This window comes from Capricornis sumatraensis, chromosome 3 (assembly GCF_032405125.1).
Source record: "Capricornis sumatraensis isolate serow.1 chromosome 3, serow.2, whole genome shotgun sequence".
Classification (NCBI taxonomy): Eukaryota; Metazoa; Chordata; class Mammalia; order Artiodactyla; family Bovidae; genus Capricornis; species Capricornis sumatraensis.
In genome coordinates this window covers 134,153,929-134,223,737 of record NC_091071.1, presented here as the reverse complement: position 1 = coordinate 134,223,737, position 69,809 = coordinate 134,153,929, and the positions used below count along the sequence as shown (strand labels likewise).

The window sequence follows — 69,809 nt, the reverse complement described above, 5'->3', positions numbered from 1 at the left end:
GGGCCAAGGGCCCAGGTTCAATTCCTGGTTGGAAGAAGATATACGGATATCAAATAAGGATTTAAAAAGTACTCATCATCTTGTCATTAAATAATTGCAAATTAAAAGAACAATATGAATATAACATGTAAACCAACTATACTTCAATTAAAATATATATATATATATATATATATATATATATATATATATACACACATAGTATCACTACAGATCTACTAAAATAGCTGAAATGCAAACCGCTAACACCACCAAATGCTGGCAAGGATGTGGGGCAAAAGAACTCTGCCAAATAGTACAGCCGCTTAGGAATACAGTCTTTCCATTTTTTTCGGAAGTTAAACATAGGGTTACCAGACAATACAGCAATTTCTCTCCTGCGTATTCACTCAAATAAGTTGAGCACCTACATTCACACAAAAATCAGTGCACAAATCTTTCTAACAGCTTTAGTCATAAGCCAAAACTTAGAAGCAACCGAGATACCCTTCTGTAAGTGAGTGAACAATCTCTGGTGTATCTAACAATGAAGTATTATTCAGAAATAAGAAGAACTGAGTTATCGAGTTGTGAAAAGACATGGAGGAATTTTAAACACATTTTATTGAGTGAAAGAAGTCAGTCTGGAAAGGATATTATACTGTATGGCATTCTAGAAATGGCAAAAGATCAGTGATAGTCAAGGGCTTTGGGGGAGAGAAGGATGAGTAAGTGGAGCACAAAGTATTTTTAGGGCAGGAAAAGACTCTGATGCTGGGAGGGATTGGGGGCAGGAGGAGAAGGGGACGACAGAGGATGAGATGGCTGGATGGCATCACTGACTCGATGGACGTGAGTTTGAGTGAACTCCGGGAGTTGGTGATGGACAGGGAGGCCTGGCGTGCTGCAATTCATGGGGTCGCAAAGAGTCGGACACGACTGAGCGACTGAACTGAACTAAACTGAACTGAAACTGTTCTGTATGATACATTAATGGTACATACCTGATACTATGTATTTGTCAAAACCAGGAGCTGTACAACATTGCTGCTGCTGCTGCTGCTGCTGCTGCTGCTGCTGCTGCTGCTGCTGCTAAGTCACTTCAGTTGTTTCCAACTCTGTGCGACCCCATAGACAGCAGCCCACCAGGCTCCCCCATCCCTTGGATTCTCCAGGCAAGAACACCGGAGTGAGTGGACCCTAATGTAAATGCTAGTAGACTTTAGTTTAATACAAATGTATCACTATTGTTCCTCAGTTGTAACAACTGTACCACAATAGTGCAAGGTGTTAATACAGGAGAATTGTGGGGAATGGAAGAGTATATGGAAACTTTGTACTTTCTGTACAAATTTTCTGTAATCCTAAAATTATTCTAAAAAATAAGGTGTCTTAAAAAAGAAAAAAAGTTGGGGAGAAATGTTTGTGGAACAAATAATAAATTATTTTAATCTTCTTTTTTCCATTTTTAAAAAACTTTGAGGTGAAATTCACATACAATGTACTATTTTAAAGTGTACAATTCAGTGACATTTAGTACATTTACAGTGTTAATGCGACCATTAGTTAGGTCACTCAGTCGTGTCTGACTCTTTGTGACCCCATGAACTATAGCCCACCAGGCTCCTCCCTGGGAGTCTCCATCCATGGGATTCTCCAAGCAAGAATACTGGAGTGGGTTGCCATTTCCTTCTCCAGGGGATCGTCCCGACCCAGGGATTGAACCCAGGTCTCCTGCATTGCAGGCAGATGCTTTAACCTCTGTGTCACCAGGGAAGCCCCATGCAACCATTACCTCTATCTAGTTCCAAAACATTTTAAGAACCTCAAAGGAGACCTTGTCCTCGCTTAAGCAGTCTTTCCCCCAGTACCCCCTTACCCCAGTCTCTGGCAACTGCTAATGATGAAAGTGAAACAGGAGAGTGAAAAAGTTGGCTTAAAGCTCAACATTCAGAAAACGAAGATCATGGCATCTGGTCCCATCACTTCATGTCAGATAGATGGGGAAACAGTGGAAACAGTGTCAGACTTTATTTTTAGGGGCTCCAAAATCACTGCAGATGGTGACTGCAGCCATGAAATTAAAAAACGCTAACTCCTTGGAAAGAAAGTTATGACCAACCTAGACAGCATATTCAAAAGCACAGATATTACTTTGCCAACAAAGGTCCGTCTAGTCAAGGCTATGGTTTTTCCAGTGGTCAAGTATGGATGTGAGAGTTGGACTGTGAAGAAAGCTGAGCACCAAAGAATTGATGCTTTTGAACTGTGGTGTTGGAGAAGACTCTTGAGAGTCCCTTGGACTGCAAGGAGATCCAACCAGTCCATTCTGAAGGAGATCAGCCCTGGGATTTCTTTGGAAGGAATGATGCTAAAGCTGAAACTCCAGTACTTTGTCCACCTCATGCAAAGAACCGACTCATTGGAAAAGACTCTGATGCTGGGAGGGATTGGGGGCAGGAGGAGAAGGGGACGACAGAGGATGAGATGGCTAGATGGCATCACCGACTCAATGGACATGAGTTTGAGTGAACTCTGGGAGTTGGGGATGGACAGGGAGGCCTGGCGTGTTGCAGTTCATGGGGTCACAAACAGTCAGACAGGACTGAGCGACTGAACTGAACTGAATCTGCTATATTTCTCTGTGGATTTACCTATTCTGGGTATTTCACATAAATGCTATCATATAATATGTGATCTTTTGTGTCTGACTTCTTTTACTTAGCATAGTGTTTTCAAGGTTCATCTGTGTTGTAGCATTGGTCAGTACTTAATTTTTTCTTATGGATAAAAAACTATTTTATGGATATACCACATTTGCTTAATCCATTCATCTGCTGATGTACATTCGAGTTGCTTCCGACTGCTGTGAATTTACTGCTATGAGCATGTATACACAAGTACTTTTTCACCTGTAATCTACTTTTTAGGTGACCCTTCATGTATGTAGTGGGGAGTTCGATTAATCTGTGGTCCTTGGTGTATACCAGCTGATATTGCAGAGGGATTTATTGAAGAGAATTTGTATTTCTTGAATGCTTGCTTACCAAGTGTTTGATAGAGCCAAAGTGGAAAAATTTGAATGCATGGGTCTGGTAGCTTTGGTATGGCACAAGAAGATGTTTAGAGTAAGTGTTTCTTGGCATAGAGGAGAGAATAAATTTTTGAAAAATCAGACATTTCATTTAATGGCCTTGAGTCCTACATTTTCACCTCTGGGGCTGCTGTAGACAAGAAAGGGTCTGGCTGGGAAACAAGAAATTGTGGATTTACCAACAGTGGGTCCTTTGGAGTCATTATCTTTGGTAATTGTAAACATATGTGCAGATTTACTATTTCTTTTTTATACCCAGTTCTGTGTATGTATTTTTCAAACTCGTACCCACTATAAACCAGGTCCAAAAGCTGGTCTATATTAATGATTCAGTTAGAACTCTTCCTTGTGGATTACATCAGTTATGAGGATTACCTCTCTTATGAGGACAGTGTCCAAGTCCTACTAATGTCTTAACAAAGCATCTCCATCTCTCCAACAGAAACCACAAAAATAATAAAGAAAATAAATGACACCATCAGACATATCAAAAACTTAGGTCAGCTCAGGTTTTTTAATTTTATTTTTATTTATTTTCAATTATAGGATAATTGCTTTACAATGTTATGTTGACTTCTGCCACACAACATGAATCAGTCATAGTGTATATCTATAACTCCTCCCTCTTAAGCTTCCATCTCCTCCCACCATTCCACCCCTTGAGGTCATCACAGAGTATCAGGCTGATCAGCTCAGGTTTTAACATTACATTTTTAACCATACATACATACAAACATTTTTAAACAATAATTACAAATTAAAATGATCTAAGCAAATTATTTTAAACTTAAAACAAGCATAAACATTTTAATCAAATAACAAGGCATAAGCCAGACTATGTGTATGTGTGCTAAGTCACTTCAGTCATGTCCTACTGTTTGTGACCCCATGGACTGTAGCCCACCAGCTCTTCTGTCCATGGGGATTCTCCAGGCAAGAACACTGGAGTGGGTCACTATGCCCTCCTCCAGGGGATCTTCCGGACACAGGCATTGAACTCAGGTCTACAGCATTTGTAGAAAGGTTAGGCTTCAGCAATACGTGAACTGTGAACTTCCAGATGTTCAAGCTGGCAGAGGAACCAGAGATCAAATTGCCAACATTTGCTGGATCCTCGAAAAAGCGAGAGTTCCAGAAAAACATCTATTTCTGCTTTATTGACTATGCCAAAGCCTTTGACTGTGCAGATCACAATAAACTGTGGAAAATTCTGAAAGAGATGGAAATACCAGACCACCTGACCTGCCTCTTGAGAAACCTATATGCAGGTTAGGAAGCAACAGTTAGAACTGGACGGGGAACAACAGCCTGGTTCCAAATAGGAAAAGGAGTACGTCAAGGCTGTATATTGTTACCCTGCTTATTTAACTTATATGCAGAGTACATCATGAGAAACTCTGGGCTGGAGGAAGCACAAGCTGGAATCAAGATTGCTGGGAGAAATATCAATCACCTCAGGTATGCAGATGACACCACCCTTATGGCAGAAAGTGAAGAAGAACTAAAGAGCCTCTTGATGAAAGTGAAAGAGGAAAGTGAAAAAGTTGGCTTAAAGCTCAACATTCAGAAAACTAAGATCATGGCATCTGGTCCCATCATTTCATGGCAATTAGATGGGGAAACAGTGGAAAGAGTGTCAGACTTTATTTTTTTGGGCTCCAAAATGACTGCAGATGGTGATTGCAGCCATGAAACTAAAAGATGCTTACTCCTTGGAAGGAAAGTTATGAACCTAGACAGCATACTGAAAAGCAGAGACATTATTATGTCAACAAAGGTCCATCTAGTTAAGGCTATGGTTTTTCCAGTGGTCATGTATGGATGTGAGAGTTGGACTGTGAAGAAAGCTGAGCGCCAAAGAATTGACGCTTTTGAACTGTGGTGTTGGAAAAGACTCTTGAGAGTCCCTTGGACTGCAGGAGATCCAACCAGTCCGTCCTAAATGAAATCAGTCCTAAATATTCATTGGAGGGACTGATGCTGAAGCTGAAACTTCAGTACTTTGGCCACCTGATGCAAAGAGCTGACTCATTTGAAAAGACCCTGATGCTGGGAAAGATTGAGGGCAGGAGAATGGGACGACAGAGGATGAGATGGTTAGACGGCATCACCGACTCAATGGACCTGAGTTTGGGTAAACTCCGGGAGTTGGTGATGGACAAGGAGGCCTGGCGTGCTGTGGTTCATGGGGTCATAAAAAGTCCAACACTACCGAGCGACTGAAATGAACTGAACTGATCTGATCTGTTTACTACTAGCACAACCTGGACAACTAGGCTGTATTCTGTGAGGCTTTGTGCTCAGTATCAAATTAAAACTTCTATTACTAGGGATAAAGAGAATGGTATTTGGGACGGTAAGCAGGGTCTGCTACACAGACAAACTGACAAGGCTGACCTCAATCCTGAAAACTTGCTCCTAGAATCTTAGCGAAGAGATCCCCATTTCAAACACTGCAGTCAGAAGAAGGTGTCAAGTGACACCAACCATGGCTCATTCATGGAAAAGGATGGAAGGGGTTGGGGGCTGGAATGGAACTGAGGTTGAGGAGTCAGTCCTCCTAGCCAGCAGCCTAGAACAGCAGCCCTGAGAACAGGGATCCTGCTACTGAAAAGGACTAAAGACCAGACAGAGAAGTGAAGACAGACCTAGAGAAGAGCTGTTTTTTTAGCACCGAAGAACCAATGAGTCAAAAGTTGAAAGAATTGCCTAGTCTTTACTTTAGAAAGCAGTATTCTCAAATATATAGAGATGAGGATTTGGAAAACAGAAAAAATGTCAGCCATAGTCCTGTCATCAGTATACCACTTTTGGAATATTTCTTTCTGGGCTTTTGTTTTCCTGAGATATTTTTGTTTGTTTGTTTTTGCTTTAAATATACTTATTATAAAAATAAAGGCTCTATTGGGATTTCCCTGCTGGTCTAGTGGCTAGGACTCCACACTCCCAATGCAGGGGGCCCAGATTCAATCCCTGGTCAGGGATCTAGATCCCACATGTCACAACTGAAAATTCCTGCATGCTGGAACTAAGATCCTGCATGCTGCAACTAAGATCCTGCATGCCACAATGAAGACTGAAGATCCATGTGCTGCAACTAAGACCTGGCACAGGCAAATAAATAAATAAATACATTTTTTAAATGCTCTGATTATGGCTTGAGTTTATATCCTCAGCTGGGGGTGACCACAGATAATCTACTTAATATCACTGTGCTCACCCTCCTCACCTATAAAGTGGGAATAAATAATAAAGGGGACAAAAATACCTACCTCACAGAGCTGTTCTGAGGATTAAATGAGATAATTCATGTGATGAGCTAAGAACAACTTATGTAAGCCTTTATTATTTGTATATATAATTTTAACAGTTATATAGAATTCCAACCACTGGACTTTTCAGCATAATCATGCCCCTATTACTGAACACTGGATGAATTCTCAGTTGGGGGGTTATTATAAAGTTTGAAGTATTTTAATATATTTGTCTCTTTTATATTTAGGGCTATTACTTAAGCAGTATCTTCAGAGTCTTCTCTGAAGATTTTAGAACATTTCCTTTAAGCTGGCATGAATATCCATTATATTGATACCTAATATAATTCTCTTTTAGCATGCCTAAAAAACTTCACTTAAAAACTATACTCAATGAAATAAGGCATTTAATAATCAAATGCTTATATACAAAAGTGTCAAAGTAGTTCAGACTCCACCATTAAAGTGAGGAAAAATAACTTACATGAGAGCTGACTAAATGACGGAGATGGGGGTCTTTTCAGCTCTTCACATGCCAATCACATGCCAATCACATGCCAGGCACCTCCTGGCTTGTCACCATTGCTCACATTCTACACTCCAGCTAAAAGTTCCATCCAGTTTTTACAACATGTCTTGCATTTCCCCTGCTCCTTCATTTGATCTCTTTCCTCTGTAATGTATTCTCTTCTCCATCTCAACCTGCCAAAATCCTTACCAGTTTTCAAGCTTTGATTCAACGTTTTCAAAATAACTCCTCCACAGTGTGCTATTAATAATAACAGTTATGTGCGCATGGCATCACCAGTGCAGTCATTGGCTATGATCATAAAGGCTCTCTCATTTCATCCTTGGAACAATTCTGTGAAGTAGGCAAGGGCTGGCAAGTCCTTATTCCTCCCATCTTGGAGGCCTGCTCCTGGAATCAAAGTCCCTCCACTCCACTCCATAACCCTTGCCAGTGAGCAAAACACACAAGCAAACTCTTAACACTCTTCTCCTTGAAATCTGTGGGCTAACAAATGGTATTAACAAACGTGACAAAAGTAAACAGACAACATAATATAATTTAATAAATAACTGTTTTATTCCTGTTTTGTTTTTTGCTTTGTATTTTTTTTTTTTTTCTCCAAGTGGCAACTGGCACTTGGGATCAGTTTCCCAACAAAGGATCAGGCTTAAGTCCCCTGCAGTGGAAGTACAGAGTCTTAATCTCTGAACTGCTGGGGAGGTCCTCCTTTAAGGATATTTTAAGCAATACTACTCTTCCAGGTCATGCTCTCCAATCCAAGGAGGAAAGGTATGCATGTGTGCCAAGTCACTTCAGTCATGTCCAACTCTCTGAGATCCCATGTAGCTCCCCAGAATCTCCTCCATGTGATTCTTTGCACCTTGAGTGAGCTTTGGCAGTTTGTCTCTTAAGGATATAGTCAATTTCATAATATCAGCATAAAGCTGCCAATAAATACTATTGCTGTTGTAATGTCCTTGTGGGATCTGTAGTGGTGTCTTTGCTTACTAACACTCCTAATTTGTGTCTGTCTCTTCCCTTATCATTCTAGCTAGTGCATGCGTGCTCAGTGGCTCAGTCGCATTGGATTCTTTCCAACCCTGCCGAGCTAGAGATCACTCTTACTAGCTGTATGCCACAAATTTTGCTATTTGTATTTTCATTTTATTCAATCAAAGATATTTTCCAATTTCCCTAGACTTTTTTGAACAGGGGTATTTATAAGTGTGCTGTCCGATTTCCAAATATTTGTAGATTTTTCAGATGCTATTTTTAGGCTAATTTCTTCAGTCTGAGAATATATTTTGTGTGGTTTCTGCCCGGAGCCAGAGTGAGGAATCCCACCTGTGACAAGGTCATGCGGCAGAGATCTGATGGGCAAGGTCGAGTCAGATCTCAGGTTTTCCCCCTGGTATTTCCTGAGCATGTACCCCAAAAAAACCAGTCTGCCGGCCTTTTGTACGCTGCTTTTCCACTCTCCTGACACACTCTGGGAAAAGTCGTCTCAAGGCTTTAGTCTTCTGCATTTGAAAGGGTGTTTCAATCCAAAAACCCCTCTGATGGCTTTTTAGCCTGCCTGCAGGACTCGTATAGCTGCACATGTGATTGTTTGAGGCCTCCTGACCGCAGGAGGCACAGGAAGCTTAAAACATCCTAGGAATGTAGAGGCTTCCAAGGAGTCAAAATCATTAGAATAGGACTGATTAAAGGTTTCATTTGTTGAGCCAATACTTGCTGCCAAAATTTTATATCTTTTATTTTTAGATATAGTTGGTATACAGAAAAACAGATGGTAAACCTGGTATTAGCAACATTAGATCTTTGAGTTAAGTACTTTCTTTGTTATAACCCACTGTACCTTTGTTCTACAGGAATGTAACTTTATTTAGTACTTTGAGGGTGATGCAGAGTAAAGAAAAAACACTTCTAGGGAAAAGGAGTTTTCTGGTTGATAGACAATTATCCAGGAAGAGAGCCATAAAAATGTTAACAAGCCTCTTGGCCAGAAGATAATGTAAACCACCTGAGACCTTTTGTATGCGGGAGGGTATGCAAAAAGAAAGCCTTGTCTCAATGAGGGTCAGGACTGCTGCCCCTGCATAACTCTGCATATTCCATTATGTACAACTTGGGGTATATAAGCTGATTTTGAAAAATAGTTTTTGGAGTCTTGCACCGATGCTGGGCTTCCCCATGTCATTCTTTTCTCCCTTTTTCGGCTGAATTCCCATCTGGGGCGTGGAGGCTCACCATGTTTACTTACTTGTCCGGATTCTAAGATCCCTAAGAGAGAGAGCCCAAGGCGGGGCACTCTCCGATATTCAAACGGACGCCGGTGGCCTAACGTAGATGGTACAAGTTACTTGTCTGGGACTTTATTGGCTTTCCACGTGTATCAAGTTATTCAGCCTCTTTTCCTTAATTTTCCTACTATACTATTTCTTCCTAATCTAATCTTATATTAATAAATAAATAAGTTTTTTCCCTCGCCTATCCGTCTCCTTTGAATCACCCTGGATCCACCGGGGCTGGACCCCGGCAGGTTTCAATCTTCTTAAATATATTATTTTATGGCCCAGAATATAGTCTGTTGTGGTAAATGTTTCATGAACATTTGCAAAAAATGCTCTACTGTTTTAAATGGTGGTAGTTTAGTTGCTAAGTTGTGTCCGACTCTTGGGACCCCATGGACTATAGCCTGCTGGGCTCCTCTGTCCATGGGATTCTCTATGCATGAATACCGGAGTGGGTTGCCATGTGTCCTCAAAGGGGATCTTCCTGATCCAGGGATTGAACCTGTGTCTCCTGTGACTCACTCCTGCATTGCAGGTGAATTCTTTACCACTGAGCCACCGGGGAAGCCCAAGGAGCCCCGTCCCTGGGATTCTCCAGGCAAGAACACTGGAGTGGGTTGCCACTTCCTTCTCAAAAGGAAAAGCACACTATACCTAATTAGATGTAGAAAGCTATGTGAATCCTAGGCAGACAGGCAACCTCAGATCTGAAAGCCACTATTTTAAATTGAATGTCTGTGACCACCCTCCAATATGATAATATTAGATAGCCCTTGGGAGGAGATTAGGTCATGTCAGTGTAGTCCTTATGAACAGGATCAGTACTCCTATAAGAAGAGACACAAGACAGCCTGTTCTCTCTGTGCTTTCTGCCATATGGAGACACAACAGGAAGCAGGTTCTCACCAGCCGTGACTTTGACTTTTTATTTGTGAGAGAGGAAGAGATTCTTTCTCAAAGTGTGCTGCAGCCAGACGTAGTATCGCTCCTTAGCAGACACTTTGCTGTTCCAATCATACACCAGGCTGTTGAGTTCAGTGTGGAGTTCCAGGAGCGAGTGCTTTCTGGAGGGAACGTAAAAGGCAAAAATTAATTCCATGCAATTATCAATGAGGAGACAGATTATCATCAGAATGAAATCAACTCACAGATATGAAAGTGCTGTAAAACTGTTCCTTTCTAAATAGTCTATAAGCTGCTTAGCAAATGAACTAAACAGGTTTGCAGCAGTCTTGTTTGATGACCACAGTCCCCTCCCCCAAGAGGCAACTCTGCAAATGCAGGATGAATGTAAAAGGCCAGGCCAACGATGTGGCTGGCCCATGGCATTTCCACCTTGGAAGGCTGAGTCACTGCTGCTCTAGTCCTCCCCTTACTGTTGAGCCATTCCTGAGGAGGTTAGGTGTCCCGGGCCCTGAGATTTATTCCTAGGGTCTCCCAAGCGACAAAAAGATGCCTTTCACAAGTGACTTGGAGATACTATAAATTGTAATTAGTGGGCAACTGAAAAGGGACTACTAATCTTCATTTGAGGCACAGTGAGGCTTGCTTCCACCTAAAGGAACACCAGACCACTCACTAATGGTTCCCTTAGAAAAGTATTCTTGCTAATAAACACCAAAAATGTCCAAGTAACAAAGACTTGCAAATCTGTACAATCTGGTACCAGTTTTTACCCATCAAACTGTCAAGACGTGGGGAAATAAAAGAGCACACAGTATTAGTGAGAACTCAGGGATGTAGACAGTCTCATAAAAGCAGGCCTATGAGAATTCCCTGGCAGTCCAGTGGTTAGGACTCAATACTCTCACTACCAGGGTTCTGGGTTCAATCCCTGATTGAGAAACTACAGTCCCTCAAGCCACATGGCATGGCCAAAATTTTTTTTGAAAAGTTGGTCTAACTGATCTAGAAGACAATCTGATAAGATGTATCAAAGGTTTTTAACATGCTTATTGGACTTCCCTGGTGGTCCAATGGTTAAGAGTCTGCCTGCCAATGCCGGGGACAAGTGTTTGATTCCTGTTCTGGGAAGATTTCACATGCCAGAGGGTAACTAAGCCTGTGTGCTACAATTGCTGAGCCCATACTCTACAGTCTGTGCTCTGCAACAAGAGAAATCACTGCAATGAGAAGTCCGCAGACTGCAAGGAAGAGCAGCCACCACTCTCTGCAACTAAAGAAAAGCCTGAGTGCAGCAAGGAAGACCCAGTGAGGTCATAAATAAATAAACATATTTTTTAATGCTTGTCATTTGACACAGTAATTCCACTTCTGGGAATTTTCCCCTCAATAAAACAATTAAGAATAAGCACAATACTGACCTAAAAAGAGGTAAAAACATTGCCCAATGCAAAACATTGCCCAATGACTAAAGACTGGCCAAGGAAATTATGCTATAACCATATTAGGGACTACTCTGCATAGTAAAATGCTATGGAAACATGATTCCTGACATGTAAAAATAAGCTGTTACACAAAGTAAAAGCATGTTATAAAATAACAGTAGATTATTATTTCATTTTGGCTTAAAACACATGTTTATGTATAACTGTATGGGATCCAAAAAAGATCTGGGAGGCAATATATTGAGATTTGGTTAACAGGTTGGTTCTGGTAAGTTGGATTAAAACCGCTTGTTATGTTCTGCCTTCAGCATCTATATCTCATGGTTTGTTGGTGGTGGTGGTGGTTTTTTTCCTAGTAAGGAGCATGCATTGCTTTTGTAATAAGAAAAAACAAACATTTCTTAATTTTGAAGGAAAATATCCAAACCACAAGCTCTACTAAATATCCTTCTAAGGCACAAAGCATTCATAAACTGTGCAGAATCTATCTCAGACTCTTAAGGAAACCGCAACAAGGGATGAAAAAAAAACCCTGAAGAGAAGGGCATCAAACAGTGGCACTTCCATCTTGGTGCCTGTGTGCATGCTAAGACGCTTTAGTCGTGTCCATCTCTTTGCGACCCTAAAGACTGTAGCCTGCCAGGCTCCTCTGTCCATGGGATTCTCCAGGCAAGAATACTGAAGTGGGTTGCCATGCCCTCCTCCAGGGGATTTTCCCAACCCAGGGATGCAACCCGCATCTCTTATGTCTCCTGTGTTGGCAGGTGGGTTTTTTACCACTAGCACCACTTGGGAAGACCCTTCCATCTTGGCAGCAGAACAACTGGGGCCAGGATCCACCACAGCTTGGGCGGCTCACCTTTCTTTCCACAGTTTCTGGGAGAGGCACCGCAGGTACAGTGAGGGTGAGCTGGAGGGTCCCTCTAGCAGGGACACATCTGCTTTGCACAGGCTCCAGAAGAAGTCAGCTTCTCGGTGAATCAAATCTTGGTAGGCCCCAGGCTGCCTGGCCTTGGATTCTGCACTTTTCACTGACGGCCCGTCCACCTCTAGGAAGCTGCTGTCCTCCAGCTGGCCTTCTGATTTCACATAGCTCTGAATGAAAAAGAGCTTTGGCTTCCCTGAGAGAGAAGGGCACATGTCTGCCATGAACATTCTTCTGATATGATCCAAAGGAACCCCAGAGTGAGTCTGATCCACACCAAACACGCTCTGGGAGCCCCCTCGGCTCACCAGGATACACGCAAAGCTGTCAGAGTCTCGGTGCTGGGGCATCTGGGCAACCTGGCGTAGAATGTTGGTTATATCTGTCATAGTGAGATATAAGAAATGCCTGACTTCATAGCCCAGGAAAGTGAAGGTGTCCCGAAGAATGTCTGGAAAAAACAAAGATGAAAAACAACACAGGAGTAAGGAAAGGTCAAGAGACACTGGGTCACAATCCTAAACATGGTCTCATCTCCATTACTTGTCTGTTTCTGCTTTTTGTGTCATAGTTTGAGACTTTACCCTGGTGGCTCAGACGGTAAAGAATCTGTCTGCAGTGAAGTTTCTATCCCTGGGTTGGGAAAATCTCCTGGAGAAGCAAATGGCTACTCACTCCAGTATTCTTGCCTAGAGAATTTCAGGAACAAAGAAGCCTGGAGGGCTACAGTCCATGGAGTTGCAAAAAGTTGGACATGACTGAGCAACTAACATTTTCTCTTCTGAGGCTTTAAAGGTCCTGAGCAGAGAAGGTAATGGCATCCCACTCCAGTACTCTTGCCTGGAGAATGCCATGGACGGAGAAGCCTGGTGGCTGCAGTCTATGGGGTCGCTAAGAGTTGGACACGACTGATCGATTTCACTTTCACCTTTCACTTTCAAGCAATGGAGAAGGAAATGGCAACCCACTCCAGTGTTCTTGCCTGGAGAATCCCAGGGACAGGGGAGCCTGGTGGGCTGCCATCTCTGGGATTGCACAGAATCGGACACGACTGAAGCGACTTAGCAGCAGCAGCAGCAAAGGTCCTGAGAACGGGTCAGGAGGATAGAACCAGCCTGAAACATGACTTATGTGACTCATGTCCCAGCTTCACAGCCATGGTCTGTCCCGCTACATTCTCTTTCCCTGAGGCCACCGCCACATCTGGCCTCAGGCATGGACTGAGCCCACCTCTCATCTACATGAGAGTGAAAAACACTTTTTCCTTTCAACCAAAACTTTTGTTCGAGGGGCTCCTTCTTAAAATAACCCAGTTCATAGGAATGGGTGCATTTGCAGAGCACAGACCTAAATCTAGATCCAGGGGCCACAGAACCTCCCTCCCACCTTATATTTTGGGCTTCTCTGACGGCTCAGATGGTAAAGTATCTGCCTGCAGTGCCAAAGACTTAGGTTCAATCCCTGGGTCGGGAAGGTCCCCTGGAGAAGGGAATGGCAACCCACTCCAGTATTGTTGCCTGGAGAATTCCATGGATAGAGGAGCCTGGCAGGCTACAGTCCATGGGATCACGAAGAGTCAGATACAACTGAGTGACTAACACTTTCACTTCCCTTTTCAATTCACCAGTAAGTCAGCAAAAGGCAACGATGATAACCATCACCTAAGAATGTAGTTAAACTATTCACTGTTGTCCTTCTGCCAGACCAAGAGGTAAGGGCAAAAAAACCACTGAATTATATGTATATATGTGTGTGTGTGTGTGTGTTTATATATAAATATATATATATATATATACATACATAAAATGCCATAATGAAGAGATATAAAGAAGGGGCCAATCTCTTTAAAATCCTATGACAAGCAACCTCACTTGTCTACATAGGGTCTCGGAGTGCTAGACAAGGCGCAGCAGCACCTCCTGCTAGGCAAGGTTTCTGAGGGTGTAGGCAAGGCTTCAGTGCCAAGTTCTGTGCTCAGCTGGGGCTGTACCATGAGAGAACCTGGACGGGGACTCCAGTGCCATCCCCTCTGCTTTATTCCAAACTCTCCCTTTCAGGAGTCACTCTCCAGTCATGGAGCATTCTCTCCCCTAGGGGGCAGAAGCAAACAGAGAAACACCAGACTCAAAGCTCTTTTGTTTACTTGTCTCAGACTGGCTTAGTCCCCTCAAAAGCCTCTTTTCACTGATAGACTGACTCCCTTATCAAAGCCCTTGAAAGAAAGCCACTTCCTTCCTTTCCATCCTTGTATGCAGGGGTCTGAACAGAACCCATGCTATCCTGCACCTTACTTAATTTCTTGTTTTGATCTGGGCTACCCGCAGGCTCTGGCCAGGCTGTCTCATAGAACCCATGCTGTCCTGCGCCTTACTTAATTTCTTGCTTTGATCTGGGCTGCCCACAGGCTCTGGCTGAGCTGTCACAAGGCAGTTGGCAGCCCACTGCATGAAACTGGGTAAAAGAGGAAGTCTTGGAATCACAAGGTCTCAGTTTCAGTCCTGACTCCTCCACCCACACACAGGTCTAAACCTTGTCTGGTCCTGAAAGAAGGCTAACTTTCGCTAACAGAAGAGCTAAGAAGGAGATGGGAATCTGTGGTCTAGAAGAACAGAAGGAAAAAGAATAAAGCTGGAAGAGGATCCAAAAGCCATACAGGTCCTCAAGGCCAAGTATAAGGCCAATCAGAACACCAGACCTGAATGGGCCTCAGACAAAGACAGAGGACCCCTTAAAATATTCCTGAGGCAACAGTCACTCAATGGACACGGTCTGAAGGGATCCCAGCTGGCATTTCCCATTAATAACACACCTTTTCTCTATCAGATGATGAGGACTGAGGCTAGCTGTTGTTTTTTCTTGACCCAGCAAGAACATGGATATAAGCCAGTCTATACAGGATCAAGATCATGATAGTGTGGCTTTGAAGAAGTGACATCTGTGACTTACTCATCTATAAAATGGATCAGTGACTAAACCATATCTTCCAGAAGGTGGCTGTAAGGATCCACTGAAATTTCTGTCAAGATGCTTTGCAAACTGTGAGTGCTTATTCAAATATAAGATAATGGTTTGGGGACTTCCCCTGTGGTCCTGCGGTTAAGAATTCACTTGCCAATGCAGGACACATGGGTTTGATCCCTGGTCCAGGAAGACCCCACATGCCATGGGGCAGCTAAGCCCATGTGCTGCAACTACCAAACCCTGCGTGCCTAGAGCCTGTGCTCCACAACAAGAGAAGCCACTGCAACGGGAAGCCAGCCCACCACAACAGGCCAGCCCCTGCTCGCCGCAACCAGAGAAAGCCCGTGTGCAGCAACAAGGACCCAGCACAGTCCAAAATAAATATAAAATAAGTAAATAAAACATTTTTTTAAGATATTAGTTTTAAAGAATATAAAGGCATCCACTTCACCACAAATCATGGAGCCTGCCTGCAATGCCTCTCTTGTATGGAATCTACTTCCTTAGAAACCAGTGCGCTAAGTCACTTCAGTTGTGTCCAACTCTGTGTAACTCCATGGAGGCTACAGTCCATAGCGTTGCACAAGCAAGAATACTGGAGTGGGTTGCTATTTCCTTCTCCAGGAGATCTTCCCAACTCAGGGATCAAACCCATGTTTCTTATGTCTCCTGCATGGGCAGGCAGGTTCTTTAGCACTAGTGCCACCTGGGAAGCCCCTTAGAGTGAAAGCTAACTAAAATGGACTCAGAGTGGCCAGATCTAGATGCTGCACTCCCATGTATCAACAGTAACTTCCCTGTCTTTCTTTGCAAATAGGGGAAGAAAAATGTGGGTGTTGAGTTTGGAAAATAAAACTTCAGCCAACTGCAGAAGTCCCACTTCTCCTACCCATCTTGGAAACTCCACACCTGACCCAGCCCTCTCTCTGTAAAATTCAGCTGTTCCTTTATTAACTTCCTGAGAGGGGTCTATTCTGGCCTGACAGTGCAGGGCTGTTGGGGAAAAGCTAGAATCAGCACTGCCCACCAGTCTGGGGACTACTGAGATGAAATCCAAAAAATTAAACACAGTGAAATGTCATGACTCCATTCAGTTAGAATGTGTTGTGACTGAAATGAGCTCACATTTATCTTAATACTACCTACAAAATGAGATTCATTAAATAAAAGTATAGAATAAAAAAGAAAGGGTGGCTGCTTCACCAGTCTATTTACAATCACTTATTGAGTAACTTTAATAAACCCAGCTCAAGTTATTACAAAGCACATGAATGCAACTCAAGTGTGCAGCATATTCTTAGTGGAAAGGGGAGTTTTGAGGTCAAACATGAAGGACAAATGCAAGATTGACAATACTTAACCAGGTTTCTTTACTCAGAAGTAAAGGCTGCTCAGAAGCTTTAAGGCCAACATGCATCGCAAAGCTCTTAAAGGGGAACAAATTATTCTCATCTATTAAAACTCACTTGACCTCAAAACTCATGCTTTACAAGTTCCTCTTCCTTGTGTTAGAGAAACACTGTGGTTACAGGATACAGATGAAGTAAACCGTGTAGTTCTTATTCATCAAGAAGCCCACACTCTTGTTGGGAAAGCAAACTAGATCAGTCATTTCCGTTGCTCAGTTGTGTCCAACTATTTGCAACTCTGTGGACTGCAGCACGTCAGGCTTCCCTGTCCATCACCAACTCCTGGAGCTTGCTCAAACTCACGTCCATCGAGTCAGTGATGCCATCCATCTGATCATCTATCATCCCCTTCTCCTCCTGCTTTCAACCTTTCCCAGCATCAAGGGTCGCATCAGGCAGCCAAACTATTGGAGTTTCAGCTTTAGCATCAGTCCTTCCAGTGAAGGACTGATTTCCTTTAGGATGGACTGGTTGGATCTCCTTGCAGTCCAAGGGACTCTCAAGAGTCTTCTCCAGCACCACAGTTCAAAAGCATCAATACTTCAGCACTTAGCTTTCTTTATAGTCCAACTTTCACATCCATACAAGACTACCAGAAAAACCACAGCCTTGGCTAGATGGACATTTGTTGGCAAAGTAATGTCTCTGCTTCTTAATATGCTGTCTGGGTTGGTTATAGCTTTTCTTCAAAGGAACAAGTGTCTTTTAATTTCATGGCTGCAGTCACCATCTGCAGTGATCTCGGAGCCCAAGAAAATAAAGTCTGTCACTGTCTCCATTGTTTCCCCATCTATTTGCCATGAAGTGATGGGACCGGATGCCATGATCTTCATTTTCTGAATGTTGAGCTTTAAGCCAGCTTTTTCACTCTCCTCTCTCACTTTCATCAAGAGGCCCTTTAGTTCCTCTTCACTTTCTGCCATAAGGGTGGTGTCATCTGCATATCTGAGGTTATTGATATTTTTCCTGGCAATCTTGATTCCAGTTTGTACTTCATCCAGCCTGGCATTTCTCATGATGTACTCTGCATATAAGTTAAATAAGCAGGGTGACAATATACAGCCTTGAGGTACACCTTTCCCAATTTGGAACCAGTCTGTTGTTTCATGTCCAGTCCTAACTGTTGCTTCTTGACCCACATACAGATTTCTCAGGAGGTATGTCAGGTGGTCTGGTATTCCCATCTCTTTAAGAATTTCCCACAGTTTATTATGATCCACACAGTCAAAGGCTTTGGCATAGTCAATAAAGCAGAAATAGATGTTTTTCTGGAATTCTCTTTCTTTTTCTATGATTACCAAAGGATGTTGGCAATTTGATCTCTGGTTCCTCTGCCTTTTCTAAATCCAGTTTGAACATCTGGAAGTTCTTGGTTCATGTACTGTTGAAGCCTGGCTTGCAGAATTTTGAGCATTACTTTTCTAGGGTGTGAGATGAGTGCAATTGTGCAGTAGTTTGAACATTGCTTGGCATTTCCTTTCTTTGGGATTGGAATGAAAACTGACCTTTTCCAGTCCTGTGGCCACTGCTGAATTTTCCAAATTTGCTGGCATATTTGAGTGCAGCACTTTCACAGCATCATCTTTCAGGATTTGAAATAGCTCAACTGGAATTCCATCACCTCCACTAGCTTTGTTCATAGTGATGTTTCCTAAGGCCCACTTGACTTAGCATACCCAGATATCTGGCTCTAGGTGAGTGATCACACCATCGTGGTTATCTGGGTCATGAAGATCTTTTTTGTACAGTTTTTGTGTGTATTCTCGCCACCTTTTCTTGATATCTTCTGCTTCTGTTAGGTCCATACCATTTCTGTCCTTTATTGAGCCCATCTTTGCATGAAATGTTCCCTTGGTATCTCTCATTTTCTTGAAGAGATCTCTAGTCTTTCCCATTCTGTTGTTTTCCTCTATTTCTTTACACTGATCACTGAGGAAGGTTTTCTTATCTCTCCTTGCTATTCTTTGGAACTCTGCATTCAAATGGGTGTATCTTTCCTTTTCTTCTTTGCCTTTGGCGTCTCTTCTTTTCTCAGCTATTTGTAAAGTCTCCTCAGACAATCATTTTGCCTTTTTGCATTTCTTTTTCTTGGGGATGGTCTTGATCCCTGTCTCCTGTACAATGTCACGAACCCCAGTCCATAGTTCTTAAGGCACTCTATCAGATCTAACCCCTTGAATCTATTTGTCTTTTCCACTGTATAATCATAAGGGATTTTCTTTAGGTCATAACCTGAATGGTCTAGTGGTTTTCCGTTACTTTCTTCAATTGAAGTCTGAACTCAGCAATAAGGAGTTCATGACCTGAGCCACAGTCAGCTCCCAGTCTTGTTTTTGCTGACTGTATAGAGCTTCTCCATCTTTGGCTGCAAAGAATATAACCAATCTGATTTCGGTATTGACCATCTGGTGATGTCCATGTGTAGAGTCTTCTCTTGTGTTGTTGGAAGAGGGTGTTTGCTATGACCAGTGGGTTCTCTTGGCAAAATTCTGTTAGCCTTTGTCTTACTTCATTTGGGCCAGGTGTGGGCACCAAGGTGGCACAGAGCGGGTGGCATGGAGGTGCTGGGTTCAGCAGGAGCAGGCCAGGGGCAAACCCCTGATGCTCCCTGGTGGTACAGTGGTTAGAATTCGCTGCAGCCCAGGTTTGATTCCCGGTCAAGGAAGCCTTTCTTCTTCCTCTCCCCCTGCCACCTACTGATCTCCCTGGCGCAACCCTACCACCCTATTAGCTCATGCTTGCTCTGCCAGCCTCAGTGCTGTGACAGCAGCCCCTTGGGGCCCTGCAGCTCTAGCCCAAGCATGGTCAGGCCACCTCCACTGTTCCCCAGGACAAACCTTTTGGCCACAGTGGCAACCTTGCCCACTCCAAGCTGTCCACCACCAGCTTCTTCCTTCTCGGATGCCCTCCCCACTGCTTGGACTCTCAGCAGCACCGCTTCCACCATGACCCACCTGGGGCCTCCCAATGCCTGCCTTCCTCCCTGCTGAGGGGCTGTGGCTGGTGCCCCTCATGGCTGTAGTGATGCTCCTGGGCTTGTGCTGGGGACCCTGCTGTTGTGGTGTAAGGAGGTGGGGATGGGTAGGGTGGGGTTAGGGGTGGGCTGGGGTGGGCCGGGGCGGTCGCCATGGGTGTGAGCAGCTGCACGATGGTGGCCACAGCGGAAGGTGCGGGAGGAGTATCTACATCTACAAGTGGGGCCAGTGGCCACGAACACACCTTCCTTACCACATGCCTCATGCCAGCAACCGCTATGGGAGGCTCAGCCACTGTGCCAGGTCCTGGGCTGGCTGTGACTCTCATGCGCTGGTGGTGGCTCCAAGAAGGTCCTGGTCTTAAGTGGGCTCTGGGAGGCAGACCCAGGCACCCAGGAGGCATAGGTGTGATGATGAATGTGGACCTGTGCTGGCAGTCACACCGCCGCGCAGTGGAAGGAAGAGAGCACACAGATACCAGTGGGGCCGGCCGGGAAAACCTTGCCAACCAGATGGGAGGCTGTAGGTATGGTCTAGGCAGAGATGCCTGCCAGGGTGGACTACCCGACCAATATGGTATTCCACCTGCCTGACCACAGCTCTCAGGCCTACGACAGTGAGGCAAGATTTACCCAGAAGACCTCCCTCCCTACTCCTAACCAAAGGTGGGTACGTGGGCACACATACAGACACACCCCTCACCTAGTTATGACATCCAGTAGTTTCCCATTCCCTCCAAACTGTCTGTCTATCCAGGATACACTCCATCCCCTCTCCCCAACCTGTCATCCACTTTCCCTAGGAATTCTCCCCAGGGGTAATCGCACACCACAGTCTCCTTTTAGCCCAATCTTGGGCTCCTCTATCACCAAAGGCTTTCATGTCTGTTTACAGACTGTTTTCTTCAGAGGTGAAGTGGACGGCCGATGAAGTGCACCAACATGAGGCGACGGTGGAATCCCCTGTGGAAAAGGAGCCCCCGTGGGCCGACGGGTGCTTGCCATCGCTGCAGGAGGTTTCCTCAACAGCTCTGCTGGGGCCTTGGGCGTCAGTGTGGATCAGTGACAGCGTGGGACGAAGGTGCTTGTGGCCGTGGTTGGTGGCCACCCCACGTGTGTCAGGGCATGGAGAAGAATAATCACATAGGAGAGGGGGCGGCGGTGAGCCGGGTGCTGGGACGCAGGACTCGGGGTGCTTGGATGTGTATAAATGCGTATAAAACAATGACTGACATGTCACATAGAGCAGCAGGAGTTTACGTAAAATAGGAGATCAGAGTAGGGAAAGTCAGTGCAGTCAGACACCTGAAGGGGAAATTATGGGGAAGGTGTAATTCAGCTGTGGTTCCCCCCAAAAAAACACCAGGGCAAAGGAAAGGCCTCCAAGTGGAAGGAAAATGGTGAATAAAGAAAGAAGAGTGAGAAAGGAAGTGGGCAGTGGAGGGGGCGGGGCTTGTATAAACCTGACTTTCGATTGGTTCAGATATACCGATCAGGGGGTTTTACTGGACAATCCATTTACTGGACACACAAAATTATAAGCTACTTTACAAACGTCGTTTTTCTTTTAAGCTACAGATGATGACTAGTAATTCCTTCAGGACTAGCTTTTCTTAGGAGAAAACAATATTAATAATAAACATGTCAAGTGCATGTCAAGAGAGGCTTCTGTAGCCCCTTAAGCAGCCTTAAAGTCCTCTACTTTTCTACTTACCCACCACACCTTTTCCACAATCCCAAAACTCCAGAAGCTCTGAAAAACTTAAGTTCTTTTCCCTAACTTGTGTTGTAGCAAAATCTTTCCTGAACTAATGAAAAGCTATTTATAGTCTTTATTCCACTTAGTGCAAATATGCATTCCTTTTGCTGTAGAAATAATCACAGATTATGGGGCACTACCCTAGACCCCACTGGAATGTTCTATAAATTACAGTATATGTACCATATCATCATTCTGAATTCTTAAACTTTTAAATTTTGAAATACAAGGGTCTCCAATAAGGGCTTGTGGACCTAAAATTCTTTACATCCTAGATTTAAGCTGTCTGTGAAAAAAGGGTTTGCTATGTAGCACTGAGTTAAAGGGCTTCCCAGGTATCTCAGTGGTAAGGAACCTGCCTACCAATTCAGGAGACACAGGAGACACAGGTTCGATCTCTGGGTCTGGAAGATCCCTTGGAGAAGGGAATGGCAACCCACTCCAGTATTCTTGCCTGGAGAAATCCATGGACAAAGAAGCCTGGAGGGCTGCAGACCAGGGGTTCGCAAAGAGTCGGACAAGGTTGACGCAACTAAGCCCATGTGCTACAACTATTGAGCCTGTGCTCCAGAGATAAGAATGCTCAGAAAGGGCTTCCCTGGTGGCTCAGTGGTAAAGAACCTGCCTGCCAATGCAGGAGACACAGGATCAATCCCTGATCTGGAAAGATCCCACGTGCCGCAGAGCAACTAAGCCCATGTGCTACAACCATTGAGCCTGTGCTCCAGAGCCAGGAGCCGCAGCTGCTGAAGCCCACAGGCCCATGCTCCTCATGAAGAGAAGCCACTGCCATGAGAAGGCCGCGCACTGCAGCCAGAGTGTAGCCTCTGCTACTGCAGCTAGAGAAAAGCCTGCCCAGGAGAAAGACCCAGCACAGCCAAACTAAAAAAGAATGCCCAGAAAAAAAAAAAAGCATCCACCACAGACTTCTGGTTCCACACACTCTCCCTCCGCCCAATTCCCAGGGAAGCTATCTTTAATAGTCTGCTAATGCCAAGGGAGTTAAAAGGGGGAGGCTTCTCTTCCTTGGCACTCCAGCTAGCAGGCAACAGTGGCTGCTCTATGGGAATGAAGCCTCCATCATCATCTCAGGTGTCAGACTTCTACGTGTTTTCAAAGCATAGCAGCAGAGACCACCATGGCTGCTCTGATTCCCCTTGCTGAGTTTTGTTTATATCTATCAGTACAGGAAAATGCTGCTGATTTGGGCTGTCACCCATCCCATTAAGTGAAATTGAGGAAAGGGGCTGCGTAACTCCAAGGAGCAGCCAAGCTCCAGTCAACACCCTTGCGAAGCTCTCTCTGTGACCGACTTTCGGCTTTCAGAACGACTGCTGCTCTATTAGAAGAGAAAGTTTACCTGCGCAAATTTCCCAGAGAAATGTGCAGCATCTGTTAGAGAAATCTACATCTTAGCCTAGTTAAAAGAGCACACAAAAATCTTCAAGCTTTTCAGAAACAGTGAGGGAGAAAAGATGAACAAACACATCCTCTTAAAATCTGCAAACATCATCTTTCATTCAGCCTAAAAAGCCCAGCCAGGGCCCAAGGTCAAGGTCCAGAGTCCACGTGTCTGTGATCTGGGGCTCTCACTTCTCCCCTCCTTAACAAGATGCTCTGTCAGGGCGCCTTGAAGCAGGACCTCGTGCAAGTCTAGCTTTGCTAGGCCTCTGACACAAGTGACGCGACACCGAGGATGCCAAGCACAAAGCCACTGAACTGAGACAATTGGCCCCAAATCCTTAAGCCTCTGCGTCTGCTCCAAGAAGAGGCTACTGACTTCTCTAAAGATTCTTCTCAAGAATGAGCCATTTAAAAAAAGAGTTACAAAAATTTTTTTTAAAGAATGAGCCACCAAATGATAACCTTATCTTTGTTCACAATGTGTCTCTGAGGCCAGTCTCTACCTTGTGGCCTCTATACCTGCTTCACATAGGGCCAAGTGTGGTGTTTTGCATATAGTAGGTGCTCAATAAACATTTATGGAATAAAGGAAGAATAAACCTATAAAGCTTTGGGGAAATCACATACTCTTTGGATAGATGTCTCATTTTTTTTGAGGACAGGAACAGATAGGTGTAAGGGAGTCTGCTAAATTCTACAGGTACAAAGGAATGGTTTTAGAAACATATTAAGACCAACAGAGCTTATTCCTTTGTTCATTCACCCAACAAATATTTACTGAACTCTCACGTGCCACCCAGTGCCAGGTTCTGAAGACACATAGCAGAAGCTCACCACCCTCATGGAACTTACAGCGAAGTAGCTAAAAACAGAGGCTTTGCAGTCAATCTTTCAAACCCCAGCTCTATCACTTAATGAGAAAAGCTACAAAGGGAGTTTATTGTGCTCTGGTTGCTCATCTTGAAAATGGGGATAAGAGTGATACTGTGCAGGGGCCCTGTGGGGCCCTGCATTTCTTTGATTATAGAAAACAGCCTTCACCCAGCTTCCATGACCCTCCCTGAGTTCCAATAGGCAGATTCAAGCAGCTGTTAATCAGGAAAGGAAGGAATGGAGGGAATGCAAGACCAGGGAGAAACAAAGTCAAGAACAGTGTTGGGGCAAAGTCCTGTGTACCCATCAACAGACAATATCTTCCAGCTATTTTGCAGATACTGATATAGGCCTCTGGATCCCAATTCTAAGCCATGGCGAGTTCTAGCCCAGTGATTTACAACTAAAATTAAACAAACAAAACGGACAAATAACATTAACTAACGTTCACAAAATGGATATTTTAGTGCCTGCTAAATGTGTGTGTGTGTGTGTGTGTGTGTGTGTGAGGCACTGCCCTAAGTTCTTTACAAGTACGACTCACTCACTCCTCCCAATCTCCCTATGAGGTGTGTCCTGTTATGAACTCAGTTTACAGAAGAAAAATGGAGCTACAGAGAGGCTAGAAAAAGTACCCCAGGTAACAAACTAGGACAAGGCCAAGCCATGATTCACACCTACATGGTGGTATCCCAGGGCTCAACTCTGATCACAACTCTGTAACACAGAAAAATACAAATACACACTCAGTCCCAGCCCACAAGAGGTTCATAACTCAACAAGGGATGTAGACACTGGAATCTGGCCATGAAAATCACAAGTCATGGCTTTATCTTTGTGATTCTCCTCACACAACAGCTATACATCCTGCACCAAGTCCAGTTGGGAACTTCTCGCTAATGAATGAAACAAAACTGGTCACAACCAAAACAGGAGGATGATTACAAAATCTCTTTTGGAGAAAACATTTCCTCATTCTTAAGTGAATACTAAAGGGCTAAACCAGAAAGAACAAATCTTGTAAACAGAATACAGCTCAATTTAAGAAAAATAAAACTAAATAAACACAGGACACATCGATAGCTCAAGAGACAGCATTTCTCACATCTAACTAAATACAGGACGGAGAAAGTGACATCATATCTGAAATCCTAGGAAATTCAGTGTAACAGTTGCTAATCGGACCTTTCTTGGATGCTCTTCCCATAAAACTTACCATAGTAACATTTAAATATATATATATTTATTTTTACTTATTTGGCCACACCGTGTCTTAGTGGTGGCACACAGGATCTTTGATCTTTGGGGGACATGCAGGATCTTTAGTTAAGGCGAGTGGATCTGGTTTCCCAATCAGGGATTGACCCAGGCCCCCTGCACTGGGAGCAGAGTCGTAGCCACTGGGCCACCAGGCAAGCTCCACCATGGTAACATTTTCAGTGAGCCTAAAAAACACAGTTCTGACTCATTCTAAGAGAATGCTGAGAAGCTGGAAAACTGTGGAAATAAAACGATCAATCCTTTCGAGAAAGAGATAAATAATGAAACCAAATTTTATTGCACTTATATAAGCTCTTCTCATTATTTTTTGATACATCACCAGTGACTGATTCAGTTCGAGTCAGACATCCAACAGCTGAGCAAATGAATCCATTCAGATCCAAACAAGGGTAAACAGGTAGTATAGACTCAGGCCAATAACCAAAGTCCAGGGTGGCAGAAACATTGCCTCTAAATGAGCACAAACTTATCCTATTTTTAATATTCCCCAGAAAAGCTTTAAAGATCTATCTAGGTGAAATGATGGGGCATCTGATAATACTGAAGCCCAGAACAACCTTCCATTTTTAACCCCTCCTTGGATTTCAGGACTCCTTCCTGCTGCAGCATCTAGCATGGAAAGACAAGACAGAACCGCCCCAACTTTCACAAAATTCGCCTTTGTGCCAGAGGCAGCACTATGGGTTCCTCCAACTCCCTTTCATTTTCCTCCTGACACACAGCTAGACTCAGTTCCTTGTCTACTGTGGCTGGATGGGGCCATGAGCTCTAACCAAAGGATTGTGGGTAGAAATGATACATATCACTTTAAAGCCTGTCCCTAAAGTCCTTCTGAGCTCCTCCTCTCACTTCTGTCATCCACCAGCCATACATAGAGGATCCAAAGACAACGCCAAGCCCTCAGATGATGACACCACTGATGTACACCTACAATGAAGCTCCCCAGCCCCATCCCCACCAGACATGAGTAAGAAACTACCCTTCCTGTGTGAAACCACATTTTTGGGCAGTGGTTTGTTAAGCAGCAGCTAGTGTTGATGCCTCTGATGAATACTGCTTGTGTGTGCCTCGATCTCACCGTGGAGCATCGATTCATCTGGGGCACCCACACCTACCTGTGTCATTGCCAATGCAGTCAATTATCAGGCAGATTCCCAGGGGCTTGCTCTGCATCTTATATCTCTCTTCTACTGTGTGCTGGAAAGGAAAGCAGGGATTGTCAAAGAAGCTAAACATTGTTCTCTTACCTCAAGGTCCCACCCATACTATCTTTTCTTTTGGATTTCCTTAAATTTCCTTTTGGCAGATGAGTTACTCAATAGGCACAGGCTGAAGTCACCACGACTGACATTTCCCTTCAACATCAACCAGTTATTTTAGTTTCTAATTAATTTTAATGAAACCTGCAGTCCCTTTACACATTAGCTTTGTGAGATAAAGATAACGTAAAACACAGAGAAAAGATGGGTCATAAGTTTCCATAGCAACCTGAGTTTGTACAAGTGATATTTTTCCAAACCAACGCAAAAGGAGGCCTTCTATTGCCTTCTGTTATAGAGAAGACATACCAGCATAGAAAAAGTCATAACAAGTCAAGGTTCAGGGTCACTGCTTACTTATTTACTCAGCAATCACTCAGCTGAGAAGAGAAATGCCACTTTGGAATTTTCCTGTATTCCAAAGTTCACTAATGCAATCCACTTCAACATCTTTTTCTTTGCTACATCCAAAGTTCCCCTTTAGAACAGAAGCGTTCTCAGAATAGCATCCTCAGCATCCTACTGTCACAAAGAATTCTTAATAGACAGCTATTTGTAAAGCCATCAGTGCTCCCACAGATACTGTGCTTACACTACCAACTCAGATCATTTATTCTGTACCTGAGGCAAAAATGCTCCTGATTCCTGAATGGGTCTCTTCACTGGTTCTCCTGGGGGTGAGAGAGAAATCATTTACAAAACTGAAGGAGAACCAAGACTGTTCCTAGTCCCTGCTAGCTTTTATGCCACACCTGTTCTCTTTTCCGATTTTCTTCCCCTCTACTATCTCTTCTTTCCCCAGCTATACTCAGCCCCAAGCTTCTAACCTCCCTCACACTGAAATACTTAACTGATAACAAAACACAAGTCCCCATGCTAAACAGGCTTTGTGTAGAAAAACCACCTAAATAGAAGTGAAAGAAGGTTCTCCCTTGCCCTTTTCCAGGTAAGAGCCCAGTGACGGGGGGGTGGGGGGGGGTGTTTAACCTGAGAGGGAGAATCTGCTAAACTTACTTCCCAACATATCAATAGCTTTACTGCATGTGCTGAAATTGCACACAATGCCTCAAGGAAACAGCCTTAGAGACTCAGAGAAGGAAAAGCTTTTGTGAGTTTGCCACTTAACAAAAGAGATGGCCATGTTTTCTTAATCCAGTGTCAATGGAAAATTGTAAAATAAAATGTCAATGGCAAGATATTGCACAGTGGACTTGGCAAATGTAGATGAGCCTAAAGCAAAGTAGATAAAAAATGACTTTACTAGTCCCAGGGAAGTGGAGAACCCACCCATTTTGAAGTCGTGAAGAGCTGGCTGAAACCCTAGCACCATTACTGATAAGCTCTGTGATCTGGGGCAAGTTTCTTCCTGAAGTCTCCGGGTTTGTTGGGGTTTGGTTTTGTCTTGTTTTGTTTTTTAATCTCTGAAATGAGCACCTGATTTATAAGATTGCTGCAAAAATGAGGAATTATATCTAAAGACAGGCAAAGGAAATGCCAGTGTTGGTCAAGTTTGGGGAAATGAGCACTTTCAAATGGTAATGCTGTATAAGCTGAAGCAGACTTTTTAAGGGACAATTAGCAATACCCTTTAAACCAATGCTCTGCTTCTAGAAGTTTATCCTAAGGAAATAACAGAACAAGTGTGCAAAAATGTCATGGAGAGGTACTGAAGGACTGTTTGTAATGGCCCTAAGCTAGAAAGAGCCTGAAAGTCTACTAACAAGAAACTGGTTAAATAAATAATGGTACATAGAATACTATGCAATGTTAAAACAAATAACAGAGATTTTATGTACTTGACATGAAAAGATATGCAGGATATATTAAGTGAAAAACAGATTGCTGAATAATATGTTTAATATTGAGCCAATGTACTTAAAATCATGTAATTGTGTGTGTATATTACATATACTTACTAAAGGTACACGGATCAAACATTAATAGTGGTTATGTCTGATACTCAGAATTAAGAGGAAAATTTCACTTTTTTATATTTTAACAATCATGGCTGAACAGAATTAAAGAAAACACACAAAATGATCTATGTAACATGTCCATCTCAGTTCAGGGTACTTCAGTTCAGTTCAGTTGCTCAGTTGTGTCCGACTCTGTGACCCCATGAACGGCAGCACACCAGGCCTCCCTGTCCATCACCAAATCCTGGAGTTTACCCAAACTCATGTCTATTGAGTCGGTGATGCCATCCAGCCATCTCATCCTCTGTCGTCCCCTTCTCCTCCTGCCCCTATTCCCTCCCAGCATTAGGGTCTTTTCCAGTGAGTCAACTCTTTGCATAAGGTGGCCAAAGTATTGGAGTTTCAACTTCAGCATCAGTCCTTCCAATGAACACACAGGACGGATCTCCTTTAGGACGGACTGGTGGGATCTCCTTGCAGTCCAAGGGACTCTCAAGAGTCTTCTCCAACACCACAGCTCAAAAGCATCAATTCTTCTGCACTCAGCTTTCTTCACAGTCCAACTTTCACATTGATACATGACCACTGGAAAAACCATAGCCTTGACTAGATGGACCTTTGTTGGCAAAGTAATGTCTCTGCTTTTGAATATGCTATCTAGATTGGTCATAACTTTCCTTCCAAGGAGTAAGCGTCTTTTAATTTCATGGCTGCATTCACCATCTGCAGTCATTTTGGAGCCCAAAAAAATAAAGTCTGACACTGTTTCCACTGTTTCCCCATCTAATTCCCATGAAGTGATGGGACCAGATGCCATGATCTTCGTTTTCTGAATGTTGAGCTTTAAGCCAGCTTTTTCACTTTCCACTTTCACTTTCATCAGGAGGCTTTTTAGTTCCTCTTCACTTTCTGCCATAAGGGTGGTGTCATCTGCATATCTGAGGTGATTGATATTTCTCCCAGCAATCTTGATTCTGGCTTGTGCCTCTTCCAGCCCAGCATTCCTCATGATGTACTCTGCATATAAGTTAAGTAAGCAGGGTGACAATATATAGCCTTGACGTACTCCTTTCCCTATTTGGAACCAGTCTGTTGTTCCATGTCCAGTACTAACTGTTGCTTTCTGACCTGCATACAGGTTTCTTAAGGGGCAGGTCAGATGGTCTGGTACTCCTATCTCTTTCAGAATTTTCCACAGTTTGTTGTGATCCACACAGTCAAAGGCTTTGGCATAGTCAATAAAGCAGAATTGAACTTTTGCTTTTTCGATGATCCAGTGGATGTTGGCAATTTGATCCCTGGTTCCTCTGCCTTTTCTAAAACCAGCTTGAACATCTGGAAGTTCACGGTTCACATATTGCTGAAGCCTGGCTTGGAGAATTTTGAGCATTACTTTACTAGTGTGTGAGATGAATGCAATTGTGCGGTCATTTGAGCATTCTTTGGCATTGCCTTTCTTTGGGAAAGTTCTCAGCGTACTTAGCACTTACTAAAAGTGTTAATAAATTGTAGTTATTGTAGTCATCATCCAGTTGAAATCTATTTGAAAGTCCGAAATAATAGGAACACTTGGTTTGATTAAACTTCTATTAGATTGAGGGAAAGTTATCAGGATGCTCTTCTCTTTTATCAGCAAATGAACCATATCCAAGCAAGAGCAGGCAACCAGCTCTCCTAAGGGTCTGCAGGGCTATTGATAGCTTCATCTACCTCACCTGTATAATTACCTTCAAGGATAAACTGGCCATCACAGAGCCCAGTGGAAAGAACTCTGATTATTTTAAATTCCTATCCAAATCTACCAAGTCTCCCAATTTAAACAGCTAACTCTCACCACCTCACTGGTGTTTTAAGAAACATGCTGTCAGAAATTAACTCACTCTTCAACAGCTCTGGCTGGAGGGCCAACTTTTATGCATGGAAGGATGGGCATGACTTGCTCCACCTGGCTGATGTGGGCAGAATGTTTGGAGGTGCACACAGACAGTATATTGGCTGAGTCAGGGGATTGCAAGGGGCCTGCCACATAAAGGAAGCTTCCATCAGGCCACCACCCTGCTTGGTACACTCAGGATCGCCACTGCACACAGAACAAATTCCAAGCTCCTCAGGGAAGACTGAGCCCTCCTTACCTGTCTAAGCAGCCCCGCCCCTTAAGTGCAATCATATCCACTACAGTAAGACTCAGCCCTCTCTTCAAGGAGGACTCAAGACAAGCAAAAAGCACCCTTCCTGAAAATGATAGCATCAAGAGCTGATGTTTTAAGAGTGATGAGAGAGATCTTATATCCCTTAAATCTTTTGGTTGAGATGACTCAGTTCAGTCGCTCAGTCATGTCTGACTCTTTGTGACCCCACGGACTGAAGCACTCCAGGCTTCCCTGTCCACCACTAACACCCAGAACTTGCTCAAACTCATGTCCATCAGGTCGGTAATCCCATCCAACCATCTCATCCTCTGTCATACCGTTCTCCTCCTGACTTCAATCTTTCCCAGCATCAGGGTCTTTACAAATGAGTCAGTTCTTCGCATCAGGTGGCCAAAGTACTGGAGTTTCAGCTTCAGCATCAGTCCTTCCTATGAATATTCAGGACTGATTTCCTTTAGGATGGACTGGTCGGATCTCCTTGCAGTCCAAGAGACTCTCAAGATTTTTCTCCAACACCACAGTTCAAAAGCATCAATTCTTCAGCCCTCAGCTTTCTTTATGGTCCAACTCTTAACATCCATACATGACTACTGGAAAAACCATAGCTTTGACTAGATGGACCTTTGTTGGCAAAGTAATGTCTCTGCTTTTTAATATGCTGTCTAGGTTGGTCAGAGCTTTTCTTCCAAGGAACAAGCATCTTTTGATTTCATGGCTGTAGTCACCATCAGCAGTGATTTTGGAGCCCAAGAAAATAGTCCGTCACTGTTTCCATTGTTTTCCATCTATCTGCCATGAAGTGATGGGACCAGATGACTAGGTTTTTTAAAAAATTCTTTTATTTGTAGAGGTAGAGAATGTCATCTTACAGTATCTACATTTATTAAATGGGCTATAAAACAAGATCCTAGTAACCTTTTTTCTTCCTGCCCCTAGATATTTGGTTTAACATGGCTTATGACCACGGCTAGATTAATGTTTAACATGGCCTGGTTATAGTTCTGTTTGAGGTATAAATGTCACATCTCTTAAAATATATAGCCAAAATGATGAAGTCAGAGGTATTTACATTCAAATAAGCTAATTTGATGGATAACTAGAAATGTCAATGTATATAGTTTAAGAGTTTAACTGTTCATTTTGAGAGCTTAATTAAAATATGTAGATAAAGGAATGGCCAACTCTAAACATGCAACATTTTGTACTTGAATTATTAAGCATTTATAAAGGTGAATATAAAGAAAAGCTGGTCTTACTTTGAATGTCAGGTGGTCCCATCATAGGCCTTTGTTCTTTACTCCAGCCATTCTGGAGCTTCAAACATAAAAAACAAGGTCACACTCCCCGTTCATTTTTCAGAGGCATATTATATTACACCTCTTTACATATCTTGATAGGATTCTTACTTAGGAATAAATAAAAGGATCACATTCACTATTAAATTATCTAAAGAAAACTAGCAAGAGACATTAATTCCATAAAACTAGAGTCTATGACCAAAGCAGCAATTCAAAGTGAAAATACAATAAATGTGTAAATATACTGAACTAGCATATTAGAATGTTTCAAAAACAGCTCAATAAAGTCAGACGTCATGGTACAGGAGAGTTGCCACAATAACTCAAAGTTAGAACAAGCTGCTGGAACTTACAACATTCAACATTCTGTGTTAAAGATCAGGTCATTCAGCCTGATCTTTAACACAGAGGCAAGGTACAGGTATGATTAAGAGAGGGGGCAGAATTCTGCCACTTATTAGCTATGTAACTTTGAGCAATTTCTTTAACTATATGTCTGTTTCTTATCTTCAAAATGAGGACAATAATAGTACCTACCTTATAAATATTTTTGAGGATTAAATGTATACAAGGCACTCAGCATAGTGACTTTTAAGCATACGGAAGTGCTTAATAAATGTCCAGTTTTTATTTTTCTATAATGCCTAGCTATGCATAAGCCACATGTGGGTGTGGCTCTTGAACATCAGCCACCCTCTCTGAGGGCCAGAATGGGATGAATCAGAGAATGAAAGATTGAACAGACCCTTTCTCTTCTCAGATGACAGGTCCTGTGTAAGGGACACATAGCACACACTGTCAACCATCTGATACGCTCAGCTTTCAAATGACAGTTCTCCTCTGAAGCTATCCTAGCCAAAAGAGAGAAGTACACTATTTATTAAGCTGTGTCTATAGCTAAGTCTGTGCATCTAAATCAAAGAAAACACATAAATTGCTTTTATCAGTAATAACCAATGACTTAGCCAGAGGATAATGATATTAGAATTTGAAACCCCACATGAGTGTGCATTTACTTTTACATACTATTAAAGAGATATAACATCAAATCAAAGCTAGATTGACTCTAGATAAATACAAAAAAAGTTACCGTACAGAGTTACAACTTTTTTTTTGGCTGTACCGTGTGGCTTGCAGGATCTTAGTTCCCCAACATGGGATCAAACTGTGCCCTCTGCATTGGAAGCACAGGGTCCTAACCACTAGACAGCCAGGAAAGTCCCACAATTTGTTAATTCATATGTTGGTATCACGTATCCTACAGTGCCACTGTAATTTTTTTAATAATAATGATAAAGAATGTATTTGAAAACCATTCAGCCAGCTTGAACTAATTGCAATGTATCAAATATTTCACTCAATAGTTGAGAACATTCTTTTTTTTTTTTTACAAAGTGCATACAGCATTCACCAAAATAGACTGTATCAGTTCAGTTCAGTCACTCAGTCGTGTCCGACTCTTTGCGACCCCATGAATCGCAGCACTCCAGGTCTCCCTGTCCATCACCAACTCTCAGAGTTCACTCAAACTCACATCATCGAGTCCGTGATGCCATCCAGCCATCTCATCATCTGTCGTCCCCTTCTCCTCCTGCCCCCAATCCCTCCCAGCATCAAAGTCTTTTCCAATGAGTCAGTTCTTCGCATGAGGTGGCCAAAATACTGGAGTTTCAGCTTTAGCATCATTCCTTCCAAAGAAATCCCAGGGCTGATCTCCTTCAGAATGGACTGGTTGGATCTCCCTGCAGTCCAAGGGACTCTCAAGAGTCTTCTCCAACACCACAGCTCAAAAGCATCAATTCTTCAGCGCTCAGCCTTCTTCACAGTCCAACTCTCACATCCATACATGACCACTGCAAAAACCATAGCCTTGACAAGACGGACCTTAGTCGGCAAAGTAATGTCTCTGCTTTTGAATATGCTATCTAGGTTGGTCATAACTTTTCTTCCAAGGAGTAAGCGTCTTTTGATTTCATGGCTGCAATCACCATCTACAGTGATTTTGGAGCCCAAAAAAATAAAGTCTGACACTGTTTCCACTGTTTCCCCATCTAATTCCCATGAAGTGATGGGACCAGATGCCATGATCTTCGTTTTCTGAATGTTGAGCTTTAGGCCAACTTTTTCACTCTCCACTTTCACTTTCATCAGGAGGCTTTTTAGTTCCTCTTCACTTTCTGCCATAAGGGTGGTGTCCTCTGCATATCTGAGGTTATTGATATTTCTCCCAGCAATCTTGATTCCAGCTTGTGCTTCTTCCAGGCCAGCGTTTCTCATGATGTACTCTGCATATAAGTTAAATAAGCAGGGTGACAATATACAGCTTTGACATATTCCTTTTCCTATTTGGAACCAGTCTGTTGTTCCATGTCCAGTTCTAACTGCTGCTTCCTGACCTGCATACAGATTTCTCAAGAGGCAAGTCAATGTGCCATAAAAAGCAAACAAAAAGTTCAGTGCGTTCTGAAGGACAGAAATCATACAGAGTAATTATTTGACCAAAACAGAATGAAATTATAAATTAGTAATAACAAGGAAATGTTTATATCTCTGGAAATTAACTTTAACACTTCCAAAGATATTTTGTCACATAAAGGGAAGTATTTGAACTCAGGGGCTAAATTTGGACAAAATTTATAAAGAGATGGGGCATTTAGAATAAAGACATAGGACACTGAGGGTGGGGTAAGTGGATAAGACTTCTCTAAGGGCATCCAGGAATCTTTGGAACTTGAGATGGCAAATGCTACTGTAATTTTAAAAGCACCTTGGTAAACTTGTATGAGTTAACATCCAGGCTCTTAAATCCTGTGAGGAATTCACTGAATTCATATGCCATAGTGCCTGCTAACTAAATGAATGAATGACCAAGGCCACAGATTAATATAGCAAGTTTAAGGCAAAATTTACAGAGCATGTGGGTTCCTAAAAAGCCACAAAGACAGTGAATCCAATCACTTGCATTAACAAAGTAGAAAGGCAATAATAAAAATACAGCAGGCTTTTAACTAAGAATGACAGTATAATTTCTGTTAGATACATCACAGCAAAGAAAGTTCAGAAAATCGGGATCTAAATCCTAAATCAGTCTTCTCTCATGATTTGGTATCACAAAGGTTCAGAAGGACAAAGAAAAGTGTTGGGAGCCAGCGTGAGGAACTCCGCCCATGGCAAAGGTCATGAGGAAGGAAGCTTGGCATACACAAAGGCGTGATCAAGCCTCAGGAAACCCCCTGTTTCCGAGCATCTATCCCCAAAACCAGAGTACTTTACGGGGAGCTCTCCCCCATAACCATTTTTTTTAGAGAAGGAGTTAACTTGTAGCTCCAGTTAATAAAAATTCCTGGGCATGACAAGAGTGTTTTAACTTACGAACTCTGAAGGTTCTCTGGCCTGCCTGATCAGGCTCGTCTGGCCGCATGTGATTGTTTACAGCCTCCCAACTGTGAGAGGCACAGGATGTTTTAAAACTTTTTAAATACAGACTCTTTTGAGAAGTTAGAAGATCATTAGTATAGTATTAGTGGGTTGATTAGAAATTATATTGGTGAAGGGTTTTTTCATTTGTCGTGCCAATAATTATTGCTAATTCCCTGCCCTGGGTGTGACAAGGATGTCTCAGGTCAAACCTCTCTGCTGACAGACTAGCTCGTGTGACAACCTCTCAGCCATAAACAGCACAGAGAGTTTGGAGTATTAGCGTAGGGCTTTTTTCATTGATGAGTCAATGATTGCCGCCAGGCCTCCATATCCTTAGGCACCTGGGAATATATTAATCAATGTATCTGGAATATAGAAAAGGAAATATAGTAGTTTTTTGATGTTAGCAATACTAGACTTTTTGACTTAATGAATTTTCTCTTTTGTTATAGATCACTGTACTTTGTTATAAATCACTATGCTATGTAAAAATGTAACTTTATCACTATCTTAAGACAAAATAGATCTTAAGGGGAACATTGGTGAAGGGTATACATTTGTTGAGCCAATATTTGCTGCTAAATCTCCATATTCCTGCCCTTATAATGAATATAACTAGCATATAGGAGAAATAAGTATTAACCTTTAAGATTAATCATGTTAAACCTTAGGTTAGGTAAATTCCTTTTTTGATTGTAACTCACTACACCCTCACCCTATAGGAATGCAACTTTATTTGGAGGGTGGCGCCTGATTTAAGAAAAAATCACCCCTGGAAAAATAAGTTTTCTGGTTAACTGACCAGTATCAGAAAGGGCCATAAAAATGTCAGCAAACCTCATGGCTAGAAGATGATGTAAAAACCCGTAATACCTTTGTATAATTTTATATGAAGCACCTGATTGTGACAAGGGTCAGGTCTGCTGACCCCCGCGTGACTCTGTATTCATCCCTATGTATAACAAAAAGGTATATAAACAAACCTAAAAAATAAAGAAATCGAATCAGTTTCTGGAAAGACTGATTCCCCCATGTCGTTTCTTTCTCGCTCCCCATTTTCCTGGCTAAATTCCCTTCTGGTACGAGGGTACACACCAAGCCTACTGACTTTGCTGGGGCTTCTAAGATCAGACCAGGGAGGCCTCAGTGCCTCCTCGCCCTCGGGAAAACGGAAAGACGCCTGTGGCCTATGTAGGTGGTAATTAGTATTCCACGTAAACCAATTATTCAGCCTCTTTTCTCCATTAATTTTCCTACTACACTATCTGTTTCTAATCTCTCTCTATATCTGCAATTAAATAAGTTTTTTCCAGGACGCTGATTCCGTCCCCACCTTCAAATTACCCTAGATCCACCAGGGTGAGACCCCGTCAGAAAAGCATATTTAATTCTGGAAAAAATGCACCATGGTGTAGAAGGATTATGGATGGGCATAGGTCTGGTGGTAGGTAGAGTGGGCAATCAATGTTCCTTAGGCCTGAGTGAAAGTTGCTCAGTCATGTCTGACTCTTTGCAACCCCATGGACTATACAGTCCATGGAATTCTCCAGGCCAGAATACTGGAGTGGGTAGCCTTTCCCTTCTCCAGGAGGTCTTCCCAACCCAGGGATTGAACCCAGGTCTCCCGCATTGCAGGCCGATTCTTTACCAGCTCAGCCTCAAAGGAGGCCCTTAGGTACTTAGGCCTAAATGTCCTTATTTATTTAATGAGAGGGTTGGGCAGTGAATGCCTACCACCATCCATCTGAGTTCAAAAATTCCATTGCTTAATGCTCTCTTACAACTTATCTTCTCCACAAAACTATTTTTATTACAGGTATAGTCAATATTTTCATCACATACTTTTATGAAAGTGTTTATGATTTAATTAAAAATGATAAACTGTGGTCCTGACCACACATTCCATATATCCTTATATGTGGATGAGGATGAGATTACAATGAGATTAAATTCTCAATATAAAAGATTAACCAAACAATTATTCTGATGATGACCTTGCACCACTGACTAACACAACCACCAGAAGTGACTATCTTTTATTTACGGTCACAGATCAGTCACTCAGTGACAAAAACACTTTTACACATTTGTTGAAATCACTAAAATAAGTTCAATGAAAAGCAAATGCACAAAGAGGTAAATACAAGGATATTTATTTTGAAGTATTGTCTTATAACAAAAGATTAGAAAAAAATCTAAATCCACATATTGTGATACAGCCAGAAAGTGAAACTATGTCCAATCACTAAAAACAATGATTAAGTAGAGGCAGTCCCATGATTCATACGAAAAAATTTCTAAGAATTCTCAGGTCAGAACAGTGGGCATAGTGTGTTACCATTTGTACAGAAGAAAAAAAAATAAAAATTAATATGATATGTGCACAGGCTATCTCCAAATGGTCAGAGAAGGAAACGGGTAACAACAGCTGCCTCTGGGGAAAGGAACTGGGTAAGAGGAAACAGACTTTAAAAAATCATTTTAGCACATTTTGAATTTTTTGTCCATGGGCACGTCCTACTTATTTTTATTTAAAAAATTAAATTCTCTAGAATTCCTTGGTGGTCCAGTGGTTAAGAATCTGTCTTGCAGTGCAGGGGACACAAGTTTGATCCCCGGTCAGGGACCTAGGTCTCACATGCCACAACAAAGAGTTCACATGTTACAACTAAGACCTGGTGCAGCCAAGTAAATAACAAATAAATATTAAAAAATAAAAAAGTAAATTTTCAAAGGAACACACCAACAATGGAAAAAATGTTTGTATATGTGGATACACAAACACACAGGGAAAAAAGACTAGAGGGGAACAACTGTTAACATGGAGGTGATTTATCTCCTTTCCTTTATATATAGTTCTCTGTATTTTCCAAGTTATCTCAATAAACACATTAGCTTTGAAATGATAAGAATTTATACATATTTTATAAACAATGCATATTTCTGTCACAATTTTTTTCATATGTTAAAAGAAATACATGTGAGGAGAATACGTACATTTTTATCAAAGTTCTGAAATTGTTTCATGCCAGGATTCCACACATTTGCCCCAGACTCACCCTTAGGTTATATGAAGGATCTTTAACACTCAAGTTTGGCAGAGATGCCTGGCGAGCATTTACATAATTTGTTTCCACTCCTTGAGCTATAAGCAGAAGAGAGGCACTGAGTTAAGATTGACAAGTTATCATCAAATGAATCTTCAACAATGGCTCATTTCAGAGTCAGTCATGATCTTTCAAAATACCCAAAACTTTCCAGCCACTTACTGAACTCAAAATGTCAGATCAGATGACTCTTCTCCCAACGTCATTAAGAACAGACTAAAAGTGATACTCCTATTCTTGATGAATCATTCATGGGCATGGGGGAGGGCTGTGTGCAGATCACTGGGTATCAGTCATGCCCTCAGGCTCTATGGTGGCAGCAGACTGCTAGCAGAGCCCATACGGAGTTTGAGTCTAAAAGACGTGGGAACTGAGGGATGGGATGGGGAGGGAGGTGAGAGGGAGGGTCAGGATGAGGACCACATACACCCATGGCTGATTCATGTGAATGTATGGCAAAACCCACCACAATATTGTAAAGTAATTAGCCTCCAATTTAAAAATAAAATAAAATAATAAATAAATAAGAGACATGGGAAGGCGTGCCATGAGAGAGAAGGCCAGTGTGCACTGGTCCCCTTTATGGAAGGGGTTCAGCAGAAAAGATGCCCCTTTCCACGAGGAGGTTATATGCAAGGCAGTTATAGGACCCCAGGGACAGGATGTCTCCAGAGCTTGGATGGTGGTCAGGCAAGGCAGCAGGGCTTGGCATAGACTCAGAAGCCTTGAGTGCACATAGTGCCACCAGCCAGTGCAGAAAGTTGGGGTGCAGACTCCTTCTTGAAGACCAGAATGTTAAGAACTGCTTGGTGGCATTTTGCAGAGGGCCAAGACTCTGTGGTCAGGGGTGCTGGGTGATGAAGTTAGCAGATATGGGGTATAGAGGATATAAAGAATTCTGATTGCTAGCGTCAGGCTGGTGAGGGCCATGGACATTTGGGTTCTGTTCCATCCACCCATTGTACATGTGAATCTCTACCAAACTTACCCACCACACATAGGTACTTCCTTAGGCCACAGAGAGGGCCAAAATGCTGCTCACCTGACTGCCTGTATTTCTGGATTTTTGTCTTCAGGTCTATCCTGTTGATGTTCGTTAGGCATTCTTCTAATAAATTCAGTTGATCTGGAGCAACCAGATTTAGCTTCTCCAATTCAACCACAAGATCCAAGAAACTCTAAGAGAACCATCAACAGGAAACAAATGTCAGTAAGGCTGACCATCAGGCCTCATATGCAAACCTCAGGCTGCATAATTTATAACAATAAGAAAATGTGACCAGAGGAGCCCTCTGAGTGACCTTCAGGGATCCTAAACCAGAGTGCTTTGTTTTATTGTCTCTCCAAGACCATGAGCAAATTACACTCCTGGAATTTACCCAGGAAAGAGGTAAGTCTTTGGGGGGGACCAACCTGTACCCAGGTTGGGAATAGATGCATGAGTCATTTTTTTTGCATGAAGGATTAAGAAAGCAGGCCTGAAAATAAAATCCTCCTGTGTTAATTCTCTTCCCAAAAGCCAGGCTGGTGTCATACTGAAAACTCTAAGGGATTTACTGAAAAAGGGAAGTGAGAAGGTAGCTGGGGAAATGTTTTTACTAGAAAAATTCTAAATGATATAGTCTTGAAGTTCCTAAAATATTTTAATCAATGCTGGAAATTCCAGTTCATTCTGATACAGTGGACAGACATGAGGTGGTAAAATTACAAGGTTAGGGTATTTTGCTACTTGTTCAGCCTCGAACATAGGGATTGTGAAAGAACTACATTTCAGAAATAGGCATCACTTTTGGTTTTATTTTCTTTCTGTTTAACATTTGGTTACTAATGTGCTATCTTTATTTTTTAATTAATAATCATAATTAAATCTAAATAAATGATTGAGAAATAAGTGGATTAGGGGACGCCTTAAAGTGAGTTTTATTTTTTTTTATTTTACTTTCCATTTTGCATTTGATAATGGGGGCATACAGTTGCCCTAATATTCCTAGATGTCAGAAATGAAACAACAATCATTAAGAAACGTGAGGAGATTCTTAAGCAATGATTTACCAGAGTCCTCAGAAGCAGGTCCTTGATACTAGAGACCCGAGCTCTTCCTGGCCTGTCCACAGGTTGGAAGTACAGATCAGGCCAGCTGGGAGCTAAATACTTTTCCAGTGACCACAGCATCCCTGAGATTTCACCCTTAGCTCATTTTCAACTGCAAATCTATACTTCTGCCACTCTCTGGATTCATCAGTCTCAAGGACCTTCCCCTACCCATCTCCCCCGCAGCCTGATGACTCCACACGGACCCTGAACTGGCTGAGGAGAGGGAGACAGCAGAGAGCAAGATGGCAGTGCACCAGCACTTCCCATCTGTTTCCACTCAGTGTGAGCAGATGGGACTCCTAACCCTCCCAAATGATCTGCCAAACCAGGGAGAGAAGCTGGAGTATATAAGCCAGACCTATGATGTTACATAAATAAAGGATAAAATACAAGGATGAAACACCCAGGGCCACACCAGCCAACATCACTCTATTGCCTCTCAATTCATGAACCAATTTTCCTCCCATCAGTGTTACTATGAAAAAACCCTCATACTCTGCTCCCTTCCCACCTTCACCCTCAATGTGGGCCTTGTTGCTTCAAGTGCCGAGTCCCTTTCTTCATACTATAGAGAACAACTCCCAACTTCTGATAAGACTCTTAGGAACATGAATCAAGAAAAAGAAAGCAAACTCACCTTATCCTTGGCTATCTTGCTTCGGCCCGTATAATCTCTCATGAGGAACATCAGTGAGGACACCTCAGATTTATCCATATCCTCACCAATCTCCATCATCAGCACCCTGAAAACCAGACAAGGTTCTTTAGTAAATTCAGACACAAGTCCTAATGAGAATATACTAAGAGTATAGGTCTCCTCTAGGCCAAAAATTGGTTAAAATACTAATTCTTGCCCCTATTTTGAATGTGTCCCCCAGAAAACAGAAAGCATAGATCACCCCAGGAGATCTTCAGGCAATTCAAAAAGGAAACTTATCCCTTCTGAGTTTTCAGTAGAACATGGTACCTCTTTTTCCATCTGCTATGAAAAGAACAAGAGAATAAAAACTTCCCCAAAGAATCCCCTAGCTCTCCCAGAAGTTATAAGTGAAATAAATGAAGAACCTAAATGACTAAGATGAAAGATGTAAATAGAATTCAAAATGATCTCATCCTCTCAGTCTAACAAATTCCCGGGTGATGCTGAAGCTGCTAATACAGGGACAATACTTTCAATCACAAGATTGTGAAGCGAAGTAACGCCTAAGCTGTCCTGGCTCGCTCCAGAACTCAAAGGGTAAAAGGCACCTACATTCTGGGAATTGTGACTGTGTAGAAAGCCCCTCCTCACATAGCCACCTCTGTTACAGCTGGAGTACCAGCATGCTTTATCGGGGCTCCCAAGGACATCTCATGATTGTCATTAGTGCCTGGTCATTGGCATCACTGCTTAGAAGCCCATTTTCCCAATTAGACTCTCAGATTCTTGAGGATGGAAGATTCTTCGTTTTGCTCTAGCGCTTACCAAACACCTCGCATATGTCAACCCACAATAAAGCCCACTCAGTGGATGAATAAGTGAATCTAGCACTCCCTGGCCTCTCTACTCAGAGGTCCCCAAACTGCCTCCATTCACTTCAGCAAGGAAACAGAAAACGGAGAGAGTCCCCTGACTTTTTCACAAAAACCCAATCAGTGCCTCCTGAAAAGCTTTAAGATTTCTGACATCATATAATGGTTGGAGAAATGGAAGATGATTAAGAAAAACAGCAACAACAATAATTAACCCTTATATTGGTAGACCGCTACCTGGTTTTAAAAAGTTCTTTATATAATTTAAAATATAATAATTTTCAAAAGTACTTCACAAACTAAATTATCACAATCTTTACAAACACACTTGTGAAATCAGATATTATTCTTAGTTTCACAAGTAGGAAAATGAAGGCCCAACTGATGGCAGTGGCTGGCTCAACCTATGTGGCTTGTAATTGGTTCTGAGGCTTCAAACAGACCTTTAATCTCAAGTCTCATCCACGTTCCAAGGGCCACACTGCTTGCAACTCTCTTTAATACAGTTTTAAATCATGTATATCATTTCCAAATATACCTTAATGATATAACTAAAGACCGGGGTGGTCCAGAGAAAAAAGAATCACAAATTTAAGGTTACAAATTATCTTTCTTTCCCCAGAAATGCAGCCTTTCCTGTGGTTTCTGGGCTCCTTTGAGCCTCCAAGAGAACGCTCTGTGACCAGGAGGAAGGAACAATTCAAAGGCTATCTGAACTAAAGGGAAGTCCAGTGGCCATTCCTCTCTGAATTTAAGGGAGTCTAGATGTGGTTAATTGAAGAAACCTTCAATTTGGGCTCTCCAGAGCCTCCTGGAGCAGGGACCTCACAGAAACTCACAGAAAGCTAGCTCACCCACTAACTTCCTTGGCAGGGGAAAGACCGGAGGGGATTCAGGAAGGATCACAAAGCTCTACAAAGGTCAGGAAGATTACTGTCAGGCTTGTTGTTTTCTTTTCTCAGAACAGGAAATTGCCCAGCTCTGACATCACAGGCTAGCAAAGATCCCATAATTAGAAGCCTGCAACAGTACTAGCTCTTAGTCATTTGTCTCTCTACCATTCTACCCATCAGGCAAACACATACCATCTGTCCTTTCCAGTTTCATTCTGACCTTCTACCCTGTTACTTTAAGCAAACATGTACTAAGGATTCAAACATTTCAGAAGAATGAACATCAATAGGGCAATAAAACGGTGGGTAGGTAAAGGGATGATCCTGCTTTTCTTAATGTCCTCCTTTCTATGGTTCTGAAGTCTAGACATTCTTACCTCCCTCCCTCCTACTGGTGCAGCCTCGGGAGGGGCTGATGAATTACCTATAGTCTGAAATCAGATGTGGGTGCCTGCGCAGGAGGGCCTCCACTGTCAGGGTATCCATATCCAAGATGCTCTTGAGCAAGTCAAACCGCCTCACTCTGTAGAGCAGCTCAGCCAAGTTCACAGAAGACAGCTTTCCTCTCTCTCTTAAAATATCCAGAAGATCCCTGACATTCAGTGGAACCGCATTTGCAGCAACATCTCGGCACAAAAAAAGAAGTGCATCCTTCTCATCCTCATCAAGTGCTTCTTCTACCTGATGGATGACCTCAGCAGACATCCTGTACAGTGTTATTCCAAGGAATGGCAGGAAGAAAAGTCTAGTCCAGTCAACAGAAGGCCATGAAGCTACTGATTTCATTTCTGGTGGTTTTCTTCATTTCTTTCAAAATCCTTTCCAATGGAGGAGTTCTGTGGTTAACAGGGAACTTTTTTTTTTTTTTTTAATCCTCCTAGCAAAATAACGTATGCCTCAAAGTCCAAGTATAGGCTCTTCTTTTCTTGCTGGTCTAATTTAGCAGATTAAACTCATGTTGTTAAGTCTACAGGACTGATCCTTTCCGGAGACAAAGCAACTGATCCCTAAATCAGGACAGACAAAGAAGATAACCTACATTTTAAAAGAAATGAAACCAGAGACAAATTATTTCCAAAAAAAATCCCACGTGCTTTATCACAATTTATCAGAGTGTTAAGTGTGGTAAGTGGAAAATCACTACTAAGGAATTAATGACAAAGTGTCAGATGAATGGTGAGGGGCAGAGGAAAAGCCCAATGACTAGGCTGCTCTCTGGACCACAGCAATTGAGGTCACGGGGGTTAACCCCTTTTTGGTGAACTCCCGGTAGGCTTGAACAAACACAAATCTTAGCAAAGGGGACTCTAAAAATGATGGGAGAAAACCGGTTTCTGTCTCTACCTCACCCTTTTTTTTTCCAGTTGTTCTCCTACTTGGAAACCCTTCATTCACACCTGCTGCCATCCCCCAAAGTCGCAGGCACTTTACACAGTGTCATCATGAATGCTCACAGGACCCGTCACCATAGCTGAACATAAGCCTTGCCAAGTTTTGATCACCTCTTTGGACCCTGAGCCCCTTGGGAGGGTCAGAAGCCCATACTCACAACACATTGCTGGACAGCAATTGTCACTAGCATTGCTGATCGCATCAGTGGAAAAAAGGAGGGTGAGCAGATCTGCAGCAAGATCCAGGAATTGGGTGGGAATGGTGGGGTGTTCATGCCATGGGTGTATTCATAACTTCTTCCATTGGAACTCAACCTATTTTCTTTCCAAATTTAAGTTATAAATGGGGGTCACTGTTTAAAGTTTCATAGCTATATTTTATTTTAAATAAGCTTTTACATTCTGGTATAATACCCTGTCGGTTTCTAGCAGAGAACATTTCAGATTAAAAGCTAATCATAGCAAAAAATAATTGGAAAACAACCTAACTGTAGGTTGATAACTGTTGCTGCATATTTGTGTACACGTGTATTAAACTAGCAGGATTTACTGAAAGGAACACCAATTCTATTTTATTTATTGATATACAATCTTGGGTTACAAAAGATGAGGCATCTTACAACAAACACATAAGTAGAAAAAAAATTATATGAGAACATGGAGGAAAATAATTAGATTAGAAAGTCAAAATGAGGTGGAGGGATAAAGAATACAATGCAAATATGCAGGCCAGAAAGGCCTAAACAGATTTTAGCAGACCCTGAATGTGTCCCGAGCTTCCTGGCAGTCAAAGCAAAAAGGGATATATGGGATGTTAAATAGCCCTTGCTGTCAAAAATAAGAAAAATTGAAAGATTCTTAGAGGAGACACCATTTCCCTAGGGTTCCAGAGTTCCCCACCAATGGAAATATTAATGAGTACTTTAGTGTCTGAAATTAACAAAATTATGTTTATTTAAAATTTCATTAAAAAAATTTTTTTAATATCTTATTTTAAAATAAGCCATTCATGCATACCATTCACACTAGCCTTCCTCTCAATAGTCTAAAAGGGTTAGTTTTTAATAAAATAGACACTTTAGTTAATGTAGGCTTGTTAATAAGTATTAATGTGTCTATGCCAATCCCATGTTCATTCATCCAAGCCTCACTTAAACACAGCCATTCTGCATAACTGGAGAAATGAAATTTAAAATGATTGTTTACTCAAAGTAGAAAAACTGGTACTCAGACTACTTCATTTTTCTAATCTGAAAGCTTAATGCTAATTTTATGTGTTTTGCAGAGGCTAAACCTGTACTCTACTCACAGGCTAACAAGACTTTAAACTTACCTACTAGTTTCCAAAAAAGGAAGGCAAGTTCTTTTTCTATTCATTAAAAGTCATAATTCTGCAGTAGCTATTATTATAAATTAATCTATAAAATATTTATACACACTAGAAAGTATAAAATAAGTAAACACAAGAAGAAACAAGGGGCTTTCCTGGTGGCTCAGTGGTAAAGAATCCAAGACACAGGCTTGATCCCTGATAGGAAGATTCCACATGCTGTGGAGCAACGAAGCCCGTGCACCACAACCACGGAGACTGTGCTCTAGAGCCTTGGAGCCGGATCCACTGAGCCCATGCCCTGCAACTACTGAAGCCTGTGAGCCCCAGAGCCTGTGCTCCACCACAAGAGAAGCCACTGTAACGGGAAGCAACTAGAGGGCAAACTAGAATGGGAAGCAACTAGAAGCAACTAGAGGGTAGCTCCCTCATGCTGCCACTAGAGGAAAGTCAGCACAGCCAAAAGTAAATAAAATTATTTTTTTAAAAAAGGCAATGAGATGTTATGTACATTCACTAGACATACTGAAAAAGAACCAAACAGAGCTATTAGAAATGAAATGTTCAATTCCCTCTTTTTAAAAACAGTAATTTTTAAAATTCATAACCATCAGTGATATAATAATACCATCAAGAGTTAACAAAATTAGATAATTGCTTCTTAAAATATTATCGGCTCAGTTCATTTCCTCTAGCCATTACACCCAAGGCTGCCTTCTGCCAGTCACGTACACTCAGCAAGAGAACTGGAGTGCTGTCTTCCCTCTGTACTAATAGAAGTATAGTTTGGCAGCAAAATCCAAATTACTCAGTGGTAGCATCTGGCATAGTCAAAGAAAATATCAAAAGGAAAACTACAGCTCCTGTGCTGACTCAGGCCAACCAGATGCAGCAAAATACGAGTGCTTATGTGTTGGGGCGGTGCTGGGGACAGTGAACTGAGGCTAGCAGTGATTAGCACTTGAAAGAAGGGAGCATGAAAGGGAGAAGTGGGGCTACAGTCCAAATACTCACTACTTTGTTACAGTTTCTTTTAATCCCAAACCAAGAAATTAACATAAAAACTACTTTCAGACTAAGGAAGTTCGGTAAGGTCTTAAGAGGCAAAGCCCAAGCCACCCCCATAAGGTCACCTTCCCAACCCAGAGGATATGAGACATACATTCTGCTGAAGGTGAGTCCATGATTAAAAATCACCTGCATAAACAAAAAAAGCACCATGACAGTAGACAAAGTGAAACTCACATACTAGGAACCTGTATCTGAAAGAGTTTAAAAATAAGTATCTTCTGCTCAACATCACTCATTATCAGAGAAATGCAAATCAAAAGCACAATGAGTCAGTCAGAATGGCTGCTATCAAAAAGTCTACAAACAATAAATGCTGAAGAGGGTGTGGAGAAAAGGGAACCCTCTTACACTGTTGGTGGGAATGCAAACTAGTACAGCCACTATGGAGAACTGTGTGGCGATTCCTTAAAAAACTGGAAAGAGAGCTGCCATATGACCCAGCAATCCCACTGTTGGGCATACACACCGAGGAAACCAGAATTGAAAGAGATACGTGTACCCTAATGTTCATCGCAGCACTGTTTACAATAGGCAGGACATGGAAGCAACCTAGATGTCCCTCTGCAGATGAATGGATAAGAAAGCTGTGGTACATGTACACAATGGAGTATTACTCAGCCATTAAAAAGAAAGCATTTGAATCAGTTCTAATGAGGTGGATGAAACTGGAGCCTATTATACAGAGTGAAGTAAGTCAGAAAGAATGACACAGGAATAGCTAATAGAACAACCAATACATAGATGAGAACTCAGAAATAAATCCACACACTGACAACTAAGGTGGTCCTGTAAATCAAGAGGGAAAGAACATTAATGTTCAGAAAGGGTGCTGAGACAACTAGTTTTCCGTACATACAAAGAGGATAAACTGGGATCCTTTCCTCATACCATTTACAAGCCACCCACAAGTACTAAAGTCCTGGACATAAAATGTCTAGAAAAGATTCTCCAAGAACATTATGATAACCTACAAATACAAAAGTGATTTTTTAAGAATTATGTAATAGAAAGCATTTCTGCAAATCAATAAGCATATGACAAGCAACCCAAGGAGAAAATAAGCAATAGGCAATTCCCGGAAGAAGAAACCCCAAACAGCCACAAACCATATGAAAAGATATTGAAGGCAAAATAGTATTCAGAGAAATGCAAATTTAACTACAGTGAGATATTATTTCACATTGGTCAAATCTGTTACTACATGTCACAGAAAATATAGTGAAATTAGAAACTTTACACACGGCTAGAGAAATTATAAATTGATTGGGCCACTTCAAAGAACAAGTTGGCAGTACCTGGTAAAGATGAAAGCATATGTTACTCTATGACATGAAAATTTTATTCCTAAATGAATATACTTTTAAAATTTTTAGAATATCAAGATATGTACATAATGTTCCAAGCATCAGTAAATCTTAGCACATAATAATGGTAACCATCTACAAGTCTATTAAAAGAGACTGAATAAAGGTCCCAGTCCTTTGTAAAATACAATACGGCCATGCAAAATGAGGTATTATGAATGAATCTCACAAACAGACAAAAAATAAAACAAATATTTCTGCTAAAGCAAAAAGCTGCTAAAGCATGCATATCATGTGATCACTCGCCTAGAGCCAGACATCCTGGAATGTGAAGTTAAGTGGGCCTTAGGAAGCATCACTACAAACAAAGCTAGTAGAGGTGATGGAATTCCAGTTGAGCTATTTCAAATCCTAAAAGATGATGCTGTGAAAGTGCTGCACTCACTATGCCAGCAAATTTGGAAAACTCAGCAGTGGCCACAGGACTGGAAAAGGTCAGTTTTCATTTCAATCCCAAAGAAAGGCAATGCCAAAGAATGCTCAAACTACCGCACAATTGCACTCATCTCACTTGCTAGTAAAGTAATGCTCAAAATTCTCCAAGCCAGACTTCAGCAATATGTGAACCAAGAACTTCCTGATGTTCAAGCTGGTTTTAGAAAAGGCAGAGGAACCAGAGATCAAATTGCCAACATCTGCTGGATCATCAAAAAAGCAAGAGAGTTCCAGAAAAACATCTATTTCTGCTTTATTGACTATGCCAAAGCCTTTGACTGTGTGGATCACAATAAACTGTGGAAAATTCTGAGAGAGATGGGAATACCAGACCACCTGACCTGCCTCTTGAGAAACCTATATGCAGGTCAGGAAGCAACAGTTAGAAATGACATGGAACAACAGACTGGTTCCAAATAGGAAAAGGAGTATGTCAAGGCTATATATGGTCACCTTGCTAATTTAACTTTTATGCAGAGTACATCATGAGAAACGCTGGGCTGGAAGAAGCACAAGCTGGAATCAAGATTGCTGGGAGAAATATCAATAACCTCAGATATGCAGATGATACCACTCTTATGGCAGAAAGTGAAGAACTAAAGAGCCTCTTGATGAAAGTGAAAGAGGAGAGCAAAAAAGTTGGCTTAAAGCTCAACATTCAGAAAACGAAGATCATGGCATTGGGTCCCATCATTTCATGGCAAATAGATGGGGAAACAGTGGAAACTGGCTGACTTTATTTGGGGGGGCTCCAAAATCACTGCAGATGGTGACTGTAGCCATGAAATTAAAAGACACTTACTCCTTGGAAGGGAAGTTATAACCAACCTAGGGAGCATGTTAAAAAGTGGAGACATTACTTTGCCAACAAAGGTCCATCTAGTCAAGGCTATGGTTTTTCCAGTAGTCATGTATGGATGTGAGAGTTGGACTATAAAGAAAGCTGAGAGCAGAAGAATTGATGCTTTTGAGCTGTGGTGTTGGAGAAGACTCTTGAGAGTCCCTTGAACTACAAAGAGATACAACCAGTCCATCCTAAAGGAAATCAGTCCTGAGTGTTCATTGGAAGAACTGATGTTGAAACTGAAACTCTAAAATTTTGGCCACCTGATGCAAAGAGCTGACTCATTTGAAAAGACCCTGATGTTGGGAAAGATCGAAGACAAGAGGAGAAGGGGACGACAGAGGATGAGATGGTTTGATGGCATCACTGACTCAATGGACATAAGTTTGGGTAAACTCTCGTAGTTGGTGATGGACAGGGAGGCCTGGCATGCTGCGGTTCATGGGGTCGCAAAGAATCGGACACGACTCAGTGACTGAACTGAACTGAACTGAAAATCTTTAATGTTAGTAATAACTTGGGGCTTCCCAGCTGGCGCAGCGGTAAAGAATCCACCTGTCAATGCAGGAGCCACAAGAGATGCAGGTTCAGTCCCTGGGTCGGGAAGATCCCCTGGAGAAGGAAATGGCAACCCACACCAGTATTCTTGCCTTGGAAATCCCATGAACAGAGGAGCCTGGTAGGCTACAGTCCATGGGGTCGCAAAAGAGCTGGACACGACTGAGCGGCTGAGCACGCACACATGTTGAGCATTCTCAGCTTACATTAAGACCCTAAATATTAGTAACAATACCATATATTGTTTAAGGATATGTGTATTAAAAATATTAAAACATATAGTAATAATGAATAATTAACACAGAAAAGTGGTTTCTGTTGTGGGATTAACAGAACATCACTAAATAAAAATACAGAGGGGAAGTGACTAAATTTGTAATATTTTACTACATAAGCTCAGCAATAGATATACAGACAGTAAAATAAATACACCTCTGACCACATTCTCTGACCACAGCGCAATAAAATTAGAAGACTATAATGAGCCAAAAGGAAACCCTATACGTTCTTGAACTGAAAAAAGGAGTTTCTCTCTCTCTCTACTGCATTTAGCCCTTACCAGTTCAGTTAACAAGTTCTGCATGAAAACAACCAGAGCATGCCATATAGAAAGTATCTCATAGCACTGAAAATGCTGTCAGAGCTTTTCTGGTGTATACATAGACAATCCTTAGAACAAGACAGCCTAGAAGCATCCCAAAGTTACCATCAAAAAACACAAGTCCAATTTTATTTAACATGATTCAAGAGATAGGGTAGAAGGGGGGCTTCCCTGGTTTCTCAGTGATAAAAAATCCACCTGCCAATGCAGGAGGCTTGTGTTTGATCCCTGATCTGGGACGATCCAACATACCACAAAGGAACTAAGCCCCAGTGCCACAACTATTAAGCCTGTGCTCTAGAGCCCGGGAGCTGCAACTACTGAGTCCACGTGTCCCAAATAGGAGAAGCCACCTCAAGGAGAGGCCCATGCACAGCAATTAGAGAATAGTCCCTGCTCTCCAAAACAAGAGAAAAGTCAGCAATGCCAAAAACCCAGCACAGCCAAAATCAAATAAATATGTATTTTTTAAAGATAGGGTAGAAGGGATGGGGAGGGGGGTGGCAGGTAGAATGAGTTCTTTAAGGTTTGGTGAAAGGAGAGTGCTCATTACTTACCAGCCCCGTCCTGCCTGAGCTTCCTAGTTCAGCACCACACACCTCCTCTGAAGTCAGTGGCTTCACCTCACTTAGAGACAAAGGAGCTGTCCAAGCCCAATTCTTTCTCTTTCCTTCTTTCAAACACCCAGCCCTCCGGACTGACTGAGACTTCTGTTAGTGCTGTTTCACGCCCACCGTCTTAAGTCATTCACCTTTCCCAGCAGAGCAAAACTGGCAGCTGTGTGTGTGTTTGTAGAATTTTTAAGGAATTCCCCTTTCTGTCACCTCCTCTCTGGCAAATTTTAATTTAATGACTGTCTCTCCTTCGTCTCCTCACCCACACAAAATTTCCACAATGGTACAAACTGTCCCCCACCTTCAGAGTCAGAGCAGTTTCAGTTTCACTTCTCAACTAGTTGCGAATGATCACTGAATACACTAAAGAAAGCAGATGTAAGTCAGAGGGTTCCTTTCCACTGGTTAATGGAAAGGGAAAGGGTGTCAGCTTCTAGAAGAAGAAACCACTCCAGGTGTTTTGAGCAGAAAAAACATTGATATAGGTGGATACAGGTGCTTACAAAAGTGTTGTAAGGACTTGAGGAATGGTCTCCTAACTGAGTTTCTGAGAAAGATTGCCAGGGCTCCCAGAAAGACCTCATCTTGGCCCAGGCAGTGGGGACGCAGGAGGCTGTCAACAGTAGCACTGAGCTGAAGAACACCTCGGGGCTCCCCTGGTGGCCAAGTGGTTAAGAATCCTCCTGCCAATGCAGAGAACATGGATTTGATCCCTGGTCCAGGAAGATCCCACAGGCCGAGGAGCAACTAATCCCATGTGCTGTAACTACTAAAGTTTATGTGCCCTAGAGCCCGTGCTCTGCAACAAGAAAAGCCACTGCAATGAGAAGCCTGCACACCACAACAAAGAGTAGCCCCTGCTCACCACAACTAGAGAAAGCTCGCATCCAGCAAGGAAGACCCAGCAGGGCCAAAAATAAAATAAAGAAATCTTAAAAAAAAAAAAAAAAAAGCTCAGTCAATGATCCCAAGATCAGAGGGTCAATCAGCCCCCCATCTGCCTCCTCTGTCCCCACAGCTGGTAACTGGACTTAACAATGTGCTGCTCGAACCCCATCACCACCGCCATGCTTGCCAGCAGGGAAACCAAGAGCAGCCAGCCACTTGGTCTCTCCTCCACTTGTTTACAGATCCTGCCCACATGTACCTTAATTCACATCCTGGTTGTAAAGGAGTCTGGGAAATGCAGTTTGTGGTTTTGCACTCTCTAGACCTAAATGAGAATGGGTCCTGAGCACCAACTGACACCAACTGACAGAAGGATATCCCAAAAGAACATTGTTGTCTTCTTTGTGGTTAGATCTTCTGCATAGACCCCAGTGCCTGACTCCTAGTAAGCACTCAATTAGTACTTGAATGAGTGAATAGTTTCAGAATTCACTTCAAGGCAACGGCCTCACTTTCTTAGCTTCCCAGATAGGACCTAGAAGCAAGGGCTACAAACCCTTTTCTGGCTAGCACCTCAATTCTCTTGCCCTTTTGCCTCCTCACCACCAGCTCTGCAATACCTTGGTATGCCAGAACTTTCCAGTTTGAGCACTAAAATTTCCATTGTCCAGGAAATTCCTCACTGACAAACCGGGATGGTCACGCCAGCATCCCATCTTCAGATGGTGAGCATCCAACACTCACAAATTTAGAGTAGAAGTCGTGCTGAATGGAGGGGGAAAATCATCCCACACTTGTGTGACTTTCAACATCAGCTGGCCCCTTACTGCTACTTGGCATGCTATTTCAGGACTGCGGTCAGTTCCTTTCAAAAGCCCCTTCACCCCTTCCACCCTCACAGCTTTCTTCTAACCAAACACCACACACTGGAGCCACTTCTCATCGATCGACCTTGCAGTTGATCGAGTGATCTCTTGCAACCTTCCACCTTCCCCTGCTGTCCCACACCTTCCTGGGCCATCCACTCCCCATTTGCCCTCTTGTCTCCACCCTTTCATCAATCTCTCTCTGCCTTCAGGGACTCCTCCCCCTTCAGCTTGTAAACATGTTCAGTCTCTTCCATCTTAAGAATAAAGAAAACAAAAAACCTGTTCCTCCTGAGATCCCCTAGACTTAACCAGTCTTTCACTCTTTCTCCCTTCATGTGAAGCTGGGATTTCAGAAAGGGAGAGACTGCAATGCCTGCTTCAGGTCCTTCAGTGTCTCAATTCACTCAAGATGCCTCTACTGGTATCCCCTCCACCCCACACCCTCTCCACAGGGACACTCAGTGCCATACTGGAACCCGAAACAAAGGAAACATCATTAATGTGGATACTGTCTTTATTGAGAAATCTGATATTTTCTTCATCATGGATTTTTGGCATTCATGTCAATGTTTTCAAAATCTTGCATTAAAATATTATTTATCTTGATTTTTCACACCCCCTCAAGTGATGGGCCTGAAATGACTGCCTCACTTGCCTCACCCGAGTGTCCTCACCTGATGGTGCTCTTCTAGAGGCCTTCGTGGCCTCCTAGTGGCCAAATCCATGGTCACAGGGAAGTCTTCTTTTACCCAAGCATTCTGATACTCTTCCTTGAAACTCTTCTCCCTTGGCTGACTTCACACCACTACATTTTACACTGTCTCCCTCTGATCTTCTCCAACCCCTCAGCACTCTTTCTGTACTGCTTCTTAAATGAGGGGGTGCCCTAGCATCCATCTCTCATGCTAGTCTGTCTATTCTTCCTGCCTGTGGCCTCTCCATCTCCAAAGAGATCTATCAGAATGAACTTTCTGAAGTTTGTGCTTGGACCAAAGCACTTTCCTAAATTCAGACCTTTCAGTGACTCACCTCCCATCGCAGGTTCCAATTTCCTTTGCATTCAAGACTCTTCCAGGTCTGGCACCTGCCTTTACCTCTCATTAACACACCTCACACATTCAGCTTCAAACCAACCTCAACAAGGAGTTCTTACCCACACCTTTGCACCTTTGCCTGGATTACCATGCTCAGCTTGCAGGGCCAGCTGAAGTGTCTCCTGCATGTAAAGCTTTTATGGGAAGAACTCACCCAGACTTAGTCAGCAGTTCCTTTGTTCCATCACCATATTATGTATATAAAGCTTTGCGGCACCCAGCATAGCCCCAGTAGGTGACAGTAAAATGTCACTTTATCAGGCTTTTCAATGTTTCTCACAGAATGCCAGCTTTGTCCGCAAACCATCTGATATCAAAAGCACGTAACGTTCCCAGTAGCATAACTGCCAGGATGACTGGTTCCCGGCATACTTAAACCTATTCCAGGACAGATACACTTAATAGTCCCTTTTTTGTACTGCTTTGCTCATGGCATGGCCTGAAAGCAAGGTCATGTTCACTGAGCCACAGCATGCAAGCAAATGTAATTTCCCAGCAATACAACACAACTGAGTGGCAATGTGGAGAAGCCTGCCTTGCCAGCTGCAGAGAGCAGCATGTAAACCTGGAACTTTCAGGTGTCTGGGAATCCCCACTGACATATGAAGACGAAGTGCCTGAGAGAGTCATCCAGAGGCTTCTAAAGAGATAAAGGAAGAAAAGGTTACATGATCCTGACCACATTATAGCAGTTCAGTGCATCCACAGGACCCCTCTCTTCCTCCTCCATTTGTGTACAGAACCTGTGGGTGCGGGCTCTGCGTGTGGCAATTTGAGCAGCCAATATAACAAAAGCAGCTTTTCTCCATCCATAGGCATTTTAACCCTAAGATAGTGCACAAAATGCCATTTTGTGCCCACTATTTAAAGTAACATGCTTAGTAAGAGATCATCACGTGGGTCCTGGTTTCTGGAATGCTGCAGAAATGGTCTAGAAGACCATGTATTGAAGCAGAAACACAAATGCATTCCAGTTTGGAATTATTTATTGCGCATTTTTAATTTTTCATATGTTTCATTTTTTAATTTAATATTTAATGCATACTTTTACCACTGATACATTATGTATATGAAAATACATAATGTATCAGTGGCTGTGCTGTGCTTAGTCACTCAGTTGTGTCAACTCTTTGCAACCCCTGCGGACTGTAGCCCACCAGGCCCCTCTGTCCATGGGGATTCTTCAGGCAATAATACTGGAGAGGGTTGCCATGCCCTTCTCCAGGGAATCTTACTGACCCAGGGACTGAACCCGGGTCTCCCACACTGCAGGCGGATTCTTTACCAACTGAGTCACCAGGGAAGCCCATCAGTGGCTAAGAGGATGCATTAAAAATTTATCATATTTGGCTTCCCAATCATACATTTCAATTACAGCAAATTGCCCACAAGCTATAGTTATCTCAATTATAAAATGACATAAAATTAGAAGGTATATCTTCTAAAGTTTCTTTGACGAAGCTCAGCCCCATGACTCTCATGGAAACTCCTACAAATTTCAACATAACATTACCTCACATCACTTCTCTGATTCCTATGGGCTGCAGAAAATGCGGGAATGAAATAATCCCAGAAGGAGAAAGAATCTAGACCAAAAGGAGATGGTGAGTCATCTAACTGTACTGAAACATGAGCAGAGTCACTAGGGAAAACTGCTTAATGCACTGGCCCACTCCTCTTGAATCAAAGCAAATCTTCACCAGGGCAAACTACCCCTAGAGAGCACAAGCACCCAACATTACCTCCCTTCCCTTACCTACTTTCTTCTTGAGTACTGTCATACGCGGTAAGCTCCCACTCATCTACATTAAGTTGCAGTGGAGTCCTGGCGAGGACTGCCAAGTTTACCCTCCTAGGCCTCGAACAGACTGGTCATCATTACAGGGCCCCAGCGGGCAGGCACTTGTGTCATGCCTACTCATCCTTACATAATCTACAAGGAAGCAAGATGGAGATGGTGGTAGAATAAGACACATGCTCAGAACCTGGTTGTCAGATCCAGGAGACAGAGCTTGTGAAAGGAAGATTTTGCAATTCTGTGGGGTAACAATGCTGTTGTTTAAGAACTGGGTGAGGCTCCCTGGGGGCTTCACTGTCGGCTCAGGGGTAAAGAATCCGCCAACCAATGCAGGAGATGCAGGTTCAATTCCTTGGTTTGAGAAACTTCCCTGGAGTAAGAAATGGCAACCTGCTCCCGTATCTTGCCTGGAAAAGTCCATGGATAGTGGAGCCTGGTGGCTACAGCCGATGGTGTCACAAAGAGTTGGACACAACTAAGTGACTGAGGACACACACTGTATCGAATACAGTAGTACAGTATTACAAGCCCAGGACATTCACTTGATGCCAGCCCCTGTGGGCCAGCTATTTACTGTACTACTGTACTTTCAAAGTACTGTACTGTAAGCTTTCAAATGTTTTCTTGGAACATCACTGAAGGTCCACTGTTTACAACTCTGTGCTTTCAATGCAAGAGGCTTGGGTTCTGAAGCAGGAGGAAGATGGGTAAAGTGATAGGAGATTCATTCCCTGTGAACAGAAACTCTAAGACAAGAATAGCAGGACAATTAAGAAAGGAAGACTGAGGGCAGCCACAGAAAACTTACATAGCAGGTGAACCCCTAAATTTAGCTGGACTGTCCCCCACTCCTTCCCTAATACTTTAATCTCTGTCCTAACTCTGTAACTTTGCAAGAATACTTACCTCCATCTGGAATGTCCTCTTTACTCTCCACCTCTACAAATTAATATCGAAATCTTTCTCCAGCTTCCCAGGTGGCATAGTGGTAAAGAATCCACCTGCCAATGCAGGAGACTCAAGAGATGTGGGTTCCATCCCTGGGTCCGGAATATCCTCTGGAGAAGGAAATGGCAACCCACTCCAGTATTACTGCTTGGAAAATTTCATGAGCAGAGTAGCCTGGCAGGCTACAGTCCAAACGGTCTCAAAGAGCTGGACACGACAAGCACGCAGGCAAACTTTTCTCAAAGCCTAATTCAGGTTTCTAATTCAGGTTTCTCTGCTCCTTGAGGTTCCCTGAATGATTCCACATAAATGATTCCACATAAATCTCCTTCAGGACTAGTATAATGTTTACTATATAAATGATATCACTTAGTCCTTAAAAAAAGAGACAGCGAGGAGGCTGGGCCCTGTGCAGGCCACACATTTCTCATTCTCAAAGTCAGGAGACCTCTTAGACTATACATGCGCAGAAAGGCTACTTAGAGGTCAAAAGAGAAGAAGTCCAAGAGATATTCTACCCAAACACCTCTGTGGTAGAACCTATTTTAGCTAACAATGCATGCACACACATGGGAGGAGGATCTTGAGATATACCAAATACAGACTCTGAACCAGGCAAATCAAAATAATTGGCCACAGGAAAACCAGAAGAAATGCTTCATAAAAGTGATTAAAACTGCCACAAGGGCAAGATTCAGGGACTCTCACTCTGAGTCTGCCCGTGTGTCTATTCACACATATGGTACTCTTTTTCCTCCTAATAAATATTTAACTTGTTTCATTACTCTCTGTCTTTGTGGGAATTCTTTTCCTCAAAACCAAAGGACCAGGGCCTTGTCACTGACCGCTGGTCAGGTGGCTAGGATTTGGTGCTCTCATTGCTGTGACCCAGCCTCAACCTCTGGCCGGGGAACAGAAGTCCCCCTACAAGTCACTGCAGGCTGAGGCCACCTGAGATCATACCTATCCCTGGTTGAGGAACAAGATCCCACATGCCATTCGGTGCAGTCAAAATTAAAAAGAAAAAAAAGTAAGAGAATTCTTGACCTATCATAAAAAATACAAATTAAAATTTAAAAAAAGAAACTGAGGGATGGATGATCTTAAAAAAACCAAAGAAGAAAAAAGATTAATGACTATATCATTCACCCCAGAGCAACAACAAAACAGAAAGCTCTGGTTTTGTGTTTGTTATGTATTATTTGTTTGAAAAGTACTGTACACCTATTACAGTACAGTACTATACAGCCATGGAGAAGAAAATGGCAACCCACTCCAGTATTCTTGCCTGGAGAATTCCCATGGACAGAGAAGCCTGGCAGGTTACAGTCCATGGGTTTGCAAGAGTCAGACACAACTTAGCGACTAAACCACCACCACCATTGTATAGCCAATTGTGTTAGTTGGGTACCTAGGCTAACTTTATTGGACTTAGGAACAAACTGGACTTACCAACATTCTCTCTGAATGGAACTTTGGGGACTTACTATACTTGGGCCAGAACAGAAACTGGAGGAAAGCATCTGACGCACCAAGCGGTGGCTTCCAAGGCAAGCATGAAGCTCCTGTGGGCTTCCTGCCTGGCAGCCTGCCAGAACCACAGCCCAAACCAAACTTCCTGCTCCAGGGCTCTTTGCCCCCACACCTTAAAAACTCTACAGGTGCACATCACATGCTGTCTCTCCAGACAGTAGACTCTCCCTTGTGTGGGCAAAGAACATACCTGGCATTGGGCGGGTGTGTGTGGTGGGCGGGGGCAGGGTGGGGGGTGGTTGGGGATTACTTGTCTCAAGCCAAGACAACAGTGGGCATAGCTTTTGCTGGTAATGGGGCTTGAGGTCACCCCAGGGACCAAACCTATACTTCCTTTACAGTTATGAACAAGTCCACTGCCACCACTCAAAAGAACTACCCACGACTATCCCCTGCAACACCCCAACTGTGCAAGATTCCCAGGGGGCAGGGGCAAGGGGCCCTTGCAGGCCTGCAGGTGAAGTGGATTCACCTTGTAGAGCAGGTGCCAGATGATAAATAACAGTGTTAAATGAAGTGCAAATGTCACTTTCAAATATAAAACATGAAGTCCTTAGGAAAAGCCATTTTAATCAGAATGTCCAACCCAGAAGCTATAAGTAGAACAAGTGCTAACACTAAAAATGCAACTTCTGTAGGGCAAACACTTTCAAAATTCCCTTACAAACCCTAGCCTTTTTTCTTTTGTAAGTGTTGGAGTTAGGCCAAGTTTCTTTTTTTTTTTTTTGGCTCTCCCAAAGAAACTTTTTAAAGATTATTCAGGGGAACCACTGAAGGGAAATTACCCAGAACTCCTTTTATCTTATCTGAAATCTCTTACCTGAAGCAGGTCAACCCTCAGAGCCCTGTTTTAGTTTTAAATCATGTTTTGTTGGGGTCCAGCAAGCTCTCTATTGGCTCTTCATCTCAACGTGTAAACAAATTTCAAATGTCAGCAAATGAAACTATTGGAGAACCTTGGTGTCCTTGAACTTACTTCCTGTAACCTTCAACTAAAACCTTGTTCTGAATTTCAGTGGCCTTTGTTCGATTGCCTTCCACTGTTAATATTTAAAAAAATATGCCCTGACCAGACATTCCCCAGTTCCTTTTAAGGGAAAACGCGGGGGAGGTAGGAACAAGTTTATTTCAAGGCTCTACAAAAAGTCTTATCAATCAGTCATTGCGAACTTTCCTAAGGCAAGCTGTTCTTCCAGTTTGCCAAAACACACATCACACACTGCTTTAGGAAAGAGAAGCCCTAAGTAGCCTACTTCACCAGGCTATTACAAAACAGTAAAAATTCCCGTCCTAGCAGTCGCTCTGCGGAGACACACACTACAGCACAGAAAGTCCCAGTTCTCATCAACTTTGCCAAAGGAAGGCTGCCAAACTTTTCATCAGGTCACGCCCGGAAGGGAGCAACCCTTGGGATATCCTTAAGCAAAGTTTACAAGACACTGGGGATCTGAAACCAAAATTGCGGTTCTGGGGCACCGCAGAACCCCAGAGCAATGGGGCAACTCATTGTTGGGCGTCTCTTGAGTCTGGGCGATCCCGCGCCCAAACGGGTACCTGGGATCCTGGGAGACTCAGGCGGCCCTCCTGGGAACTGGGGACGCGGGGCGCTCCAGCTGGTCTGGGGCCCTGGGGGCAAACCGAAGATAACAGATCTATGAAGGGAAGGAGAGGGTGGGAGGAACTGAGAGAGTAGCATTGCCATTTATACCCCACGAAGTGTAAAACAGCTAGTGGGAAGCTGCTGTATAGCACAGGGAGCTCAGCCCCACGCTCCGTGAGGACCTGGAGGGGTGGGATGGGGGCCTGGAGGGTGGGAGGGAGGCTCAAGAGGGAGCGGATGTACTATACTTATGGCTGATTCTTGGTTGTTGTTCCGCAGAAACCAACACAACGCTGCAAAGCAATTGTCCTCCAATTAAAAACTTAAAAATTCATGAACATAATATATATATCTCTCTCTCTCCAGGACTGAGTCACCTGCTAGAAGTCCCACCCCTCCCCTGCCCCCTGCCCCCACCCCCGCCTAGGCACAGTGCCAGGAAGCGCCAGTCCGGGTGAACTCGAGGCAACGTGGGAGGGTCGGGGTGGGGGTGGGGGGTGCACCTACCGTCCAGCCTGCGGCGAGGCTCTCCTCTGGCGGCAACCCAGACTTCACTCCGACGCCTGAAAATCCGCAGGCAAGATGGAGAAAAAGAAACCGAAAGTCTGAAAGCAGACGTGGCTTTCCTGTCCAGTCCGCAAGCGCTCTGGCCTTCCTCTCCCTGGACTTGTCTCTCTCTATAAAAACTTTTCACTTTATAAAAGTCTGATGGTCCGACATTCACTATGTTAGACCCAGAGACCCCACTCTCCCGCCCTTCCAGTAGAACCGGTGCCAGGCCACAGCCCCTGTGTCGGCTATTTCCTGTTTTTACTTCTCTACGTGTTTGCTATGAACTCTGGGCGGTTGCTTACCAAGCAGTTCTAGTTGTCTCTAGCAACAAGCACTAGTAGTTTTGTTGCTGATGTACTGGAAAATAATAAATAGCAAATGTAAAAGCGCTATATGCTTTATTCCTCACAACTACTTTCTTCTGATATTTTTTTAAGTTTCTTAACTTTTTCTTGAAATATATTTAAACTTACAGGAAAGTTGCAAAAATAACTGGAAATGAAAATATTCCATTTCCCAGAGCCCTACTTGAATTTCTATAATACCAGATAACAACATCAGAAGAGGTTTAGCAAAATTTAAGGGGTAGGGGTTGGAGGTGGGAGGGGATAACCTTCACTTAAGTAATCCAGTCAGCCACTAAATAAATAAGCATGCACGCAACAATAAAAGAGGTTGGTGAGGCCGGTGAGTGAGGAGGAAACAAGTGTCCAGAGTTGCTATATTATCTAAAATGTCCAGTGTTCTGTACACCTTTCTATATTTAAAACATAACCAGCAAGGACTTATTGTATAGCAGGTGGATCAAAGTTATGTGGCAGTCTGGATGGGTGGGGAGTTTGGGGGAGAATGGATACCTGTATATGTATGCCTGTTTCCCTTTGCTGTTCAACTGAAACTATCACAAAACTGTTAATTGGCTATATACCAATAGAAAAGAAACTTTAAATTTTTAAAATACAAAACGAAATGTCCAGTTTCTAACAAAAAGTATGAGGCATGCAAGGAAACAGGAAAGTATGACCCAAACACTGGGAAAATAGGCAACAGAAACTGTCTTTGAGAGCAACAGGATGTTGGATTTACCAGAAAAATAATTCAAAGTAGCTATTATAAGCATGTTCACAAAACTAAAGAAAAGCATGATTAAAGTATGACAATAATGTCATACCAAATAGAAATATCAATAGAGATATAATCAGCCCCTAGAGCAGGGATGTGACTCTGTAATTATAGAAATGAACCAGACAGAAATTTCTGAATTTGAAAATTACAATAACTAAAATAACTTTATTAGAGGCTTAACTGGAAACTCAAACTGGCAGAAGAAAGAATAAGCTATCTTGAAGATAGATAGATAGAGATTATGTTTCCAAGAACAGAGAAAAATAAAAAGAGCCTCAGAGAAATGTGGACATCATTAAGCACACCAGCATGTGCATATGGGGATACTAGAAGGACAGGGGAGTGAAGAAGGAACAGAAAAAATATTCAAAGAAATAATGGCTAAAAACTTTTTAAATTTATTGAAAAACTATGTCACATATCTAGGAAACTCAACAAATTCCAAATGGGATGAATGCAAGAGATCTACAAACACAACATAGCAAAAATGCTGAAAGTCAAAGGAAGAAATCTTGAAATCAGCAAGAGAAAAATGACTCATGACTTACAAGTTAATGCCACTAAGATTAATAACTAACTTTTAAGGAAAAACAAGAGAAACCAGAAGGCAATATCATAATATAGTCAAAGTGCTCCAAGAAACAATCTTATGAAAATAAGTTGGTGAAATGGTTTCCCAAACAAACAAAAACTGAAAGAATTTTTGCTAGCAGATGTGTCTTACAAGAAATACTAAAGGGCAAAAGCAAATAACAGGTTGAAAGCAATAATCCCAGACAGTAATTCAAATTTATACCAAAAGAAAAACAAAACATCAGAAAAGGCAATTGTATAATTAGAAGAGACAGTATAAATGAATTTTTCTTAAAAAAATATAATGGATGATTGTGCCTGTAACATAAAATTAATATGTGTAATGTATTTGCTAATAGCACAAAAGAGGTGGGTGGGAGAAAAGCTACATTGGGATAAAGAAATGATTACAGACTGTAAAGTAGTATAATAACAATGTATTGTTGGTTGTATAACATTAATTGATACTGTGTGTGTGTGTGTATATATATATATATAATATTTATATATATATAAATAAAATACCACAAAGTGGTAGTGGTGCAGGAAGAAGGGAGTAGGGCTATATACAAGAAAAGTTTCTGTATAAAACTGGAATTAACTGGTGTAAATCCAAAGCTGCTTCTGATAAATTAAGCTATATATGGTAAACCTCAGAGCAACCCCTGAAACAATTAAAAAAATATATAGTGAAAAATGGTTGAAGAAATTAAGATGCTTTATTAGAATATAGTTCCTTAATGCAAAAGAAAGCAACAAAAGAGGAACAGAGGGATAAGAAAGACATATGACAAATAGAAAACCAAAAGAAAAATGAGCCATGCAAATCCAGCTGTAACAATAATAACATTGAATTAAAATAGATTAAATGATCCAATCAAAAGGAAAGTTTGCTAGACTGGATTAAAAAAGAAAAAAAATCTATGGAGACTTCCATAGGTCCAATGGTTCTTAGAACAATAAATAAGAAATAGAAGAATCAACAATAACAGCTGAAAACTTTGACATTCTACTTTCAATAATAGACAGAACAATTAGAAAGATAGTCAAAAAGAAAAATAGAAGGCTTGAGCAATGCCATAAACCAACTAGACCTAACTGACAGCCATAGAACACTCCACCCAACAATAGAATGTACATTATCACTATATAGGACTATACATTCAAGTGCACATGGAATATTATCCAGGCTATACCATCTGCTAGGCTCTAAAACACACCTCAATAAATTTAAAGGAACAGAAATAATATAAAGTATGTTTTCTGGCCACAGTGAAATGAAATTAGAAGCCAATAACAGGGAAAATGGGTAAAACTTACAAGTCTGTGGAAAATAAATAACACACTCCTAAGTAACCAGTGGGTCAAAAGGGAAATCAAAAGGAAAATCTGAAAATACTTTGAGGTGAATGAAAATCAAGCACAACATTTCAAAACTTGTGAAGTAGAGCTAAAGCAGTGCTTAGAGAGACATTTATAACTTTAAATGTCCATATTAAGCAAAAAGAAAGATCTCAAATCAATAACCTAAACTTCAACTTTAAGATATGGTTAAAAGAAGAGCAAACAAAACCTAAAGCAGCCAGAAGCAAGAAAATAATACAGATTAAAGTGGAATAGAAAAACAATAGAGAAAATCAATTAAACCAGAAAAAAGCTGATTTTTAATAATCTAATTAATTTCTATATTTTTTACCTGTGCTGGGTCTTCATTGCTGTGCTCAGGCTTTCTCTAGTTGCAGTGAGTGGGGGCTACTCTCTCGTTGTGTTGTGTGGACTTCTCACTGCAGTGGTTTGTCTTGTTGCTGAGCACGTGCTCTAGGGCCTGGGCTTCAGTAGTTGCTGCTTTTGGGCTTAGTTGCCCTGAAGCACATGGAGTCTTCCCAGACCAGGGCTCAAACCCATGTCCACTGCATTGGCAGGTGGATTCTTAACCAGCGGGCCACCAGGGAAGTCCCCAAAAATAATTTTTTGAAAAAGTGAAAAAAATTGCAAATCTTTGGCTACATTGACCAAGAGGAAAAGAAATTTCAAATTACTCAGAAATGAAATAGGGTACATTACTATTGATCCAACAGAAACCAAAAGGATTATAAAGGAACACTGAATAATTATACTATAACAAATTAGGTAACCTAGATGGACAAATTCCTAGAAAGACACAAATTATCAAAACTGACTCAAGAAGAAATAGACAATCACTCAGATTGTCACTTTGTAGATCTATACAACTAGAGAGCAGCCCTCAATCTCCACAGCTAGAGAAAGCCCTTGTGCAGCAATGAAGACCCAGTGCTGCCAAAAATTAAAAAATTATTAATTAATTTTTAAAAGGTGAAGAAATTTTAAAATCTACCCACAAAGAAAAGCTCCGACTCAGTTTCATTTGTAAATTCTATCAGACTCTTAAGGAAGAATAATCTTTAGTCTTCCAAAAAACAGAAGAGGAGTGTATTAGTTTGCTGGGGTTGTGTTAGACAAATTAAAATGGAAACTGTCTTGTTCAGGCTTCAGAAGTAGGAGAGCATGCCTCCGACCGACTTTTGACCCTTCCTGGACTATGTACCTGCCTACAAGCATACCAACTGTTACCACCAAGTCAAGTGGCACTTTAGATGAGAAAAGGAGTGGGTCCTGGAATTTCTTGAGCCCTGTGGACCTGTCTAGCCTCTGGGGTCTGGAAAATCTTGTGCCTCACAAAGTGAAACAAATGGCATTGTAAAAGTTACAGAAAAGCCAGAACTGCATTTTTTTCATGCAAACTGACTATGATATCAATTTGCAGCCTGGGATTTTATGTGGGAGCCCCCCCCCCCAACAATTTGAAGTCTCACACATGAAGTGGATGCACTGCAAAACAAGTTGCCATAACAAAACACCACAGACTGGGAAACTTAAACAACAGACAATTATTTCTCACTGTTGTAGAGGTTAGAAGTTTGAAGCCAAGACATCAGTAAGGTTGGTTACTTCTGAGGGCTCTGTCCTGGACTTTAGATAGCAGTCTTCAAGCTGTGTCCCAACAAGCTGTTTCCTCTGTATGCCATTGTCTTTCTGCATGTTTTCGTATAAGGACACCAGTCATATTGGATTAGGGCCATCCTAAAAGCCTCATTTTAACTTTACCTCTTTAAAGACCTTATCTGTGACTACAGTAACATTGTGAGGTCCTAGGAATTAGGGCTATGGATACCAGAGAATCCACAACTTTATAAAGGGCATCTAAACTTAGGAATACGTTAAAAAAAAAAAAGAAGTATAAAATAGTGTGGTACTGGCAGAAGGATAGATATATAGATCAATGAAACAAAATTAAGAGCCCAGAAATAAACCCATATATGTATAGTCAACTGATTTTAGACAAGAGTGCTAAGATTATCCAAGGGAGAAATAGTCTTTTCCACAAATAGCTCTGGGACAAATATATTTCCATGGGGCAAAGAATAAAGTTGGATCACTATTTCACACCATAATCAAAGACTGAAGCGTTAGAATTAAAACTATACATTTTTAGGAAAAACATAGGGGTAAAACTTAATGATCTTGGATTTGGCAAAGGATTCTTAGATATGACCCCAAAGACTTAGCAACAAAGGAAAAAATAGATAAATGTGACTTCCTCAAAATTAAAACCTTTCATGCTTCAAATGATACAATCAGGAAAATGAAAAGACAACCTACAGAATGTGAGTTAGGGCTTTATGTACTGGGGTAGGGACAAGGGTGTAGGACACAATTTAACCAATAAAAAGAAAGGAATACTCTCCAGCTCAATTTATGAGACCATTATTACTACAATACCCAAACCAGACAAAGACATCACAGCAAAGGAAACTGCAGGCAATATCTTATGTATATGGATGCAAAAGTGCTCAACAAAATACTAGCAAGCTGAATCCAGTAACATTTAAAAATAAGTGTGGTTTCCACCACAACCAAGTGGGATTTATCCCAGGAGTGCAAGGTAGGTTTTAACACACACAGGATTTTTCAAGGTTCATCCATATTATGTCATGTATCAGTAACTCTATTCTTTTTTATGGCTGGGTAATATTTCTTGATGCTGGGAGGGATTGGGGGCAGGAAGAGAAGGGGACGACAGAGGATGAGATGGCTGGATGGCATCACTGACTCGAGGGACATGAATCTGAGTGTACTCTGGGAGTTGGTGATGGACAGGGAGGACTGGCATGCTGTGCGATTCATGGGGTCGCAAAGAGTCGGACGTGACTGAGCGACTGAACTGAACCAAACTGAACTGAATATTTCTTTGTATGAATATAACACATTTTGTTTAGATATTCATTAGTAAAGGGACATTTGGGTTGTTTTTGGCTAGAATACTGCTATAAACGTTTGTGTATAAGTATTTCGTGGACATATGTTCATTTCTTTTGAGTTTATACCTAGGAGTAGAATTGCTGGTTTATACAGTAACTCTATTTTAATCATTTGTGGAAGTTCCAGGCTGTTTTCTAAAGTGACCACTCCATTTCTCATCCCCACTAACAGTATATGAAGTTTCCAATTTCTCCACATCCATACCAACACTTGTTATTATCTGACTTTTTGATTCTAGCCTTCCTAGTGAGTATTAAATTGTATCTCATTGTGGCTTTGGTTTGCATTTCCTTAATGACTAATGATGTTGAACATTTTTTCATGAGCTTATTGGTCATTTGTATATTTTTCTTGGAAAAATGTCTATTCAGATCCTTTACCCATTTAAAAATTATTTGTCTCTTTATTATTGAGTTGTCAGAATTTTTTATATTTTCTAGATACAAGTCTCTTATTGAAAACGGTAAAGAATTTGCCTGCAATGCTGGAGACCCTGGCTTGATCCCTGAGTTAGGAAGATTCCCTGGAGAAGGGAATGGCAACCCACTCCAGTATTCTTCCCTGGAAAATTCCATGGACAGAGGAGCCTGGTGGGCTAGTCCATGGAGTCGAAAAAAGCCGGACATGACTGAATGACTAACACTTTCACTTTCACTTTCACTTGCAAGTATTCTCTCCCATCCTCTACTGCCTTCGAATGTTAGTGTTCCCAATTCTTGGGCCTTCAGACTTGGACTGGGACTTATACCACCAGCTTTCCTGGGTTTTTAGCTTGCAAATCATAGGATGTAGTTTCTATAACCAATGAGGCGATCCCTCAAAATAAATCACTTTAAATCTTTTTTTACACTATTGGTCCTATTTTTCTGGAGGACTATGACTAGTATAAGAAGTATGTAGCATCTTTTCATTATTCTTAGGTATTCTGAAATTTCACAGTACATGCTGTACATCCACTTTTTGACTTCACTGTGCTTCACACTCAAGAGTCTTCAATCTGGAAATACATCCTTAAGTTCTAGAAGACTTTAAGTATTTAGCTGGTGATCTCTCCTATCCATTTTTCTCTGTTTCTTTTATTTTCCTTCCTTCCTTTCATTCTTTCCTTCTTTTTTACATTGCCCCTCCTGAACTTGCTCTGTACTTTTTGTCCTATTTTCTCCTTTTTTATTTGTCTTTCATCTCTATTTTTGGGGATACTTTTTCTATTTTCCAACCCTTCTATTAAGGTTTTCTTTTCTTTTTTTTTAATACCAGAGTTAAGAATAATAATGTAGTTAAGGCTCCTTGAATGTTTGAAGATTGTGAAATGCAAACAAATTCAGAAATGTGCACTAAACATAAATACATATATTAATAAAGAATGGTAAATCAAACATCCATGTAACTGCCACCCAAAGGCACAAAATAGGATCATTTCAGAGGCCCCTGTGTGCCCATCCTTTATCATAACCCACGTTCTCCCCTAAGAAATAACCACTATCTCAAATTTGGAGATAAGAATTTTCTTGACTTTATAAGTTTTACCATTTACCTATGCATCTCTAAACAATACAGCTTAGTTTTTACTATTTTTGCACTCTATATGGATGAAAACAAACCATATTCATTTGTGCCTTTCTTTTTATGCTCAATATTATGTTCATTGAGATTTACTGTGTAGTATGTCAGTACAGTTAATTGATTTTCATTGCTGTATACTATAAAATTCTTAGAAGAAAACAGAGTAGAAAAATCTTTGAAACTTTGGGGTAGGCAGAGATTTCTTAGAGCACAAACAAGCACAACTCATAGCAGAAAACATTTACAAATCAAAAATTTCAATCTTTCCTTCAAAATATCCTCATTAAAAAAATAAATAAAAATAGGACTTCCCCAGCAGCCCAGTGGTTAAGACTCTGTACTTCCACTGAGGAGCATGGATTTGGATCCCTGATCGGGCAACTAGACCCCAAACACCAAAACTAAAAGTTTGCATGCTACAACTAAAGATCCTGGGTGCCACAACTAAGGCCTGGAGCAGCCAAATAAATAAATAAATGTTTTGTTTTGTTTTATTTAAAAAAATGAAAGGGCAAACCGTAGATTAGGGCTTCAATATATATCATCAAAGGACATAAAGCCTGAATATATGAAGAATCCTTACTCTGAATGATAAAACAAATGACTCATTTTTTAAATGGGCAAAAACTTTGCCCAGCTACCTCACAAAATAAGATAAGCAATGTCCAATAAGTGCATGAGAAACTATTCAATATCATTAGTTATCAGGGAAATGAAAATTAAAAGCCTACAGGAATAGCTAAAATCCAAACAGTTGACAATACAAAGAATCAGTGAGAATGTGAAATAACTACAACATACATTACTGGCAGAAATGTAACATAATAAAACTTGGAAAACAGTTTGGCTATTTGTTATAAAGTACACTTCAGTTCAGTTCAGTTCAGTTGCTCAGTCGTGTCTGATTCTTTGCGACCCTAAGAACTGCAGCACGCCAGGCCTCCCTGTCCGTCATCAACTCCTGGAGTTCACTCAAACTCATGTCCATTGAGTTGGTGATGCCATCCAGCCATCTCATCCTCTGTTGTCCCCTTCTCCTCCTGCCCTCAATCCCTTCTAGCATCAGACTCTTTTCCAATGAGTCAACTCTTCACGAGGTGGCCAAAGTACTGGAGTTTCAGCTTTAGCATCAGTCCTTCCAAAGAACACCCAGGACTGATCTCCTTTAGAATGGACTGGTTGGATCTCCTTGCAGTCCAAGGGACTCTCAAGAGTCTTCTCCAACACCACAGTTCAAAAGCATCAATTCTTTGGTGCTTCGCTTTCTTCACAGTCCAACTCTCACATCCATACTTGACCACTGGAAAAACCATAGCCTTGACTAGACAGACCTTTGTTGGCAAAGTAATGTCTCTGCTTTTGAATATGCTCTCTAGGTTGGTCATAACTTTCCTTCCAAGTAGTAAGCATCTTTTAATTTCATGGCTGCACTTAGCATATAATAAAACAAAAGCCCTCCTAAGCACTTACTCAAGAGAAATAATATATAATATACATACAAAGACTTGCATATTAATTTTTATAGCAGCTCCTCTAATAATAATCCAAAGCTAGGAATAACTTAAATATTCACCAAAAGGCAAATGGATAAACCATGGGAGCGTATCTATAAAATGGAACAGTAGTCAGCAGTAAAAAAGGAAGAAACAGAAGGGGCTCAAGAAGGTGGAGGAGTGGGTGGACACGGAGTACAACTCTCTCCATGGATGTATCAAGAATACATCTATAGATGCAACAGTTCTCACAGAACACGGCCTGAACACTAGCAGGAGTCCCTGACCACTGGAAAGGATTTTATGGATACTCGCATATCTGGTTAGGACAAAAGAAAGAAAGGAGAAGGAAGAGGAGAGAAAGCGCTGGGGGAGCTGAAGCAGGGGAGAGATTCCCACATCCGGAGGAATCAGTTGGGAAAGAAAGGGAAGCTTTTGGGGCTGTCGGAGGGTGAAGCAGCTGATCCATGACAGTCCGAATAGAGTGAAAACCACACAGACAATCCGAG

The 69,809-nt window shown here is 42.0% G+C and overlaps 1 protein-coding gene across 3 annotated transcripts; it reads right to left on the bottom strand.

The window, feature by feature from the left end:
• Window positions 1-9,726: 9,726 nt before the first annotated feature.
• CFLAR (CASP8 and FADD like apoptosis regulator) lies at window positions 9,727-60,437 on the bottom strand. 3 transcript variants are annotated; one of them, XM_068967310.1, is made up of 11 exons: window positions 60,161-60,172; window positions 59,608-59,679; window positions 43,140-43,722; window positions 40,948-41,053; window positions 39,259-39,394; window positions 38,169-38,254; window positions 31,648-31,705; window positions 26,947-26,996; window positions 26,182-26,263; window positions 12,340-12,856; window positions 9,727-10,196 (listed from the first exon to the last, which is right to left on the bottom strand). In XM_068967310.1, exons 3-11 carry the CDS (start codon window positions 43,499-43,501, stop codon window positions 10,058-10,060), a joined length of 1,536 nt encoding a protein of 511 aa, XP_068823411.1. In that variant the 5' UTR covers window positions 43,502-43,722; window positions 59,608-59,679; window positions 60,161-60,172; the 3' UTR covers window positions 9,727-10,057. The 3 variants fall into 3 exon arrangements, with proteins under 3 accessions (XP_068823411.1, XP_068823410.1, XP_068823413.1); XM_068967309.1 differs by lacking the exon at window positions 59,608-59,679 and having other exon boundaries at window positions 60,161-60,437; XM_068967312.1 differs by lacking the exons at window positions 38,169-38,254; window positions 39,259-39,394; window positions 40,948-41,053; ... (1 more) ...; window positions 59,608-59,679; window positions 60,161-60,172 and adding an exon at window positions 32,435-32,512.
• Window positions 60,438-69,809: the final 9,372 nt, after the last annotated feature.

Coding starts and splice junctions, on each gene's coding strand:
- CFLAR (XM_068967309.1), bottom strand. CDS start 43,501: ATGAAATCAGTAGCTTCATGGCCTTCTGTTGACTGGACTAGACTTTTC. Junction 39,395..40,947: donor GCAAGATAGCCAAGGATAAG/GTGAGTTTGCTT, acceptor TGGTTCTCTTAG/AGTTTCTTGGATCTTGTGGT. Junction 12,857..26,181: donor CTGCATTGGCAATGACACAG/GTAGGTGTGGGT, acceptor TGTTTTTTCCAG/ACATTCTTCGGGACACCTTC.